General features: G+C 35.2%; 2 protein-coding genes across 3 annotated transcripts; both read right to left on the minus strand.

The window, feature by feature from the left end:
* Window positions 1-26,522: 26,522 nt before the first annotated feature.
* Window positions 26,523-29,297, minus strand: LOC139867278 (pentatricopeptide repeat-containing protein At3g53170). Its single transcript, XM_071855620.1, has 3 exons — window positions 28,752-29,297; window positions 27,548-28,643; window positions 26,523-26,976 (listed from the first exon to the last, which is right to left on the minus strand). Exons 1-3 carry the CDS (start codon window positions 29,103-29,105, stop codon window positions 26,954-26,956), a joined length of 1,473 nt encoding a protein of 490 aa, XP_071711721.1. The 5' UTR covers window positions 29,106-29,297; the 3' UTR covers window positions 26,523-26,953.
* Window positions 29,298-38,205: 8,908 nt separating this feature from the next.
* LOC139866528 (uncharacterized) lies at window positions 38,206-43,551 on the minus strand. Of its 2 annotated transcripts, none has more exons than XM_071854779.1 (9): window positions 43,355-43,551; window positions 41,986-42,159; window positions 40,990-41,395; window positions 40,338-40,603; window positions 40,168-40,236; window positions 40,019-40,075; window positions 39,626-39,678; window positions 39,465-39,540; window positions 38,206-39,254 (listed from the first exon to the last, which is right to left on the minus strand). In XM_071854779.1, exons 1-9 carry the CDS (start codon window positions 43,396-43,398, stop codon window positions 38,339-38,341), a joined length of 2,061 nt encoding a protein of 686 aa, XP_071710880.1. In that variant the 5' UTR covers window positions 43,399-43,551; the 3' UTR covers window positions 38,206-38,338. The 2 variants fall into 2 exon arrangements, with proteins under 2 accessions (XP_071710880.1, XP_071710881.1); XM_071854780.1 differs by lacking the exon at window positions 43,355-43,551 and adding an exon at window positions 43,228-43,279.
* Between the last annotated feature and the right edge of the window lie 28,538 nt (window positions 43,552-72,089).

Genomic DNA, 72,089 nt, shown 5'->3' on the forward strand with positions numbered 1-72,089 from the left:
TAAACTTTCCTCCGGAACCACCAATCATTCAAACAGAGATTGTTGAGGAACGAACCATTAAATCAGAATCATCTAGTGATACCGATTCAACAAATTCAATTATGGAGAATCTGGAACCTTTAAGTATGGAAGACCGAATGAGAGCTAAACGCACTGGCCAAGGTCACGCAATTACTCATCCAGACATTAATGCGCCAGATTATGAAAGCAAAGGACAAATTCTACACATGGTGACTAATCAATGCCAATTTAGTGGTACGCCGAAGGAAGATCCAAATGAACATCTACGTACCTTTAATAGGATCTGCACACTATTTAAAATCCGAGAAGTGGAGGATGAACAGATATATCTCATGTTATTTCCCTGGACTTTAAAGGGAGAAGCCAAAGATTGGTTGGAATTGTTACCTGAAGGGGCGATTGATACATGGGATGTTTTAGTTGACAAATTTCTTAAACAATTCTTTCCTGCATCTAAAGCCGTAAGACTTCAAGCAGAAATTGTTAGGTTTACACAGAAGCCAAATGAAACTCTATATGAGGCGTGGACAAGATATGGAAAGTTATTAAGAGGATGTCCGCAACATGGTTTAGACACCTGTCAAATAGTACAAATATTCTACCAAGGATGCGACATCACTACAAGGAAAGACATAGATATAGCAGCTGGTGGTTCTATTATGAAGAAAACCGAAACTGATGCTTACAAAATTATTGATAACACTGCTTCCCACTCACATGAGTGGCACCAAGAAAAAGACATCGTTAGATCATCTAAAGCAGCTAGAGCCGATTCTAGCCATGACTTAGATTCCATTTCCGCAAAGATAGATGCTGTGGAGAGACGAATGGAAAAGATGACTAAAGATATTCACTCAATACGAATTAGTTGTGAGCAGTGTGGAGGACCACATTTGACAAAAGATTGTCTCAGTATTGAATTAACAATGGAACAAAGAGAGAATATTTCATACATAAACCAAAGGCCTGGAAATAATTATCAGAATAATTATCAACCGCCAAGACCGATTTACAATCAAAACCAGAATTATAACCGAAATATTCCATACAACAACCAACAAGGTCCTAGCAATCAACAAGTATCCAATAATAATTACAATCAGCAAAGACCTAATTTTCAAAACAAACCACCACAACAAACCGATGATAAAAAGCCGAATTTAGAAGATATGATGACGAAGCTAGTTGAAACTCAAACGCAGTTTTTCACATCTCAAAAACAAACCAATGAACAAAATGCTCAAGCATTTAGAAATCAACAAGCTTCTATTCAAAATCTGGAACAAGAATTGAGTAACCTAGCAAGGTTAATAGGTGAAAGAAAATCGGGAAGTCTACCTAGTGATACAAATGCTAACCCCCGGAGTGAAACAGCTAAAGCCATTACCACAAGAAGTGGCACAACACTTAAACCACCGGAAATACCTGTAACTTCTGATGAAACCATTCCTACTCCACAAGAACCACAACCTGATCAAGATAAGGAAAAAGAACCAGTAGTTGAAAAGGTTAATGAAGATAACACAGTTAAGGATAAACCTTATGTTAAACCATACCAACCACCACTTCCTTACCCGAGTAAAATGAAGAAAGAAAAACTTGAAGCCGAGCAATCCAAATTCTTGGATATGTTTAAACAGATAAATGTAAATCTTCCTTTCATTGATGTGATTTCAGGAATGCCTAGATATGCTAAATTCTTGAAAGATCTAATCTCAAATAGAAAGAAAATGGAAGAACTCTCGGCTGTTACTATGAATGCTAATTGTTCAGCAGTGCTGTTAAATAAGATACCAGAAAAATTATCTGATCCAGGAAGTTTCACAATTCCATGTTTTCTGGGTAGTCTTAGTTCAATAGAAGCATTGGCAGACTTAGGTGCTAGTATAAATCTAATGCCGTATTCACTATACACTAAACTAGACCTTGGAGAATTGAAACCAACCAGAATAAGCATACAACTAGCCGATAGATCAATAAAATATCCTAGAGGGATAATGGAGAACATGCTAGTTAAAGTTGGTACTTTAGTATTTCCAGTAGATTTTGTTGTTTTGGACATGGAAGAAGATTCTCGAGTTCCTCTCATATTAGGAAGACCATTCTTAAACACGGCTAAAGCAATGATAGACGTGTTCGGTAAGAAACTGACCCTAAGTATAGAGGATGAGAGTGTTACCTTTTCAGTTGATAGAGCAATGCAACAACCACAATCTGCAGATGATACATGTTATTATATTCAAACTATAGATGCACATGCAGAATTATTAAAAGAATTTCCAGAATTACAAGGAACAGGAGAATGTTCTTTAGGAGAAGGTAATGAACCAATTGATGAAGCTGAAATGTTAGCTACACTTATAGCTAATGGATATGAACCAACAACAGAAGAAATTCAAATGCTAAAAGAAGAAGACAGATATCGATATAAATCATCGATAGAAGAACCTCCGAAATTAGAGTTAAAGCCACTTCCAAACCATTTGGAATACGCTTATTTACATGGTGAATCTGAATTACCTGTAATAATATCGTCTTCTCTTACTGAAAATGAGAAATCACAACTCATTTCTGTGTTGAAAGCTCATAAACCAGCCATTGCATGGAAGATTCATGATATTAAAGGAATAAGTCCTTCGTATTGCACACATAAAATCCTTATGGAAGAAGGTCATAAAACGTATGTGCAACGCCAACGAAGACTAAATCCTAATATGCAAGATGTAGTTAAGAAAGAGATTATTAAACTGCTAGATGCAGGTTTGATATATCCAATTTCTGATAGTCCATGGGTAAGCCCAGTTCAATGCGTGCCTAAGAAGGGTGGCATGACTGTCATTACAAATGAGAAAAATGAGCTTATTCCTACTAGGACTGTAACAGGATGGCGTGTATGTATTGATTATAGAAAATTAAATGACGCCACCAGAAAAGATCACTTTCCCTTACCTTTCATTGATCAAATGTTGGAAAGATTAGCCGGAAATAGCTACTATTGTTTTCTAGATGGATTTTCCGGATATTTTCAAATTCCAATAGCACCCGAAGATCAAGAGAAAACCACATTTACGTGCCCTTATGGTACTTTTGCTTACAAACGCATGCCATTTGGACTTTGCAACGCCCCTGCAACCTTTCAAAGGTGTATGATGGCGATTTTTCACGACATGATAGAAGAATGCATGGAAGTATTCATGGATGACTTTTCAGTCTTCGGTGATACATTTAAATCATGTCTAGTTAATCTGGAACGAATGCTAATTAGATGCGAAAAATCAAATCTAGTACTTAATTGGGAGAAATGCCATTTCATGGTTAAAGAAGGCATCGTTCTTGGACATAAAATTTCAAAAGAAGGAATTGAAGTGGATAGAGCTAAAGTAGATGTAATTGCTAAACTTCCACATCCCACAAATGTTAGAGGAGTTAGGAGTTTTCTAGGGCATGCCGGTTTTTACCGACGTTTCATAAAAGATTTTTCTAAAATTGCCACCCCTATGAATAAACTCCTAGAAAAGGATGCTCCATTCATCTTTTCAGATGAGTGTATCAAATCTTTTAATATTCTTAAAGAGAAACTCACTAATGCACCGATCATGATAACACCAAATTGGAATCTACCATTTGAACTAATGTGCGATGCAAGTGATTTTGCAATTGGAGCCGTTTTAGGACAAAGGATTGAAAAACGATTTCAACCTATTTATTACGCTAGTAAGACATTACAAGGAGCACAGACGAATTACACAACTACTGAAAAAGAACTCCTTGCTATTGTCTTTGCTTTTGACAAATTTCGTTCATATCTCGTTCTATCCAAAACGATAGTCTATACCGACCATTCTGCTCTTAGATACCTATTTTCAAAACAAGATGCTAAACCAAGATTAATCCGTTGGATCTTACTCTTACAAGAGTTTGATATTGAAATCCGAGATAAAAGAGGAGCAGAAAATCTCGCCGCTGATCATCTTTCTCGTCTTGAAAATCCCGAATTAGAAGTTCTAAATGAATCGGCCATACAAGACAACTTTCCTGATGAATATCTATTGAAGATAGATTATAATGAAATCCCATGGTTTGCAGACTATGCAAACTACTTAGTTTGTGGATTCCTTGAAAAAGGATTATCGTACCAAAGACGAAAGAAATTCTTCAGTGATATAAAACACTATTTCTGGGAAGATCCACACCTGTTTAAAAGTTGTCCCGATGGAATAATACGCCGATGTGTATTTGGAGATGAAGCTAGTAAAATTTTAAACCATTGTCACACAGGACCAACAGGAGGGCATTATGGGCCTCAACTAACAGCAAGAAAAGTTTATGATGCTGGATTCTATTGGCCTACAATTTACAAAGACGCACACCTTCTTTGCAAATCCTGTGATGCATGTCAAAGGGCCGGAAAAATAAGTCAACGTGATGAAATGCCACAAAATGTCATCCAAGTATGTGAAGTATTTGACATTTGGGGTATTGACTTTATGGGTCCATTTCCAAAATCTCATAATAATCTATATATACTCGTAGCCATTGATTATGTATCTAAATGGGCGGAAGCACAAGCTCTCCCAACTAACGATGCACGAGTTGTAGTCAACTTTTTAAAACGTCTTTTTGCAAGGTTTGGAACACCAAAAGCTTTAATAAGTGATCGGGGTACTCATTTCTGTAATAATCAACTTGAGAAAGTTCTTAAAAGATATGGAGTAACTCATAAAATCTCCACCGCATATCATCCACAAACAAGTGGACAAGTTGAAAATACCAACCGAGCTTTAAAACGTATTCTAGAGAAAACCGTAGGATCAAATCCGAAGGAATGGTCCATTAAATTGGAGGATGCACTCTGGGCTTTTAGAACAGCCTACAAAACTCCAATTGGAACCACACCTTTTAGACTTGTTTATGGAAAAGCATGTCATCTTCCAGTAGAAATTGAACACAAAGCATTTTGGGCTTTGAAGACATGTAATCTTGATTTACATGAAGCCGGACGTCTACGATTAAGTCAACTAAACGAATTAGAAGAATTAAGACATGAAGCATACGAAAATTCGTTAATCTATAAAGAAAGAACGAAGAAATGGCATGATAAAAGAATCAGAAGTTCAAAAGAATTTAAAGAAGGAGACAGAGTTCTTCTTTTCAATTCACGATTCAAGCTATTTCCTGGAAAATTGAAATCAAGATGGTCTGGACCATTCATAGTCAAAAGAGTTTTCCCATACGGAACGATATAATTAATAAATTCAAATGGGATTGAATTTAAAGTTAATGGTCACAGAGTTAAACATTAAATATAATATACACAAGATCCTATTTAAATTCGTATCCCTTTGACTTTAAAATGTATAAAATATGACATAATATAAACACGTCAAAGTTTCCGGGATAACCCTTTACCCATTTATATTAATTTTAGCTCATTCATACTTAATTAAACATCTATTGTTATTCAAATGGGTTTGGCAGTGTACCTAATCGTATCCCTAGTAAAATATAAACTATTTCGTATCCCTTAGCTTTGACATCAAGTAATTTTTGAGACCAGGGAGGGAAGTGCGATAAAATAAAATTTTAAAAAAAAATTTACGGGTTGTAAATGCATAATATAAAGTTTCGGGTTGAAAAAGATTCTGAAAAATGCTCAGAATACTTGTCCCGTTGGCATAAAATATGACACCGAAAGTTTATATTAAAAAAAAAATATATATATTTAAAAAAAAATTTTTTTTTTTATTACCTTTAGATTTTTAGACTCTAGTTACAATTTTTAGTATTAAGTTTAGTTTTGCCATAGTTATTTTTATTTCTAGAATTTTTAGGTTTGCCGTAAAATCCCTTAAGTGCCAAAAAACTTGATGTGGTAGCGTGGGGGTACGAAATATACTATTATTTTTAATACAAAATACGTTACAAATTACACAAGTTATTTATTTATTTATAGAGTGGGATATACCTAAACCTTGCTACAACACTATAGGCAGTGTACCTAATCGTAGAGTAGTGTAGTTTTTAGTAAGTCCGGTTCGTTCCACAGGGAGCTGGTGATACTTACTATATTTTTAACAACTATATTTATACAAAATATATATAATTATATAAGTAGTAATATATTATAAAAGGGGAGTTTTACCGTTTAATGACCGGTTTGTCGATTCTATATTTTAAGCGCAAAGATAAATGACGATAATTAAAGTGCGTAAAATAATGACAATAAATAAAATGACAGTAAATAAAATTGCGAGTAATAAAATGACAGTAAATAAAGATACGATGAGAAATACAATAAAAGAATTATGCTTATTTAAACTTCCGTAATCATGATGTTTGACGTGTTGATTTTAATTTATTACCATGGGTTAATTGTCCTTTGTCCTGGTTTATTTGATACGTCTATCTGGTTTTTGTCCATAATAGTCCATCGGTCATAAATATAAAGTGCGAGTATCCTCGTCAAATTACCCTTATACCCGAAGTCAAATATTCCAACTGATTAAGGATTTAAACTGTGACGCAGTTATCACTTCTGTCAACAATTACACCAGTTATCACTGTATGTAATCCACCCCTGTTTTAATTAGTTTATGAATATTAATTCATCCACTTGATCAGAATGAATAATCAATTACCCAACCCAATTGATTAATTAAATGATTATAACAGATTCCATATGAACGTCACTAAATAGGACAACCATAATCATTATTAATTATTAGATTAATTAATTTGAAGATAGGTTCGACAAACTCCAATGAGTTGTCACTCAATTAGACAATACCCCCCATCTATTAATAGTCAATAGTCCAATTTCCACAAGTGTCGGTCTTTTGCCCAAACCTTAATTATGGTCCAAAGTTCAATAACCCCATCTTAATATTTTAGCCTAACATCACGATTACTTCGGCTCAAATAAGCATAATAATAACTTAGTTACGAGACATTAAATTAAAAAGGAAGAACATAGCTTACAGTGATGATTAATCGCGTAGCGTTACATGGACAGAGTTCTGACTTAAATCCTTACAATATTCGCTAACATACCATTATTATTATTATCTAAAATTAAAATTAAAATTATAATATATATAAATATGTTTACAGAAAGATAGAAAGAGAGAATTGGCATAGATCTATAATCGATATTCGTTCTTTTATAGACGAATTTTGAATTCAAACTTTCACTTATGACCCCTTAACTATGCTCAATTAACAACTTTTTATTATTTAATATTATTCTTATTATGAATTATTTAAATATTATATTTTATTCTTGTGCATAGTTGACTCGTAATTTTTACACCGTTGCGTCGAGCGTTGAGAGTTGACTCATGTCCCGGTTCCGGATTTTCGAACGTCCTTGCGTACTATTTTATATCGTGTACTTTGCGTTTTGTAACTTGTACTCTTGTCATTTTTAGACGTTCCTCATCAATAATTTGAACCTTTTTAATTGTATGTTGTACTTTTGAGCTTTTTGGACCTTTGTGTCTTCAATTCGTCGTTTTCGCCTTTTGTCTTCGCACTTATTTAATATAAACGAATATTACTTGAAAATGGAACAATTGCAACTAAAATCTTGTCTTTCTTGGGGGATAATGCTATGAAATATATGTTCCTTTTTAGCCTTATCAATATCCCCACACTTGAGCGTTGCTTGTCCTCAAGCAATATAGTCTTGAAAAACACTTGAATCACACCTTATGGGTCCATTTCCAAAATCTCATAATAATCTATATATACTCGTAGCCATTGATTATGTATCTAAATGGGCGGAAGCACAAGCTCTCCCAACTAACGATGCACGAGTTGTAGTCAACTTTTTAAAACGTCTTTTTGCAAGGTTTGGAACACCGAAAGCTTTAATAAGTGATCGGGGTACTCATTTCTGTAATAATCAACTTGAGAAAGTTCTTAAAAGATATGGAGTAACTCATAAAATCTCCACCGCATATCATCCACAAACAAGTGGACAAGTTGAAAATACCAACCGAGCTTTAAAACGTATTCTAGAGAAAACCGTAGGATCAAATCCGAAGGAATGGTCCATTAAATTGGAGGATGCACTCTGGGCTTTTAGAACAGCCTACAAAACTCCAATTGGAACCACACCTTTTAGACTTGTTTATGGAAAAGCATGTCATCTTCCAGTAGAAATTGAACACAAAGCATTTTGGGCTTTGAAGACATGTAATCTTGATTTACATGAAGCCGGACGTCTACGATTAAGTCAACTAAACGAATTAGAAGAATTAAGACATGAAGCATACAAAAATTCGTTAATCTATAAAGAAAGAACGAAGAAATGGCATGATAAAAGAATCAGAAGTTCAAAAGAATTTAAAGAAGGAGACAGAGTTCTTCTTTTCAATTCACGATTCAAGCTATTTCCTGGAAAATTGAAATCAAGATGGTCTGGACCATTCATAGTCAAAAGAGTTTTCCCATACGGAACGATAGAATTAATAAATTCAAATGGGATTGAATTTAAAGTTAATGGTCACAGAGTTAAACATTACATACATGGTCCGATGGAAGTCGACAACGAAGTTAATCACAATTTCGACACCACAGCTAACTAAGTGTGGGGAGAATCAAGTCTTTAAAGGATAATATGTATTTCTGTTAGAGTTAGATTGTCTGTTTTCGTGTAGTTCTCGAAAATAGAACCCGAATGGTCTTTCCCTAGCAGACCCTAAAGAACTAGTCTTCTCCCCCCATTCTGAATTTTTATTTTTTTTAGGTTTTTACGAAATGAAGACTGCCTGTGAACTAAACCATGGTCTAATGCTACACGCTTTGATCACTAAAAGAAATAATGACATACTACCAAGTGAAATAGTATCAGTAATCAGAGAAAGAATGGACGGAGTTAGAAAAGAATCCAGATGCGAAGATAATAAGTTACAATTTGGTAAAGGAAAATCAAAATCCACAGCGAAAAGAAGAGCACGACACCTAGAAAGATGTCACAAATGCGGAAAATGGTCACATGGAGGTAAATGTTCAAATAATCAAACCTATTCAAATACCGAATTTGTTACTTTATGTAGAGACGGACCGTTCATATGTTTAGAAGAAAAGACACTGAATGCTCGAGGTTACGCCTATGTAGCCATGGAAAACCAATTAAACCGACTATCTTATGAATGGGATAGATCATATAACTAAGAAATCTATCTCACAGGTATGTCTGTACAGTTTTTATTTTTATTTTTATTTTTAACCTTTTGATAATAAACGCTAATTTGTTCGCTAAAAAGTATTAAATTGGTATTGAATAAAATTAGGTTTGGCGACCGAAATTATTGATATCATTCAAAAATTTATTACATCACTGTGAAATTTAACGTTTATTCTTAAGGTATAAATATCTTTAAACAATCAACCCAAAATATTTCAAAAATTCGTCATGAGTTAAATTAGGTCTTGGAACCGAAATTACTTTACCGAAAAGAGGGGCGCATATTTTTGATAATATTTGATTGATTAAAGTGGGATAAAAAGACAAAAAGATTTTTAATTTTATTTTTACCATGTTTTTAAAATTAATATTTAAATCTTAAATTAATATTGTAAACTTTGTAAAAACAATATTTTTAAAATTGTAAATATTTGAAAAATTAATATAAGTTTGGTATGAATTTATAATATGAATTTTTAAATTAAGTTTGGTGTGAATTTTTAATTTTTAAAAAATGAATTTTTAATTTTATGCATTTCAAATTTTTAAGTTTGGTGTGAATTTTTAATATTAATTTTGAATTTTATATTTAAGTTGTGTGAATTTAAAAACAAAAATTTACTTTATCTCATTAAGTTAAAATATGATTTTTAAAATTCGTCGTAAGTTGAAGACTAGGTCTTTGAACCGAAATTGCTTTACCCGAGGGAGGGACGAGAACTTTTATTATCATTATTTTTAATCTTATTGAATTAAAGTATGCCAAAAACATTAAAAAAAACCCAAAAATCTTAGCTTTTAAAACAATCGCTACAAAAAGACAAATTTTAAAATTTTGTCGAGGGACGGACTAGGACATCGATCCTAAACGACCTCGTCCTAAATAACAAGGGAAACAAAATTTTAAAATTAATTACTTAATTGTTTTAATAAGTTAAAGTTTATAAAAAAAAAAAAAAAAATACCAAACTCCGCGACTCGCGGAGTTTGGAGCTTAAATCTCCGCGACTCGCGGAGGGACTAAAAATCAGAAAAAAAATATACCCGCAGAACAGATCAGTCCCCAACCCAAAACAAAAACATACTGCGAATTCTGCACGAAAAAACCCGAGAAAAAAACCCCAAAATCACAATTTTTAACCGTTAATCACCAAATCTTTTGCTAAAATCATGTTGAGAAGGATGCTATCTAAGAATTACTCAAGAAAAACGGTAAATTTCTACACCTAAACACCATTTAATCCGAAATTTGGTGTTCTTGAGTCATTTTTTTTTCCAATTTGATTTTGATGCTTTTTAGTGTAATTAGGCTTAAATTGTTTATGTATTATGCTTGTATAACCTAGATTGATGCTGTTTAACATGATTAGAAGCCTTAAACTTCAAATTTTGAGTAATCTAGGGTTTGTGTTCTTGAGCAAATTTGGGACTTTTTGATATAAACAGGTTATGGCCGATTTTTGTCATGAATTGTTGCTAAATTGAGTAGTGTAACATGTCTAGGTAGTTAAATGATCCAAACTTTGAGCCTAAATATGATTTTGAGAATTAAAGTGGACTTTTTCAAGTCTAAAATTCATGAACTTGATTTTTGAAAAATAATGCCATTTGAGACTTGTTTAATTGCTAGTAATGATTATTTTGACATGTTATTTGAGTTGAATGCTTATGAACTTGGCGAACATTTTCGTATATGCTTATTTGAAAAAGTGTAGATTTGATAAAAATGTGAAAATGAGCTTAAGTTTGATATAAATTGATCATGTCATTGTAATTATTTTGATTGATGATTTTGCTGACACTAATGCATATTTGGATGCACAAAATTTGTGTTTGATGTGTTTTGCAGACTGAAAGGGGTGAATCTTCATCCCAAGCCCGCAATGCTCCTGCTGAGAATTTGGAACAACAGGAGGTGGATAACTACTACAAGCAGGATATACCTCATCCAGTCATGACCTTTTCTGATATACACTTGGAAGAGTTGCACCCGAACCTGAGATTTGACAGACTTTGGATAGATTATCCAAAATATCAAAGGGGTTTGCACACTCTTCATTCTAAGGTTGTTGAGGTACCAAGGGTCATAGAATGGGGACCCTTAGAAGCTGTAGAATTGGCCGGGCCAATTAGGGAATTACTTGTACAGAGGTATGGTAATTCTTCTTTTAATGACTGGGTACATTTATTCACCATGCGTAGACCTGTATATAAAGTATGGTGTGAAGAATTGTTATGTAGTATAGAGTTGAATGATCGGGTAGCTAGTTTAACCGATCGTTCTTTTATTAGATTTTTGTTAGGCGGTTCGATGCGCCACATGTCTTTACTGGACATGGCTCAGGCTTTACGTATATATACGCCTGAGGAGTTAGCATCTGCCGATTGTAGAGGATTGATACTAAACGGTAGAAAGATAGATGAAAATTTTGATACACACGGTGTGTGGAGTCAAATGACAAGCCATCACCGTTTCAAAGGGGGAAATTACTCTTATTTGGATATAGATAGAGCCGAATTAAGAGTGATACATAGGTTTTTAGCTAATTCGATTACACAAAGGGGTAAGAACAAGGAAAAAGTAAATGAACAGGATTTGTTTTACCATATGTGTATTCGAGACCCACAAAGCGCTGTAAGTATACCATATTGTGTGGGTTATTATTTATCAGCTATGGTTCGGGGGATGCGACCGCATAGCATAATAGGAGGTGGTATTTTTATTACTTTGATTGGTGAATATCTCGGTGTGGATATAAGTCGGGGGGGATTATTAGTAGAAGAACCAGAACCCCGCGATACTATAGGTTTAAATGTATACCATGGTGCGAAAGTTTTGAAGAGGCGAAATAACGCCGCAGTACGATACCATGGTAGACATCCACAGGTGGAGAGAAACCAGCAGCAAGGTAATGTAGGAGGGGGGAATGAAATGCAAGAAATGCAAAGGTTTATAGCTTCTCAGGAATACGAAAATGCTAGACAGAGAGCATTTGAAGATTGTCAAGTTCATCAGAACCAAATCATAGCTCATTGCCAACATATAGGTAGAAACTATATTCCTACACCGAAACCCATCTTCCCTCCCTGGTCTATAGAGATGCAGCCACCGTATCCTACGTATGACCCTGCCGAAGCATTCTATAGCACCTATGGTTATGCCTGGAACCCCTATTGGTACCAATATCATCCTTAGTATACTTATTTTTTTTTTATTTATTTTGTAATTTGTAATGATTGATACGTTTAATACTTTTGTTAATATTGTAATCATTTTTATAATTGTCTAACTTTTATTCTTAGATTTTAATAATTTTTGAATGTGGGGTAATATACCAAACTTCAAAAATATGTATATATATTTGCAGTTTATCTTATGTACACAACAGGGTAAAACAACGCATTTTCAAAGACTGGCATTAAGTTCAGCAAAAGCAACTAATTTTGACGACAAGATGCAAAATATATGTGAAATAACAACAAGACGGAATGAACAAATGATGTGCACCATTTATCATTCAGCAAACAAACGCCAATATATTTGGAAACTTTGGTAAAATTTAATCATTTTCACACAAATCACCCTCAATAATTTAAATTGTTACTGATTTCTTGCAAATGAGGGCATTGCAAGATCTTAAGTGTGGGAAGGGGTTAAATTCTTTCGGATTTTAAAAATTTTTACTTTATACACTTGGTTACCATTAAAAATACTAGTAAAGCAGTAGTTGTATTAGAATCTAGTGCTCTCTGATAATAAAGAACAACCCTGGTCTTATATACTGACTACCCAATTCTAGTAAAATTTTTCAAAATTTTCAATTAAATGAACTAAAAATCATGTTTATACATATTTATGAACGATAAAACTAGGTTTTAACACCGAAATTATTGTTACCTCAAAAAGGACATAAATTGAGAAACAAACCAAAATGTTAAAATTCATTTGAAATGGAATAGAGGACGATAAAAAGGAAAATAAAAGCCAAGTGTGGAAAAATTTACCAAGTTATCTTAAACATATGTCACATATATCTGTAACAAATAACTGAAAATACTTTTGCTTTGGACTAAACTAAACTGTTTTTACCCGATGAAAGAAAAGAAGAGATGGATCTACACGATGAATTAATTCCATCATTAAAAGGAAGTAAAGTCTTCCGAAAAAGAAACGCGCTTCTTGATTTAGGTCATGAAGTTGTCGTCCAGACCAGCTGTAGGTTGACGAAAAATCTAGAAAAGTCATCACTAAAATCAGCAGGAAATCCACGGACCTCAACATTAAACAGGGTCGCCAAGTGGTCAGATTTATCCTAACCATGAGAAGGATTTATCTCGTACAATGGGGGGGGCACCATGCAAATTAGCTGGATAAGACTAATGAATCAGATCCCCAGAAAGGATAATCTCCTTAAAGATTAAAAATCAGCTTTTAAAGACTGATATTACTCAATCCTAGAGATTGACCTTAAAGATTGAGAATTCAAACTCATGGAATTCAATGATATCTAAACTCGAGCTTGAACGAGAAAATATTTTGATCAAAATTATAAACCGATTTGTTTTCTGAAAACCCATTTTCAATGCGTTCATTACCATTGAACGTAAAATCCTAGGAATTCACCTGGAATTCATTAGGTCACCTGAACTAAATCGGGTGTCAACCGTAAGAACGGTGGTTGCATAGTGGTCAAAGACAGGACCTTGTGCCATACCAAAAAATTATAAGGGTGAGCTTTACTATTGCTCCTACCAAGGATAGTAATTGCGTCCGACACGTTATAGACCATAATTAAAAGCATGTCAGGGGACATTGCCTTAACAGTTGCTTGTTCAACGCTTTCCTTTCAACCGGACGGTAGTTTACCGAAAGGTAATATACGGGACAAGTAAACTGGACGTGTTACTTTCCAAATACAAGGTTAGCAAGTGGGTGACACAAAACCGCAAGTTTGAGCTAAAATTTTCAAATCTGAAACCCACCAAACCCACAAAAATATTTTGCAAACACCGGTAAAGGGTTATCCCGGAAAACTTATCTACGGTAAAAACTAGATTTAATTTTCAAAAGATCAAATGTTTTCATAAAGATCCAATTTCCTTAATGGATCTAAATTTTTATAGTCATGTGGGACTGTAAACCATATCGTTACTACCATTGTTTATACCGCCGTATAGAAATCACTGATGTACAAAGTGTGAAGAATAAAGAAGTGATTCTAGTATTTCAAGACGATATTGCTTGAGGACAAGCAACGCTCAAGTGTGGGAATATTTGATAATGCTAAAAACGAACATATATTTCATAGCATTATTTCTCAAGAAAGACAAGCTTTTAGTTGCAATTGTTCTATTTACAAGTGATATTCGTTTAAATAATAAAAGGTGAAGACAAAAGACAGATTCGACGAATTGAAGACGCAAATGACCAAAAAGCTCAAAAGTACAAAAGACAATCAAAAAGGTTCCAATTATTGATAAGAAACGTCTCGAAATTACAAGAGTACAAGATTCAAAACGCAAAGTACAAGATATTAAATTGTACGCAAGGACGTTCGAAAATCCGGAACCGGGACCAGAGTCAACTCTTAACGCTCGACGCAACGGACTAAAAATTACAAGTTAACTATGTATATAAATATAATATAATATATAATTAATTATATTAATTATATATATTATATTTATAAATAAAAACCGTCGGCAGAGAAAGACTCCAAAGGGACTGAGCTGTAAATTCATTCTCCGCGACTCGCGGAGTTTGAAGAGGATTTCACCGCGAGTCGCGGAGCCCCAAAATGAGAAACTGCCTATAAAGCCAACCGAATTCTGAGCATTTTTCACTTTTATTTATTGTTATTTAATCGCACTTTTAATTATCGTACTTTTTAATTATCGCAAATATAAACATCAATATAAATTAATCCCTAGTAAAATCTATTGTAATTGTGTAAAATCAGAATCATCTAGTGATACCGATTCAAAGTTTTAATCATTGTAACGCTACGCTATTTTTAATCATTGTAAGTTATGTTCAACCTTTTTACATTAATGTCTCGTAGCTAAGTTATTATTATGCTTATTTAAAACGAAGTATTCATTATGTTGGGCTAATTACTAAAATTGGGTAATTGGGCTTTGTACCATAATTGGGGTTTGGACAAAAGAACGACACTTGTGGAAATTAGACTATGGGCTATTAATGGGCTTTATATTTGTTTAACTAAATGATAGTTTGTTAATGTTAATATAAAGATTTACAATTGGGCGTCCCTATAAATTACCATATACACTCAATCGGACACGATGGGCGGGGTATTTATATGTACGAATAATCGTTCATTTAACCGGACACGGAAATGGATTAATAGTTAATAAACTTGTTGAAACAGGGGTGAATTACATTCAAGGGTAATTGGTGTAATTGTTAACAAAGTAGTAAAACCTTGGTTTACACGCAGTCGATAACCTAGTGTATTCATTAAACAAAGTATTAAAACCTTGTTACAATTCGAATCCCCAATTAGTTGAAATATTTAACTTCGGGTATAAGAATAATTTGACGAGGACACTCGCACTTTATATTTACGACTGATGGACTGTTATGGACAAAAACCAGACGGACATATTAAATAATCCAGGACAAAGGACAATTAACCCATGGGCATAAAACTAAAATCAACACGTCAAACATCATGATTACGGAAGTTTAAATAAGCATAATTCTTTTATTTCATATTTAATTTCCTTTATTTTATATTTAATTGCACTTCTAATTATCGCATTTTTATTGTTATTGTATTTAATTGCACTTTTAATTATCGTACTTTTTAATTATCGCAAGTTTATTTTATCGCACTTTTATTATTCGCAATTTCATTATCGTTATTTACTTTACGCTTTAATTTAAGTCTTGTATTTATTTTATATTTTACATTAGGTTTTAACTGCGACTAAAGTCTTAAAATCGACAAACCGGTCATTAAACGGTAAAAACCCCCCTTTATAATAATAATATTACTTATATATATGTTTGTATTTTTATAAAAGTAAATTAATATAGCGTTGAGCTTTGTTTAAAAAAAGATTCCCTGTGGAACGAACCGGACTTACTAAAAACTACACTACTGTACGATTAGGTACACTGCCTATAAGTGTTGTAGCAAGGTTTAAGTATATCCATTCTATAAATAAATAAATATCTTGTGTAAAATTTTATCGTATTTAATAGTTTTTCCTAGTAAAATATAAACTATTTCGTATCCCTTAGCTTTGACATCAGCGAGTGATTAATTCAAGTCTATATATACGAAATTTGGAATTTGTTCCTGTATAATTTGCATTTGCATCACAAACAGTACCGTCAGTAATTATTATCAGAAGCTCATGTTAGGATATTAGGACCCAAACAACGCTAGTAATTCTACAAGACTACTAGCCGAGTAGTGATTCTATCAAGATCACTCAAACCCACTTAATGAACGAAAGATAATAAATGCGTAAATGTAAGAACGACACAAGATATAACGTGGTTATATGCAATCGGTGTGATTGCTTTAGTCCACGGACCAACTAGAGAGTGTTTATTACTGAGAATCTGTATTTGGTGTGTTACAATTGCATACAATGAGTTCTATATATAGGAGAAAACAAGAACACCATGACAACTAGCTAGGAATCTTCATCATGACAAGTAATCATCTTGTTTACCAACTAGCCATGCTTTCCACCTTGTAATGGCATGATCACAGCCCTAATTTTAGGTGTAAAGTGATTAACTTTGCACCTAAAGTGAAAGGAGGCCAAAGCATGCTCGGATGTAAAGGTTGCAACTTGCCAACTTGCTGCCAGACACCAGATGCGCCGCATCTGATGTGTGATGCGCCGCATCACTTGCTTTTCACGTTCCAAATTCATGTACCAGCACTCGATGCGCCGCATCGAGATGGTGATGCGCCGCATCTGACCCCTGATGCGCCATATCAGCTCAATGCTCCGCATCAATAAATCTCGGACTATTTTGCTCGATGAATGCGCCGCACCCGTGTTGGAACAGTTTTTTTTTCTTCTTCTCGCTTTGTATAAATGTCTCCATAATCTAACAAATCTCCCACTTGGAGACTTTGAACAAAACTCCAATCATATCAATGAATTAACCAAGAACATTAAACCACCTTCGATTACCGCCAAATACCATTTGGGACAAGCACGCTCAACACATTCTTCGGATGAGTAGACTTTCGATAAAAGGTCTTCAATACTACTTGTTAAACTTGTAACACCATTCACATCTCTAGCTGGGGTCTTCTCTCATCAATTCATGAGAAGACCAATTGAGGTAATGCAAAACCTCAATTTCTCCGTCGTAACCACCTTAGTAAACATATCGGCAGGATTCTTCTTACCAAGGATTTTCTCCAAGAATAAAGTGCGATCATTTATATGTTGTCGAATAAAATGATACCTTATCTTGATGTGTTTCGTTCGACTATGAAACACTGGATTCTTCCCAAGATGAACTGCACTTTGATTATCACAATACAAGACGCAATAGTCTTGTCTTTTACCCAACTCACCTAAGAAGTTCTTCAACCACACTAGCTCTTTAGAAGCTTCCGCAATAGCCATGTATTCGGATTCGGTGGTTGACAAAGCAACACTCTTTTGCAATCGAGATAACCAACTAATCGCCGTCTTCCCCATTGTGAAAATATAACCCGTAGTGCTTTTCCCCGAATCATCACATCCACCCAAATTAGCATCCGCATAACCTCTAAGTATGAGATTGTTTTTGGAGAAACACAATCCCATATTAGAAGTACCCTTCAAATAACGAAGCAACCATTTGACCGCTTCCCAATGCTCTTTTCCCGGATTAGACATATAACGACTTACAACTCCCACTGCTTGAGCAATATCGGGTCTTGTACAAACCATGGCATACATAATACTACCCACGGCCGATGCATATGGAACCTTTTCCATATCCTTCTTGTCTCTTTCCGTCTTTGGTGATTGACTTTTCGATAACTTTAAGGTGCTTCCCAAAGGCATAGAACGGGCCTTTGAATCTTCCATGTTGAACCTCTATACTACTTTCTCAATATATTTGGATTGAGACAAGTATAGAGTACCCTTCAAACGATCACGCACAATACTCATGCCAAGTATTTGCCTAGCACCGCCAAGATCTTTCATCTCGAATTCTCGAGAAAGTAATCCCTTCAACTTGTTAATTTCGGACATGTTTGAACCTGCAAGTAACATGTCATCAACATACAACAATAAGATTATCAACATACAACAATAAGATTATGTAAGAAGACTTGAATTTCTTCAAGTAGCAACAGTGATCCGCTTCACATCTTAAGAAACCAATCTTCTTCATAAACTCGTCAAACTTCAAGTACCATTGCCGAGGTGCTTGCTTCAACCCATACAAACTTTTCTTTAGCTTACAAACCCACTTCTCTTTACCCTTTACCTCAAAGCCCTCGGGTTGCCTCATGTAGATCTCTTCAACAAGATCACCATGTAAGAATGCAGTTTTTACATCTAGTTGCTCAAGATGTAAGTCTTCGGATGCAACCATAGAAAGTACCAAATGGATAGTAGTCATTTTAACTACCGGTGAAAATATCTCTTTGTAGTCAACCCCTTCCTTTTGTTGAAAGCCTTTGACTACCAAATGAGCCTTGTACCTTTTCTTGCTATCCATCTCATTCTTGATTCTATATACCCATTTGCTTTGCAATGCCCTTTTATCATGAGGTAACTTCACTAGTGACCAAGTCTTGTTCTTCTCAAGTGATCCCATCTCTTCTTTCATGGCAAGTTCCCATTGTATGGATTCTTTTGTTTTTCTTGCCTCAAAGTAACTTTCGGGTTCACCATTCTCGGTATAGAGCAAGTAGTTTGCTGATGGAGAATACCTAGGATTAGGTTTGGGCACTCTAGTCGAGCGTCTTGGTGTAGGAGTAACCGGAATGGTTGGACCGGTTTCATTTGTGTCCTCCTCATCACTAGAACTCGCACTATGTTCGGAATCATCACCGCTTTCCGAATCATCCCCATCATTAGCATTTTCCGATGCCTCACCGTTGTTTGGCAATTCATTGTTCCCCGTACTCCCACTAGAACCTGCAAGATCATCAATAGAAACATCATCAAAAGTAACTTGACTCGGTTTAGGACTCCCAGTTTCCGGTTTGCCATAGACCGAATCTTCATCAAAAGTAACATCTCGCGAACGAATTACTTTTCTAGCTTCGTTGTCCCAAGAACGATAGCCCATATCATCCGACCCGTAGCCTGTGAAGGTACACTTCTTTGACTTAGCTTCAAGCTTGTCTTTATCCGCATCTTTGGTCTTCACATATGCATTACACCCAAAGATCCTAAGGTGACCATAACTCACCTTCTTACCTTGCCATTCTTCCTCGGGAATTCGGAAACCCAACGGTGTTGAGGGTCCCCTATTTATCAAATAAGCCGCCGTGTTAACTGCATCCGCCCAAAACATTTTAGGCAAACCGGCATGTAGTCTCATACTCTTAGCCCTTTCATTTAACGTACGATTCATACGTTCGGCGACCCCATTGTGTTGCGGTGTCTCCGGTACCGTTTTCAACATTCTAATACCGAGCTTTGCACAATGGTCTTTAAACTCAAGACTACCATATTCCCCTCCATTATCCGACTTCAAGCTCTTGACTTTCAAGTTAGTTTCATTTTCTACCATAGCTTTCCACTTCACAAAAGTATTAAATACATCGGATTTAGCTTTAAGAAAATAAACCCATGCCTTTCGAGTGGAGTCTTCAATGAAGGTGACATAATAGCGAGAACCTCCATGTGATTCTACATTGGTTGGACCAAACACATCCGTATGAACGAGCTCCAATTTCTCCAACTTAGGTGCATTCCCTGATTTCCCAAAGGTCACCTTCTTTTGCTTCCCATATACACATGGTTCGCAAAACCCAAGTTCTACCTTTTTCAAATCCGGAATTCTCCCACTCGAAACAAGCATCTTCATACCCTTCTCACTCATATGCCCGAGTCTTCGGTGCCATAGAGTTGATTCGGACACAACATTAATCGTAGCAACCACCGTGTCTTCATCAAACACTTCAACCATATAAAGAGTTCCCCTTTTATGTCCACGAGCCACAATACTACTACCCTTAACCACCTTCCATTGGCGGTTTTCAAAAGTAACTGCGTTACCTTCATCATCTAATTGACCAACCGAAATAAGTTTCCTTTTCAATTTAGGAATGTACCTTACGTTCTTCAAAGTTCAATTAGAACCAAGAGTAGTCTTCAAAACAACATCTCCAATGCCCTCTATGTTGAGTTGCTTGTTGTCTGCCAATCTCACCTTGCCTTGATATGAACGAAAATTCTTCATCATGCTTTTGATACGAGTAGCATGAAACGAAGCTCCCGAATCCAAAATCCAAGACTCCATAGAATTTTCAACACTACACAAAAGTGCATCATCACTTTCCCCTTCGGCTAACTTTACACCTTTCGCGAAACCATTTTTGCAATTCCTTTGAAAGTGCCCCTTTTGATTGCAACCCCAACAAGTAACTTCACTTCTATCCTTCGATGAATTCCTCTTCTTAGACTTCTTCCTACCCTTCTTCTCACCGCGTTCAAATTTTCTACCACGGTTGTTGGTACTTAACAAAGAACCGGGTGTCGATTCTCCCGAGTTTCTTCTATGAGTATCTTCACCAAGAATCAAATCCCTTATAGCTTCAAACGCTAGCTTAGTAGTTCCCGTAGAGCTACTAACCGCGGTAACCGTACCCGACCAACTTTCCGGTAATGATGAAAGCAAGATAAGTGCTTTTAGTTCATCATCAAACTTAATCTCTACCGATTCAAGTCTTGAAACGATATTATTAAATTCATTGATATGATCCGTTGCACTCGTACCTTCCTTCATCTTAGTATTAAACAATTGACGCATGAGAAATACCTTATTTGCAGCTGTAGGTTTCTCATACATGTTAGAGAGTGCTTTCAAGCAAGCAAACGTCGTCTTCTCATTCACAACGTTGTATGCAACGTTCTTAGCAAGTGAAAGACGAATAGCACCCAAAGCTTGACGATCCAAAAGCGACCAATCGGCATCGTCCATGCTTTCGGGCTTGGTCTCTAACAAGGGTTGGTGTAGCTTCTTTTGATACAAGTAATCTTCAATTTGCATCTTCCAAAAGCCAAAGTCTCTCCCATCGAATCGGTCGATTCTAAACTTCCCATCTTCCGCCATCGTTCCCTTAACGAAACCTTGTGCTCTAGATACCAGTTGTTAGGATATTAGGACCCAAACAACGCTAGTAATTCTACAAGACTACTAGCCGAGTAGTGATTCTATCAAGATCACTCAAAACCAAATACAGATTCTCAGTAATAAACACTCTCTAGTTGATCCGTGGACTAAAGCAATCACACCGATTGCATATAACCACGTTATATCTTGTGTCGTTCTTACATTTACGCATTTATTATCTTTCGTTCATTAAGTGGGTTTGAGTGATCTTGATAGAATCACTACTCGGCAAGTAGTCTTGTAGAATTACAAGCGTTGTTTGGGTCCTAATATCCTAACAGCTCGGCATGGAAAAATCGACCTACCTATAAGCAATGAGGTTCTTCTAGAGGTAACATTTATAAAATAAGCCACGGAAATCTAAATAAGTTAAAGCTTAACTTTCAAGAGAAACTTGACTACTTGCTTGCTATTAAGAATTGAACGAGAAAAGAAAGGTCGGTGTAACTAATATGTGGCCATGGGACCAATTAACAAGTTGTCCGGATTCAGGTCTCTATAAATGATATTCAATGAATGTAGATATTCCAATGCAAGAACATGATCTTTGCATGCGATATATATATATATATATATATATATATATATATATATATATATATATATATATATATATATATATATATATATATATATATATATAAAGTAGTTGTAACTGTGATCTTGATCTTTGCATGCGATATATTGAGTATATGCTTTCATATAAAGTAGTTGTAACGAGTGATTAATTCAAGTCTATATATACGAAATTTGGAATTTGTTCCTGTATAATTTGCATTTGCATCACAAACAGTACCGTCAGTAATTATTATCAGAAGTTCGGCATGGAAAAATCGACCTACCTATAAGCGATGAGGTTCTTCTAGAGGTAACATTTATGAAATAAGCCACGGAAATCTAAATAAGTTAAAGCTTAACTTTCAAGAGAAACTTGACTACTTGCTTGCTATTAACAATTGAACGAGAAAAGAAAGGTCGGTGTAACTAATATGTTAAGGGAGCAAAGAAGTTATGACCTTCATGTGGCCATGGGACCAATTAACAAGTTGTCCGGATTCAGGTCTCTATAAATGATATTCAATGAATATAGATACTCCAATGCAAGAACATGATCTTGATCTTTGCATGCGATATATATATATATATATATATATATATATATATATATATATATATATATATATATATATATATATATATATATATATATATATATACACATAAAGTAGTTGTAACTGTGATCTTGATCTTTGCATGCGATATATTGAGTATATGCTTTCATATAAGGCATAATGTTGTGATTGATTTTTATATTTTCATTTATTTCAAAATTGAACCAATTTCAAACATTGAGAGACCATACAGAGTTGAAAGAAGCTAATAAACACATTGAACGTTTGATTAAATGAAAAAAATGGTAATAGAGAGTTGAAATTAGCAAAAAGTGAAATCTGCATTTAAAGGGAATCATTTACAAACTAAGCGTTAAGTGTATTTAGTCTTCACTGATAGATAGAACCGGACGAACCAGTTGATTTAAGAACAAGAACAAGAACAAGTCGAAAAGATAACCAAAGGATGCAAGGATAATAAAAGACAAAAAATTTCAGTGAAATTAATAAAATTGCCCAACGAAAAAGATGATAAATTAATAAATTGAAGAAAAGCAAATGTAAAGCTCGAAGAAAAGCCTGAAGATGCAAAAATGATGGCAGATCACCACAGCTATGAGCTACTCAGAGTAAAAGAGAGTTCGTCGAAATCAACCATGAAAAAATAGTTGATTAGATGAAGAGAATCATAAATTCAATATTTCAATATATTACTATTAAAACTAAAATATTGGGTTGTTAGGGGAATCTCGTATATAGATAGTTTTTTTGTTTAGATGTTTGCTTTCTAGGTGCGAACTTCCTAGTCTATTGTATAATTTGTTGAAGGCGTTTTTCGTTTAGTATGAATATTAGTTATAAACAGTATATCTATATCTATTTTCGGTACATCTCAGTTATACTATTTTTCAGTTCTGAGGAACGTATAAAAATCACACACCTGAAAAGTTGAGCGACAAAGAAATGTAGAGAATGCGCATTTTACTTCCATTTAATCATTAACAAGAATGTAAACATTCATTGAGTACATGCTTCCGTATAAGGCATAATGTTGTGATTAACTTTTATATTTTCATTCATTTAAGAATTAACCCAATTTCAAATATGGGGATCTACTTGATAATTGATTTTGCCTGCATAGTTGTACGCAATAGTTTTTATATTTCTCCGTTATATCTACATGTTATTCGATGGTCTGTATATGTATCTGTGTATAGGTTCCTGTACATATGTATATAGGTATACGTGTATATGCCGCTTTAGCTATGTACATGTATTTAGGTTATATGCATATGTATATATTTGTATCTATTTATGTATGTGTGTATGTATCTAAGTGCATGTATTTAGGTGTATGTATGCATGTCTGTATCTATACCTATGTATATGTTTGTACCTATATATGTATATATATGTATGGATGTATCTAAGTGAATGTATTTAGGTTATATCTATGAATGTATCTATACGTATATGTATTTAGGTATGGGTATTTATATATGCTTATGTGTGTGTGTGTCTCTATGTGCATGTATCTAGGTGTATGTATGTATGTATCTTTACTTAGATATATATATCTATGAAAATACCTATATGTTTATATGTTTATGTATTGGTATTTATACCTGCCTATGTGTGTGTGGGGGTATATATATGTGTGTATGTGTATGTGTATATGTGTGTCTGGGTGTGTGGGTGTGCGCGTGGAAGGGTGGGTGTTTATTTTGCTTGTTTGTAGGCCTACTTGAAATTACATATCTCTGCGCACTATATTATCCATGCTATTTGTCATATTGTTATGCTTTACTTGCTATATGTGTCCTCTTTTTATGGCTACTTTGTATGATTGCATCTTCCTAGGCGCACTTAACTCTTACAGGTACGTATCATTTGGCCTCACTTTTTGTTTTTATGAGCATTTCTGACCGGAGGTCCTTTAGGAAACAATCACTTTTGATTCTAGAGTAGAGGGAGGGAAGACCTGATCTAGTCGCGGGTTCTATACCCGAGGGTGGAGCAGTGACTTCCTTCTAATCTAGGGTACGAGAAATGATTGTCTACAACTTACAATTTTTATGGTGCTAATGACTTTAAACTTAGATAGTCATTTTTATGGTGCTACAACTTACGAAAAATATATCCAGTTCCAAAAAAGAAAATATTTAATATTCAATTTAATTTTATCTTCAACTTACGATTTTTTACAAAAAATAAATAAATAATAAAGTGATTAAACAAACCTTATTTAAAACAATAAAAGCATGTGCAACCAGTACAGAGTAAAAGAGGATTTCGGAAATGAAGTACTTGTTGATGATGAGAAGATAAGAGATAATAAAACGTTCAGCAACTAAACTGAAGCCATTCTTATCTGCTAATCTTTAATTTACGATTCTTAATAAAATAAAATGATTATAGAATACAAATACAAACCTTATAAAAGTACAAAGTAAAAGGGGTTTTGAGATCTGAAGTACTTGTTGAAAATGAGAGAGAACAAAATGTTCAGCAACTAAAGGCATTGACTGAGACGACTTCTTATATGATTATAAACCCTAATACGCATATGGGCTTATGTGATGGGCCTTGGTGAGTTACTTCCTTCTTTTTATCTAATGGGCCAATTAACATGTTCAGATTTATCTATGCGTAGCGATCCATCTACTGATGGGCAACTGGACCCAATTAAACCTTTTGATGGGCCAGATGTTTCATTTGGATTTTGTGATACGGCTGGTTAAAGAAAAAGCATTCAGTATTGATGACCCTAATGTGATTAACGGTGAACAAAAAGTTTGATGGTTCGCTTTCGCCGTAAGAAAAAGAATAAGAGAGAATTAGATCAGCATCATTTTCTCAATGAGAAATAAACAATTGAAAAGTACGAGATTTAACTTGTGTCTTCGGGCGATTGATTCGATGAAGAATAAGGAGGAGGAAGAAGACGACGTTGATGAAAATGATTTTTCATCCTCTAATCTGAATCTATAAAGTCTTTGCTACGTCCATTGATCCAAGTTGTATATTCAACGCGTTTTATTTTCATGGTAATCTAGTTGTATCTCGGGCTTGAGCTGAGGTCGAGCTTTATGAAAATCAAACGAGCCTAGCTCAAACACTACCAAGTTCGGGTTCGACTCGGCATGTTTACAACCCGTATGTGTGTGATTTAAGTGGGGTGATTTTAGGGAAGACTGATTCAAGGATAATAGGAGGCGCCTAACGTGATATCATATGTAATACGAGTATTATATTTATATTTATATTTAATAAAAGTATTTATATATAATTCTGTGTAGCAGTTTTTTTTTTTTTTTTTTTTGCAAAAAATATGACTCATATAGGAACGAAGAGGTTTTTAAAAAGAAAACGTCAACAACTAGGAAAATACAAAAGGGAGAATTTGAGGAGGCTCGAACCTAGAAAACTACAAAGAAAATAACAATGAATTATCTATAACCGAGCCTTATCCGCAAAACCAATAAACCACAAACAACAAATCGAACATAACAAAGATGAAACCACAAACGCCAAACACGAGACCGTATCCCAAGCTAAAACAATGTACAAAGGAATCGAAAAAGACAAGTGAACCAAGATGAAACCACCTATGAAGCTACCTTTTTTAGATTGCTATTCTATTTTCCCTCGAATTCTTTTACCCTACCGATTGTCAAACTTGAAAGAAATGACGTTAGAGGATCTGTCACCTATTAAGGTTGCCGAAGGAGGAGTTACCACGCCATGAACACCCAATCGACCTTCATTAGCCACACCAAAAATTTAAGAACTACCACCGAAACTCCCACGAGCATCATCGAACAAATTTTCTAGATAGATTACTACACATCAAAACCCTAACACGAAACTCTTATATTTATAGGAAAACTCTCAACTTGTTATAAAAGATTAGTTACTCCACAAGACAGAATTACTTTAGAATGTGTATTCTGAGTCCAATTAGATACTTACACATATTACTACACATTAACGTATGAGGTAATCAGCTTGTTCAACTTCTCTGATTCCAGCGTAGCACAGTATTAACCTCTTTATAATGCATTACACGTTGATCTTTACCTCAATAAGCATCTCTTCAAAAGGTCTGATTCTGAAAGTTTTAAATGAGTACTCCGTATTAGTTACTGTGTTCCATGGCCCACACATGAAGTGGTGGCTGTATGTTGATTTGCATTGTGATGTTAGGGTGTGGGCCACCATCACCCAAACAGAAGCCCAAAGACTTGTATCTCACAGATGATGCACTAGTAGTGAATTACCATATTAGCCTTCACTCAGCCTTGCTCCTGACCATATTAATTTATACAACAACATATCAGTCCTGCTTTTGAATTTAACATCAGTGAAAAAAACTAGAGGTGTCAAATTCAAACAATTTACTCATGAATGAGTCAAGCCAGGTAATACTAAATCTTGAACGGGTAAAAAATAGGTTCAGAAAAAGATTCACTGAAAAAATATTACAAGTCAAATGGGTAGCAAACGTATAACTTGTGTATCATATTTTGGATATTTCGGATCAACGTCAACCTAACTAGACCCGTTTCAGCCCCTGCCCAAAAGTTACCCGTTCAGTCCCAAACCTATTCTGATCAGTAACACAACCCACTTACTTCGCTACCTTCAAGATAAACCTCAACGATATGCATCTAAAGTGATTAGTCAGTTTTGGGTGCTGACAAAAACCTATTCTAATCCTGATTACCTGATTATTCATGGTCAATATAATCAGATTTGGAGGAAAAAATTAGCATATTACAGTAAGAAACTGATTATAAACACATGTAAAAATACGTAACTATTCTACTCCTTTAGTCAATAATCACTCGAGAAAGTCAAAAGTAATCAACAAAGAACCTGGATTAAGTTCTGTCTTATTAATCTTATTTTCCAAAGTTCGAGCAGCTTCCCCCATTCCTTTGGCTTTATGCGCATGAATCATGGTTGCAAAAGTAATACTATCCGGCTCACAATTTCTATCCTTCATTAATAACAACATTTCACCCATTCTTTTCATATCGCCAGCCTGTCCATAAACGCTAATAACACTATTAAAAAAAGTCGTATCAAGAGTCACATCAGAATTTTCTATCTGTCTCATAATCAATTCAATCTTCTTCATAAGTCCCGCTTTTCCATAACCACTCACAAGAATACAATAAGTAACCGCATTAGGCTTCATTCCTATATGCTTCATTTTATAAAAAAACTCCTCCATTTTCTCAATTTCCCCGGCCCTTTTAAACGTTTCAATAATTACATTAAACGTAATGACAGTTGGAGGAATAAACCTTTTGTTCATATATTCCATAACGGACCCCATTTTATCGTACATGCCAGCTGTCCCGTACGACTTAATCAAGATATTAAAAGTCATTACATTAGGTTTTATACCCATCAGTTGAAATTCATCGAACCAATTCTCCATTTTTACAATCATTTTTAAATTCCCGTACGCACCAATAACCGAATTAAACGTGAAAACATCGGGAAGACAAGTCCCTTCTTCAAGCATATCTGTTAACACATTTTCCATTAAATCAAACAATCCCGCCTTACCATACCCATCGATTATGGTATTATACGTAACAATGCTGCATTTGATACCCGAACGTGCCATGTCAGCAAGAATTTGTTCAATCATATCAAACCGTTTAAGCTTCATGCAACAGTTGATTAAGATTGAATAGGTGTATACATCAGGTTTGCAATCTGGCATCAACTTCATATCATCAATGATTTCTAATGCTTTTTCAAGGAGACCAGAGTAACCGTACGCACTAACAAGCGCCGTATAAACATCAATAGTTGGTTTGAGCCCATCTTGCAACAAGACCTCGAAAAGCAAACTAGCTTTTGTGGGCTGTTTGCATTTTCCGAGCATAACCAGTAGCATTGTGTACGTTTGGCATCTTGGCTCGTACCAATGTTGATTGCGAAGAAGATCAAATATCTGAACATAATTCAACGCATCATCATCATATCATTCAAATAACCAATTCATATAGATGATTAGTAGTAATTAAGGATTGAAGTAATATATGAAAATGCGCGAACCTACCTTGAGAGCAGACTCCCATCGTTTATGTCGAATGGCATTATCCAAAGCTTCAAGAAGTAATTTAGGCGAAAAGCGGTTATGCTTAACAGTGGTGTGATTGGCTTTTCTTTCAATAGCTTCAATGGCAGCTTCTGAGCGTAGAATATGAGACAATTGTTTATCAGTTGATTTTTGGATACCTTCTGAAGATGGGACCCGAGACTTGTTTCTGGCTGCTGTAATAAGTAAAGATGGTTGTTTTGCATATGGGTGTGGGCGTTCGTTCAGGCATTTGATCAAACAGTTGGTGGGTGAGTAAAGTAATGAGGATGATAGGTTGCATAGGTGACCATGGTGGTGTATATCGAGCTCCATCTTGAAAGAAAAACATATGCAGGGTGATTAGACCTTGAGATTGAAATTGGGAGGAAGTGACTTTTGAATTTTTGTTGATTATTGTAGACGATAAGATTCGGCCTCTCGAGCTATCATCCAGCAGCTCAAACCGTAAAGTGTAATTTGAAGATAAGTAAATTTGGTAAATGTAGTCGCAATTCACATGCTAAATTTACTCTTATGAGTAATTTGAAGGTGACAGTAATCGTGTTTTGGTTGTGTTTTGTTACTCCATTGTGTTTTGGCTTTGGAAATTTCCGACCAAATTTAAACTTTAAATCTTTACATCATTCCGACACGATAAGCAAAGTTTGTTATGAATTTTAAACTATGTTCATACATTCAATTAACCTCGACCAAGTTTCGTCGATTCACGAACCAGTACATAAATGGATATGATTATATATATATATATATATATATATATATATATATATATATATATATATATATATATATATATATATATATATATATATATATATATATTATAACTTGAAAATATTAACAAAGTATTAAACGAATAATACTTTACATGAACGTATTTGTTTCAATATGATTAGCGATGGAATTAGAAGATAATATCAAATGATTGATTTATCGGATTACGAGTCTCTGTTGAGAGGTCCACTTTAATTTAGGAAACTTTTCCTTTTTAACGGTATTCGGAATAATTGGTAAAGTGATTTATTAGAAAGAACAAAAGTGTCAATTAACGGGAACTAGACAAGGGTTAGTGGAGATTCCCGTTTGATTTTCAATTTATGCTTTACAATAATTGTCTCGTGACTTTTGATAAGATAAACTATTAAACTTGTATATTAATTAACGTGGAAGTAAGATTGTAGAATATAGATAACTTAGAAAATGGATATCGACAAGTTAAGTAAATTAACGTTTTACATTAAAATGATTTTATACGTTTACCTAACCTTTAGACTTTATATCACGTTGCACCAACAAACGTTAAAAACTTGAAACCTATGAAAAGTATATTTAATCTTACTTCTCTAAAATGTTTTACGATATAACAACTTCTACTAATATAACCTTTTTAGTAAAATGATTCTTAAATATACTTAGTTTTGGAAAACAAAGTTTTCATATTTATTTAATATTGTTTCAAACGTACAAAAACAATTTTTAAAGAACTTTATTAGTGAAACGTCTTATAAGATAAATTGTTCATAAGTTTTAAGGAACTAATTAAAGCTTGTATTATATATATATATATATATATATATATATATATATATATATATATATATATATATATATATATATATAGTTTCAAAAAATTAAAAACGTGATACGACATGATATTTCTGTTACTTAAACGTTTTGAACTTTGAAATATAATTAGATAGATATTTCAATTATATATGAGATATACAAAATTATATTTTAAGTAATAATATATATATATATATATATATATATATATATATATATATATATATATATATATATATATATATTTTACAAACGCGTTAATGTATAATTTAAAACGTTTCGATATTATTAAACGTATTTTAATAATCAAACGAGACTTTGATTTATAGAAGCAAATAACCACAACACTCAAATGCATAAGTTACACTTTGTGTAAGATTGTTTGTTAATGATTTAAGACTATAGTTTGATAAGAGTACGAGTCACTAAACGTGAAAGGCTAGTTTCTCAGCGTACGAAACGTCATTCGAGAAACCGAAACCGAGACACTAGTCGAGTGACAACGTACGAGACTTTGGAACCAAAATTTTAAGTTAACTATACATATAAATATAATATAATATAATATATAAGTAATTATATAAATTAAATAAATATATATATTAAATAAATATATATATTAAATAAATATATATTAAATAAATATATAAAAGTGTCGGCAGCCCTTTTGATCGTGTATATGAGCTGGCCAAGGAGCCCATGCGATCGCATGGCCCCAAGGCACATAAACCATGCGATCGCATGGCTTGTGATGAGGGGTCAAGTCTTTAAATCCAACGAATTCGTTTCAGTTTATACACACACATATACATCGATATGTATTACTCCCTCTGTTATTATAATTATTTATATTATTATTATTATTATTATTATTATTATTATTATTATTATTATTATTATTATTATTATTATTATTATTATTATTATCATCATCATCATCATCATCATCATCATTATTATTATTATTATTATTATTATTATTATTATTATTATTATTATTATTATTATTATTATTATTATTATTATTATTATTATTATTAGGAGTATTAAGATTAGTAATATTTATACATAAAATACTACGACGGAGTGCTGTTCGGGTAGATTCAAGGTGGGTTTTTCGAGTAGGATAGGGCTAAGGAAATTATGGGTTATAGCTATGGAGGTGATGGGTATGGTTCATGGGTATGCTCGTGAGGTCAATTGAAAGGACCCGTTCATATACATTATAAATGATTCACAATAGTTGATTACATCGCAAGGTATTTGACCTCTATATGATACATTTTACAAACATTGCATTAGTTTTTAAAAGACAAACTTTCTTTACAACGAAAGTTGACGGCATGCACACCATTTCATAATACATCCATCTATAATTGGCTTAATAATAATCTTGATGAACTCAATGACTCGAATGCAACGTCTTTCAAAATATGCCATGAATGACTCCAAGTAATATCCTTAAAATGAGCTAATGCACAGCGGAAGATTTCTTTAATACCTGAGAATAAACATGCTTTAAAGTGTCAACCAAAAGGTTGGTGAGTTCATAGGTTTATCATAACAATCATTTCAATATATTAATAGACCACAAGATTTCCGTTTATAAATATATGTACACTCGCAAGTGTATTAAACCGTTCTGCTTATGTTGAGGCCTCAGTAACCAACCTTAACAATAATATAATAAGTCATCTTCGTAAAGATGGATATGTACACTCGCAAGTGTATAAATAATCCTCGAAGTACTAAACATCCGCCCACTAGTTCTTATGTCTAGTGCAGCCTACAGGATGGGGGTGTTAAGCCCGATAGATCTATCTTTAGGATTCGCGCTTACATGCTCTTATAACATGTAACTAAATTACCTAGCACATCAATCCGCAGAATATCATTTTTAATCACTTGTCTCTATTTCGTAAAGCATTTATAAAAGCAGCGCATGTATTCTCAGCCCAAAAATATATATTGCAAAAGCAATTAAAAAGGGAGCAAATGAAACTCACCATACTGTATTTCGTAGTAAAAATACATATAACGTCATTTAACAAGTGCAAGGTTGGCATCGGATTCACGAACCTATATTAATTATATATATTTATATGTTGGTCAATATTTGTCTAACAATTTTTGGTCAAGTCATAGTGTACCACAATCCTAATGCTCGAGACTAGTATGCAAAAGTCAACAAAAGTCAACTCGACCCAAAATGACTTCTAAAATTTATACGTGTTTATTATATAACTTAACTATAGTCGTTTTATATATTTAAATATATTTATAATAATAAAAGTCATTTATTAATAAAAATTTATATTAACGTTTATATATGATAAAATATACTTTTATATATCTTAAGTAGTAAAATTTATAAAGTTCACTTAATATCGTAAAACTATAATGGTAAGTATTATTAATGTAATTATATTACGCGTGGTGAAAAATATCTTTGTATCCCTATTTATTTGATAAAATAATATTGATCATAATAATAATAAGTAAAAGTTGTATTATTTTGTAATAATAATAATTATTATTCTATAAAAAAAATAACAATATTTATATTTACTAAAAATGTTATTATGATAAAATGATAATACTAACATAATAGTAATAATGATATTTTATAATAACAATGATATTTCCATTAAAATAATAACGACGATAGTAATAATGATCATTTTAACAATAATACTAAAATTCAGTTGACTATAACTTCTAATCCGTTCATCAAAACCATTCGATATCTAAATGAAAAGTTCTTAATTTTTCGCTAGCTTTCCAACGACATGCATATCATATACCCTATCTCAGTAGCATATGTATCTAATTCAGAATTCAACAAACCTATCTAAGGACAATATCGAATGTACAAGTATGCATAATCCTATATACTCGAGCACTAGTCAGGGATACACTATTGATATATAAAAGTTAAGTTATGAGTGCTCACGTATCAATATTGAGATTCAATATTGCAGGAAAGTACGTAGACGCAACGGAGACGATAAACACTAGATTGACCTCACGAGCATACCCATGAACCATACCCATCACCTCCATAGCTATAACCCATAATTTCCTTAGCTTCGACTCATTCAAAAAAAACTATTTTGAAATCACTTGGACAGCACTCCGTCGTAATATTTTATGTATACTAATAATATCTTGAAATAATACAAAGAAAATATATATATGTAATTCGATTGAGAGAGTTTAGAGAAATATATTTTCAAGTTTCTATGAAATAATGAAATCTATTGAATTCTATTTATAACAGATTTTTGAATTATTAAAGTGAATTATTAAAGTATGAATTATTAAAATGAATTATTAAAGTATGAATTATTAAAGTAAATTATTAAAGTGAATTATTAAAGTATGAATTATTAAAGTGAATTATTAAAGTGAATTATTAAAGTATGAATTATTAAAGTGAATTATTAAAGTATGAATTATTAAATTGAATTATTAAAGTATGAATTATTAAAGTTAAAGTAAGATAAAAGTAAAGTAAAGTAAAGGTAAAGTATAGTAAAAGTATAAAACTATATACGTATAATACGCGTATAAGTATATATAATATTAATTTAAATCGTTATATATATTTAATAAAATAAAATATAAATATCGTTATCTTTATCATACTGGTTAAGTAATGAGTTATCAAAAGTGATTCTAGATATTTATAAAAGATATATACGTTTTAATAATAAAGTTCTTTTTAAACTGAAAACGTTTTTTGTACTTTTGAAACTAAATTAATAGAATATTATGGAAACCAATTCTCCACTAACTTTTGTCTAACTTTCGTAAATGACACTTTTTATTTTTATTTATAAATAGCTTTACAAATTATTCTGAATATCGTTAAGAGGAATAGATTTTCTCAAATCATAGTGGACCTCTCAACAGAGACTTGTAATCATAATTCAATGTTTTTGATAATTCAATCATTTAATATATTTTTTTAATTTCATCGAAAATCATATTGAAACAAATACGTTCGTGTTAGGTATTATACGTTTAATACTTTATTAATATTCTCAAGTTATAATATATATATACATATACATATCTATTTATATATAACGGTTCGTGAATCGTCGGAATTTGGTCGAGGTTATAATGAATGTATGAACACAGTTTAAAATTCTTGAGATTTAACTTAACAAACTTTGCTTATCGTGTCGGAATAATATAAAGATTAAAGTTTAAATTTGGTCAAAAATTTCCGGGTCGTCACATCAATCTAGTGTTTATCATCTCCGTTGCGTCTACGTACCTTTCCTGCAATATTGAATCTCAATATTGATACGTAAGCGCTTAAAATTTAATTTTTACATATTAATAGTGCATCCTTGACTAGTGCTCGAGAATATAGGATTATGCATGCTTGTACTTTTGATATTGCCATTAGATAGGATATGTTGAATCCTGAATTAGTTACGTATGCGGTTGAGATAAGGTATATGATATGCATGTCGTTGGAAAGCTAGCGAAAAATTAAGAACTTTTCATTTAGAACTCGAATGATTTCGATGAACAGATTAGAAATTATAGTCAACTGAATTTTAGTATTATTGTTAAAATGATTATTATTACTATCGTCGTTACTATTTTTATCTAGTAATTATTATTATTATTATTATGATTAATAATATTATCATTTTTAATATAAGTATAATTAGTAGAAGAATTTTTATTGTTATTAATATTATTATTATTATCATTATTAATATTATCATTATGATTAATATTTTTATTATTATTATCATTAAAATAGTTATTAGTATTATCATTATAATAATTATTATTATTAGTATTATTATCACTAAAATTGATATTAGTATCATCTAACTATTATGACTAATATTATTATCATTATTATGAATGCGATATAAAATACGACTAAAAGATATTCTACAAATTGATTAGGAAATGATGAGTATGAGTATCATGATGAAATTAAAATATTATAAGATATTGAATTAGATAAAATTATCGTTCTTATTATTTTTATCATTTTATTTAAAAGAATTATTAATATTAAAACTATCATTTTTTACTAAAATTATCATTTTTAATAGAAATATCATTGTTATTATAAAATATCATTATTATTATCAGCTTAGTACTATTATTAATAAAAATTATCATTTTAATATCATTTTTAGTAAATATAAATATAGATATTTTATTAGCAGAATAATAATAACTATTATTACAAAATAATACAACTTATAATTATTATTGTTATTATCGATATTATTTTATCAAATAAATATGTAATACAAAGATATTTTATTACACGTAATATAATTACATAAATGATACCTATCATTATATTTCTATGATATTAAATGAACTTTATAAATTTATTTACTTAAGATATATAAAAGTATATTTTTATCATATACAAATTTTAAATATAAATTTTATTAACAAATGACTTTTAAAAATATTAAATATATAAACGACGATATTCAAGTTATATAATAACCATGAATAAATTTTGGAAATCATTTTGAGTCAAAATGACTTTTGTTGACCTTTGCATATTAGTCTCGAGCATTAGGATTGTGATACACTATGACCTGACTTAAATTGTTAGACAAATATTGACCAACATATATATATATATATATATATATATATATATATATATATATATATATATATATATATATATATATATATATATATATATATATATATATATATATATATATATATATATATATATATATATATAATTTAGGTTCGTGAATCCGAGGCCAACCTTGCACTTGTTCAATGACGTTATATGTATTTTTACTACGAAATACAGTATGGTGAGTTTCATTTGCCTTTTTACCCTTTATATTTTTGGGCTGAGAATACATGCGAAATTTTTATAAATGTTTTACGAAATAGACACAAATAATCGAAACTACATTATATGGTTGAATGATCGAAGCCGAATATGCCCCTTTTGCTTGGTAGCCTAAGAATTAGTAAACCGATCTACTAATTGACGCGAATCCTAAAGATAGATCTATTGGGCCTAACGAACCCCATCCAAAGTACCAGATGCTTTAGTACTTCGAATTCGTTTTTATCATGTCCGAAGGATTTCCCGAAATGATAGGGGATATTCTTATATGCATCTTGTTAATGTCGGTTACCAGGTGTTCAATCCATATGAATGATTTTTGTCTCTATGCATGGGACGTATATTTATGAGAACTGGAAATGAAATTCATGTGGTCTATTAAAATGATGAAAATTAATGATTATGATAAACTAATGAACTCACCAACCTTTTGGTTGACACTTTAAAGCATGTTTATTCTCAGGTATTAAAGAAGTCTTCCGCTGTGCATTAGCTCATTTTAACGATATTATTTGGAGTCATTCATGGCATATTTCGCAAGATGTTGCATTCGAGTCGTTGAGTTCATCAAGATTATTATTAAGTCAATTATAGTTGAATGTATTATGAAATGGTATGCATACTGTCAACTTTCGATGTAAAGAAAGTTTGTCTTTTAAAAACGAATGCAATGTCTGTAAAATGTATCATATAGAGGTCAAATAACTCGCGATGTAATCAACTATTGTGAATCGTTTATAATGTATATGAATGGGTCCTTTCAAATATTACAGAAAATGTAGGCTCTTAATGGTTAAGAGAGTGTTTCTGCTCTGAATGGTTCAGAGCTTAATTCTGAACCATTCAGCACCATATGTCATTCAGAGGTCAGAAACAAACGCATTGAATGCTGAATGGTTCAGCATTCAGTGCTGAACCATTCCATTAAGAGGTAAACAATCGCACCCTAAATGAATATGGTTTTTACGCTTAAACTATCGAAAAAGAAGAGGATTATATTTACTCGGTTGTATCTAATGGGATAACTCAATGACTGTTTCCAACCTATTTCTGTAGCACTTGTGAAGTTGTGTGTCTTGAATCTAAGAATACTTTGCGAAGTAAATTGTCGATAACATAAATTATGCGAGACTTTACCATTGTGACCATAAGTTTTTATGCAACCTCCATTTAGTTGATTTTTCTTTTTTTAACGGCGATATCGATATCGAATGCTCCATTTATTCACTCACACAACGAGAAAACCCAATTCGCGATGATTTTGGCAGTACCGCCGAAGGTTGGGAAAACACCCCCAGAGACCTTCCAAATCGCATTGATGTTGACAGTACCATCAAAGGTTGGAAACTCTCTGCTTGGAATGGGAATCGAACCTGGGTTGACAGTACCCCAAGTCACTCAAGCCATGTTTCGGTTTCATTTAGTTGATTTGAAAATACAAAATGCTCGTAACTGAAGATGTTACGAATTAAACTATTTTTTCCAGATTGGGGGTGAGTTCCTTGCCCTCCAAAAACTCCTCCATTGGTAAAATCTCATTTTACAACATATGTAGGTAGATAAAGAATGTTAAAAACGATTATAGCTTCGTACATTTAAGTAAAGATACTCGTTCTTGCAAATTCACCAATCACTAGACTGGATATATTTACGTATGTGGATTAGGCCTAATTGTATACACAAATTCACCATCACCAATTATTAGACGAGATGTATTTACGTATTTAGATTAGGCCTAATTATATACATGGACACGGTCCATTGAGATTTTAGCATTATGGTTTTTCTGTGCTAATGAGTAAGGGCATCTTTACAATTTCTTTAGGCATAATATCATAAAAGTTTTTAAATAACTTATCTCCTACTTTCTCTGCTTTAGGGTATGTATGCTTATATGTATTGGTTTTAGGTAATATAAACTAGCCAAACTTTCGAGGCAACATCTTTTAATATATAGATCTTCAAGACCAATCATCAGAAAACCCAATCTTACTACACTAATCAAACATCTCCATCCACTTAAATTACGTTAAAGGATAATTTGACCGGATATTTACAAAACCATCTCTTAACTTCTACGTATACCAAAATTACAACTTACACATCATTGATCTTTCTTCTTCAATCTTAACGCCTTATGCTTTGTAACAGGCGCCACAAGCAACAAACGCGACATTACGTATCCCATCAGTTCTTCACGGTGAGAAAACGTAAAATCCAAATGCGCGTACTCAAATTCGTTATAACTAACCTCAACACCTGCGTCCCTCATTAACCTATAATGTTTCCTAACCATCGATGGACGGATCACCTTATCTTTCCTCCCGGCAACAACGTCCACCGGGACATCAATCAATCCATAACATTCCCCCAAATCCAACGGTTCAGATGAACCGTACATTTGCATGTTCGCTAAACGACTACCACAATCAAACATCCTAAATTTACGCGCATGTTTCATTTGAGCTAAATGAAGCGCTACACCGAACGAAACACCGGGCATATCATTCATATTATAATGAGGTAACCCTAACACTCCAACCCAATTTGAATTATCGCCACCTAGTAAATAACCAATTAGTGTTTGCACGACACCGCCAACAGCAGGGTAATTATGGAAATCACGTGCTAATTTGTTAACCAACATGCGAAAAAACCTTGTTGGTATGTACAAACCGGGTACGAGGGGTTGTAAAACGGGTGCAAACCAAAGGAGAAAGTGTTCGAGTGCGGTTAATAGAAATGTCGAGTCGTGATGGAAGCCAGCTGGCGATAAAAGGATTAATCTTGAGATATGGTGCGGTTTTTCTTCTATACGTCGGGTTATGAGGTACATGAGGATTGCAGCTCCTCCTAAGCTGTGGCAAATTGCACAAAGTTTGTAAGGCTGCTCGGTGTTCGTTTCTTCTGTATCGAGTTCTGATGAAGATTTTAATTCGGATGTTTTCACTTCGTGGATTTTGTTGATCATGGCTGGTATGTCTTCGATCCCATGTTCATTGATTGAGTAACGCCAGTACCTATGCATCAAAAATATCAAAATACTTGTATAAATATAAATAAGTATTTTTAGAAGATGCATCCAGATTCAATACGATTTAAATATTTAATAAATGTACGATTTTAAGAAACTTTGAGGAATGGGTCTCGACTCAACCCATGACCCGTTTTGACCCAGACCCGTTTGTCAGGTATACAATTTATCCATGTATCCAGGTCAAGGAGCTTACTCTCGGGAAGAGATATTCTTGTTAATATGTTCTCGTGAAACTAGACCACGAAAATTACCCAGGAAGACGTCATAACCTGAAAGAGAAAAATAAAATCATAGTGTCATATGCATTGTCCATCATAAAGATTTGTATGCTAGTGAACAAGTATATTTGCAAACCTTGATCAAAAGCTGCAAAAGCTGGTGAGCCAACAACTCCATTAGAAACCCAACTGGAGGAAAAATAAGAAAAAAAAATTCAAGTTTATACATATTAACAAGCTTACATGTATGTCATCCGTTATTGTTAAACGTTGCATTGTGTCCTAACTGATCTTTCTATGTTATTGTTTTTCTGAAGACATAATCTGTCTGCGCAAACTTACAAATATGCTTCTTAGTGCTGCAAACATGATCAAGTTATTTTGCAGACATAAAACCAAACAGTTTTCACTATTCATCACACAGACCTTTGGGCCATATCTTCTCTACAGACATGGTCCGAGACAAAAACATTTTAAAAAACAAACAACACCTAACTTAACCAAGCAGTAGCAAGATGATAAAACTCACCCCATAGATGAATCAAAGACTCCGTGTTGTAGATATACCACCTTTCTAGCATCACGCCTATATAAGAAGAGAAACCCATAAGTCAAAGATACACATGTCAATATAATGATAAGTAAATTTATAAAGTAAAAAACAAGAATAACTTCTACCTTGGAATCCGTTCCAAAAGAAGAACATATCCATCAGTGGTAACCACTTTGATAGCTTCATACGGATACCTGAAAGGAAACATTATTTAAGACTTATGATGCGCACAATTGCAAGTCCAAATTAGTAAAGATGTAACGACATCTTTAAAGAAAAAAAACGGAACTTCTACCCAAGCTCTGTAATGACATCTTGACAAGTGCGTCCATCTGTATTCAACGAATTATTCACACTAGTCCTCCTTTCTGTCGGAGTAGGGTCGTCTTCAGCGAGAGTGGCGGTGGCAACATACGCAGTTGAATCATCGGAGCAAGCAACGGGAGACGACCACCTCATTAATGATCTTAGAGAGTCCCATGGAGAAAGAAAACAAGACGCTACCTTGTGAATACCATCAAATATGGTTTCTATACAAATCTCCATTCCAAGATGTAGATCCTGATATTACAGAAACGAGAGTGTAAATATGTATCTGTTATGCAACAAGAAATATTTCTAGTATCTTATGATACTTAGGGTGACAATATGGGTGGGTTGGGTAACGGGTCAAATTGGGTTCAGTTCAAAATAGGTACTAGTTTGTGCCGGTTCAATAGAGTTTGAATTAGGTTGACCTAAAGTACTCATGTCCAAAAACTTAATTTCTATATAAATACTTACATAACCGATTGATTGTAAATTTACTTATAATTTCAGTTTCAATTGATAATCTGAATTTTTGAATAAAATGATTTTAGAGAACTCATATTATAAGTAAAATTAGGACACCATTCCTTTAAAGCTACTAACTTTATCTTAACCAACTAGACATTAGATTAACAAACCTCTATAACCCCACGTCTTCTGTCTGTAGCACGTTGAACAACATGATCCAAAGCTTTACCAGCAGTATGCACTTGTAAATTCTGTACACTCTTCAGGGTATCGGTGGGTCCCTTTAAGCCTTTGGTCAAAAACATGCTATACAAATGAAATGGAATCCCAAGTACTAGCCTTGCAGGAAGTAAAAGCCACACGAATATGGAAAAAATCCAATGTTTTTCACGCTTTGTGAAGCTGCTTGCCCTGGAGAATCTAGAACTTGTTGACGATGGAGATGCAGGAAATATGTAATCATCATCATCCTCGTCATCATACTCATCTGCTTCGTCAGATGAATAATCTACACTTGATGCTGAGTCAGACTCCACGGATAATTCGTGAACGAATTGGTTGAAGGAAGACACCCCACTAACAAGAAAATGAAAGCAGTGTCAACAAGGGAAAGGATGTATTGAAAGATCTGTATTAAATATAGGAGTTCATATTGAGAAAATTAAAACTAATTTGAATACATCATTTTAAGATATTACTACCATATTAAACTCAACAAAATTAATACAACAAGATAGCTTAAAATAATGAACACTTGCGGAAAATTTTAGTAGCGCAAATCCATATATACCATAACTATGCCCTCTATCATTTTTTCAATCGAAAACTTACAAGCAGGTCGTATAGATGTAAATATAAATATAAATATAAATATGGGTCGTATAAAAGGCAAGCATGATTTGGAAGATCAAATGTAATCAATATAAAATGTTATATAAGTACCAATACATGAATTATACTCCATTCGATAAAGTATAGAGACAGTGAAAATGGCACTACATTATAAATATGTACGCATACACTATAACAAACAACTAAACTACCTAATGAATTGACGATTGACGATTATTATTCATTGGAAACAAGCTGCCTACTTTCACCAAATTCTGGCCCCCATAAAATTTATCCAACTTAAATAACACAAAAAATGTCACATAAAAGCTTACTTCTCCATCCAACGAGGAAGCCGAGGTCCACGAAATGATGGTCTGAGCTCCCAACCATGAATCCCTTCAAGCATGTTAGTTTTACCAGGCATAATAGCCAACAATAATGCTGATATTCCATTTATCAGCCTCAGAATAATATTCAACGACTCATACGTAATCGTTTTTACAGACCTACAGAAAAAAAGATGAGATTCTGTAAGACACACAAGCAGTCAACACATAATCATAGAAGACAGAGTAGTCCTTTTTCCCTAATTTTGAACCAAATTCTGGTTTCTGATTGTAAAATTATCAACATTAGCTTCAATTGATTACATATTATACACCTATATCTAAAACGTAAACGGGAAATGAATAGTACTACTCTTTTTCCAATTTTCACAAACTTAACCCCCTAACTTTCAATACAATACAAATCGAACCCCCACTTTATACGTTTATTTTTTCCCAAATTTTACAAGCTTCCCCCCTAACTTTTATTAAAATACAAAACGAACCCCCACTTTACTAAATTTTTTTTTCCTAATATTCACTTTTCACAAACTTAACCCCTAACTTTTATTAAAATACAAATCGAACCCCCACTTTATACGTAAATTTTTTTCAAATTTCACAAACTTAACCCACTAACTTTTAACGAACCACCACTTTACTAACTTTTTTTTTTCTTTCTAATATTCACTTTTCACAAACTTAACCCCCTAACTTTTATTAAAATACAAATCGAACCCCCACTTTATACGTAAATTTTTTTCAAATTTCACAAACTTAACCCACTAACTTTTATTAAAATACAAATCGAACCCCACTTTACTAACTTTTTTTTTTTAAAAATAAAATCCGAACGCTAAAAGAAGCAACTTTCACAAAAGGAACAACCCTTCAATGTTATGTCGAAAAAAATTCTTTTTTACAAAATAGATAAAGACTTTTTTTTAACTCTCATTCAAAACGGAGCACCCGGCGCGAAGCAAGGGCTCACAACTAGTTTAGACTAATTAATCACACGTATGATTTCAAAATTTTGCATGAACAGGAAAATCAGTACATAACAAATAATAATTCAATGTAACGTTCCAAATTATGACCTAATATAAGAAAACTGGAAACACGAATACTAAACCCTAACATGATAACGTGTAATTTATCATAATATCATCAATTTCAATTTTCCTGTTTAAGCAAGTGATTAAATCCTCAATTCACCATTAATTAATCAAACTTTTCAAATTAACTTACAAATTGAACCGATCAATCGATCATACATCAAAAGTTGTAACATGAATCAGTATCATCATATCAACACTCATGTAACAAGTATTGAATTTAATCGAATAAGAGAGATAAGATAGAGACAGAAACTAACTCTTTAGTGACAGCAAGGAAGTTGTCAACGAACCGTTGTATCATTTGTATGTGTGCGTATGTGTATATATGTATATGTAAGTATGTAATAAGTGTGTGTAATAATAGAATAAATAAAATAAATAAAATTAGAATAATTTGTTGGCTTTGGATTAGTAGTGGTGGCAAAACAGGATCAAAAACCAGATCTAGAATCGAATTGAAACCCGAAAAATTCGGATTTTTTGTAACTTTGATTTTAGAAAGAGAAAGTTTAACTTGTAGAGAGAGAGAGATAAACGTGGAGGAATGGAGTAGGGATGAGCAGATTTCCCGATTTTCCGAAACCGAACCGGTACCGTACCGGTACCGGTACCGAAAATCGGTACCGATCGGGATTCGGTATCGGTTCCGGTCCTTGATTTTAAGCTAGTTCGGTATCGGTATTTTTCGGTACGGTACCATTCGGTATTGGTCTAATTCGGTATCGGTATTTTTCGGTACGGTACCGAAAAATATCGAAAAAACGTATTTAAACCGTATTAAATACATGTAAAAATCGAAAAAAATGTAAATTCGGGACAAACAGTATAATACCGAAAATTACCGGTACCGAACCGGTACCGGTATTGAAAAAACGGTACGGTACCGGTATTCGAAATTGGGTAAATTCGGTACCGGTACTTTTCGGTTCCGGTACGGTTCGGTACCGGTTCCGTACCGTGCTCATCCCTAGAATGGAGTGTGTAAAAGCGACACTGGTTCTTGTCGTCCCGGGAAAGAGAAGATATGGGACCCACACGGGGTCTCATCCGTATGACGTGGCTTTGAAAACAAAAGTGGACGGAGGAGCGTTGGTGCCACGTGTAAAATTATGGTCATGTGAAAAGTGAAATACATGTGAGAAAATAAAGTGAGGGTAAATATCGGATTAATAAGAGTGCTCCAACCATGATAGAACTTCTTTCAGGACTAACCAACCATTCAGCGCTACATCAGCACTTACATCTTACTTCCTTTTCAGGACTAAATCCAGGACTAAACACTCCTAACAGTGACACTCTTTCCTCACAATATTGGGACCCACATTTAATTATTTTAACTAAATTAAAAATACTTTTATTATTATTAATATTAAAAGAATTATTATTTTTTATATTACATTTAAATTGATTAAATATTAAATATTTACTCTTAAATAGATAAAATAAAATATAGTGTACGTACTGTAACTCATTTTAACTCACCACAAAGATTGTGGGGCCCACAATAAAAAATTAAAAATAACACTTTATCTTCATCTTCTCTTCTCCTTCCTTCCACCGTTCATTTCTTCTCCTTCCTTTCACCATCCATTTTTTGCAGATTCATTTCTACTCAGTGTAAAATGAAATAAAAAACAAATAAATTACAAAAAAAAAGAAGAAAACAAACCTCTCCGTCCACAAATATGATTCAAATAGGCGAAGGGATGGACGGAGGTGGCTGGGCGGGCTGTGGGCGGCCTTCGTGCCATTGGCGCCCAGGCTGGGCGGATGTGGGCGGAGCTCCTGGGCTAACCGTTGGGAGCGCTCTAAGACCAGAGTGTTCTTTTTTTGAAAGGCAAAATATAGAACTTTTACAAATATATGAAAGTGTACAAAGAGTCTGCACATTTAGCATACAATCAAAGTTCGCGACAAAACACACGAAGGTTAAACAAGAAGGCTGCTAAGCTAGAGTAACTTAACAAGAAAGCTTATTAGATATTGAAAAATACATGAGGATTATGTAACCAATTATGTCAATCTATATTCTTCGACTTGCATCTTTTGACCCAATAAGACCAGAGTGTTCGGTCAGTTTTGACGTTCTTCATTTCACTACTTCGGAACATTTCATTCGGCGGAAGAATGTTTTTGAAAGAAATCAAATATGTTAGAATATGAAAAAATTGAAATCGATAAATTTCATAAAATGTGAAAAATGTGTTTTTATTGACATAAAATGTAATTGAATTCCATTCTAAAAAATACTAAAAAAAAAGTTATACAATAGATTTGACGTTATAGTTTTTGTTTTAATTTTCTGACTCGCGTTTCGATTTTCAGATTCGCGGTTGTTCACTATGAAATATTTATCTTTAAAATACTTATGTTTGAAATGCTCACTTTTGAAATATATATATATATATATATATATATATATATATATATATATATATATATATATATATATATATATATATATATATATATATATATATATATATATATATATATATATATATATATATATAAAGCAACGTTGATCAATATCTGTCTCGACCCCGTCTCGACTTCGTTTATTCCGTTACGATATTTTAAAGTTCCTATCGTCTCGAATTCGTCTCGCGTCTTTTTCAACCTTTACTATGACAAAAACATCACAAGTTGTGGTTCAAAAGATAGTACTAGTATGAAATATGTATAATATATGATAATATAATATATAATATATTATATTATATTATCGAACGTTAATCAATATCCGTCTCAAAACCATATGGAAACGGTCAAACATAGTCCAACTCAATGCAAAAAAGTAATCGACTTATGGAATCAAGTTTTCAAGTGGTGGAACCTCCCGTCCATTAACTGTCTTTCAATTGAGCAAGCAGTCGACAACACTTCATTCTTCCCGAATCCATCATCATCGGACAATTTGATATGGCAGTGGGTTAAATGGGTGGTTTGTTATCCGATTTGGAAAGCTAGAAATAAATTCATATTCAAAAACCATTCATGGAACACGCCAAGAATCTTATCAAACATCCAAACAAGCGTCGGTTGAATCTCCAAACGCCTCAAAAAATCGTCTTTAGAATGGCACCAATGGTCAATAAATTCGGGTTCTTATGTTTCGGCCACTAATGCAAGAGTTGGAATCGGTTAAAACTACATCACTCTTCTAAGATTTAGTATTCTCCATTTTATTGTACATATTCGTTTAATTTGTGTTCATAGCTATTAGTCTATTTAGATTCGTTTGGTTTGATTGTAATCGTTGGATTTGTCTCGTTATAATTATTCTTGAGGTTGAATATGCTTGCTTTTCATAATAATAATAATAATAATAATAATAATAATAATAATAATAATAATAATAATAATAATATAGAAGTTAAGTAATCATCGTTCATTTTCATTTTCATGGATGAGAGCTGTGCAGAGCAGAGATAATAATAATATTTTTGGGATGCCCACAAGGTGTTTGTTAAAAGTTCCCAATGAGTTTTATCTTGGCTTCATGGTTTTAATTATATTACGGTGTATGAGGTTTTTGCATCTGTCTTTTTAGCTATGCACTACAACTAAAGGTTGTGTGTAGCTATGTCACATGCCGCTGTGAAGTTTCATTGTCCCTTTGTGGGTCTTAGTGGCTGTCAAAATGGGAGTGGAAATGGGCTTGTTAGAAGTTCTCTTATCAAGCATCTTAGTGATCGTCATTGTGGTATCGATGCGCGGGATATCACTCGACATTCTCTTACTTCTAATTTGGGTGTTTATACCGAGGCTAATGTTACCTTTAGGCGTATGTGGATTTGGTTATGTGGTGTTTGCTACAAAACATACACGGTACGTGCTAAGTGCCGTCATGGTAGGGGCCCAGATGTGCCTCCCCCCGATGAGGGAAATGGTGTTGTTCGTTTTGTACTTCATAATTTTACCAAGCCACTAGCCCCCTCTTCTCCTGCTAGACTTTGTATTGAGGATGGTTCGGTGCGTGATCATAACGATGGTTTTGACGTGGCTCTCCTTGATCGTTTGTTCTCTAAGGGGTTTCGCACGGTTAAGTCTATCCCTCCCAAGTGTCGTTTGGGGTTTTCTCGGGTTTTGAAAGGTGCCCTTGATAAGGTGATCTCTAAGCCTGATGACATTTCTAGTTGGGTCTCTTTGTTGGTGTTACCCCTTTGTACCCTTAAAACCTTTCGGCCACGGAGTTGTCGTGAGTCTAGGTCTTCGATAAAGCGTCGGCATCAGGAAGAGAATATTTCCCGTGCTATTTGCTCTTGGGGGACAGCGGGTGGAAGTTTACAGCTTGTGAGGGAGTATTTGGTAGAGGATTCTCCTATGTTGTCAGTGGCTGATGATGAGGTCCTTGATTTGGAAGAGCGTAATATTAAGCAGTGTCGTAAGAAGATTTGTGATGGCCATTACACCGTTGCAGCTCGTGTTCTTTCTTCATCAGGCGTTGCTCCTTATAATGATGCCACGCTGGCGGACTTGCTGTCTAAGCATCCTTCTTCTATAGCTCCATCCTTGCCTGATATGCCGGTTGATCACCTACACCTCGTTACGACTTCTGCTGTTGTTTTGGGCCAGATTAAAAGTTTTCCTCGGGGCACATCATGTGGTAGGGATGGTTTACGTGCACAACACCTTATGGATTGCTTGAGTGGTGCTGCTGTGGCAGTCTCGGATGAGTTGGTTGGCTCTATTACCGGGGTCGTTAATCTCTTTCTAGCTGGAAGGTGCCCTATGGAATTAGGAGAGTATATAGCTAGTGCTCCCCTCACACCGCTTGTCAAGCCCGGCGGTGGTATTCGTCCTATAGCTGTGGGTACTATTTGGCGACGTCTTGTTTCGAAGGTTGGCGCTGCTATGGTTGGCCAGTCTTTGGGAAGTTACTTCGATGGTCTTCAATTTGGTGTTGGTGTTTCTTCAGGTGGTGAGGCTATTCTTCATGCTGTGAATCGGTTGATTGAGGATCGTGGCTCTGATGTTGGCCTCTCTATGTTATTAGTTGATTTTCGAAATGCATTCAATCTTGTTGATCGTACGTTCATGTTACATGAAGTTCGCCGCCTTTGTCCGAGCATTTCTCAGTGGGTTGAATTTTGCTACTCTAATCCAGCAAGATTGTATTATGGGAACCACACCTTATGGTCTTCTCAGGGGGTGCAACAGGGTGATTGTAACATCCCGCCTTTTTCCATTTACTTTTCCGTTATACTAATATAAAGTCCGTTATATGTTTATAACATCTCCCGTTGATACGCGTTTTAAATTATCTCATTTAGGTAATTCACGCACCCGAACGAAACTTGAGGGACTAAACTTGACAAGGGATCAAACCCTTGACTAGGTCAAAGGGTCAAACCCCTTTCACCCATTCATTATCATCTCCATCTCTCTCTCTTTCTCTCTAGCAAGAACACACACACCATTACCAAATTCATTCAATCATCATCTAAATCCGATCTAGGAGGCTTACAACAAAATAAATTACATATTCGTAATCCTCTCTTCATCCTCTTCATTTTGGTACCAACTTCATCTCGTTTGGGTAACATTTCTAAAACTCTAGATTTCTCTAAATTCGTGTTTTTTGACTTGAAATGGTGTTAGTTAGTGTCTATGGCTCATTGTGATGTCGTGTGTGTAATTTATATGCTCGATCTCGTTGTTTTAGTGTAACTAGCATGAACTTGAATTTTGGTGTGTTGTTCTTGAATTTCGGATGATCATATGTTGTTAGATGTTAAAAGTTCATGTTCTAATTGTGTTCCTAGTATCACTAGTTTCAATTTGATGTGTAGGTTGCTTTAGAAAACTTCATGAACTTGATTATTGATTTTGGTGAATTTGGGTTAGGGTTTGATGAACTTGAAATGGACTTTTGATGCATTGAATGCCATGGATTATTATTGGTAAGTGTTTAGTTGGATTGTATGCTTGATTACCTTCGAAACGGCATATCATTCATGTAAATTGGTTACCCGAATCATTGAATTGCATTTATGAACTTGTATGCGGTTAATGTTAAGCATTAGATGCGGTTTTGGTTGTTGTAATAGGTAGATTGATTGATGAAATGTGTTTAGTTGTTTTCCTCGTCAAATTACCTTCCTAACGGTATAAGATACTTGTCTTGATTGTTTGCGGATCATAAATGGTGATTGTTTGAAGTTAGGTTCGTGCATAAAACTTAAAAACTGCAAGAATTCTCTGCACAGGTAATGGCGCGGCGCGCCATATACCCGCGCGGCGCGCCAAAGTGGTCTGTCCAACTTTGTCAATTTTCGAATAATGTTTGCTATGCTACGCACCTCCGATTCACATGTAACTTGTTCTAACATGCTCATACATGATTAAAAACCTCAGAAAAATAGTTCGGGACCCGACCCGAACGTGTTGACTTTTTCGTTGACTTTGACCGACCAAAGTTTGACTTTTTGTCAAACTTAACCAAATGATTATGCAACCTTCCTAACTTGTTTATATACTTGTATCTTGCATGGAACTTGACAATTTGATTTCACATGCTACATAATCGAGTCGTAACGAGTCATAGGACTAATTGAACATCTTTGACCTATCGTGTTTACCGTTATTGATACGACCTATTTGTTTAGGTCAAGACTAGCACTATCCTTCGCACACGATATTTTGTGAAGTACTTTTCGTACGTGCACTCAAGGTGAGATTATAGTCCCACTTTTACTCTTTTGCACTTACATTTGGGATGAGAAAAACATAAACGTTTCTTTTTACTAAGTGAACACAAGTACAGGAAAACAAACATTCTACATACGAGTTTGAACAAAAATCCTCAATTCGATTATCATTAGTTACACTTGCCGGGTGTAAGCGAGAACTTATGTTATATGGCCATATGGGTTTGACAAACCCTCATTCAAACGGTTCGCTACCGTTTACGAATGAAATGTATTTTCGAGAAACAGTGTATGTTCTAACACTATTGTGATGGGGTTCTATGGAAGGAATGTTAAGCATTGATAATTGGGTGCTCGTGAAACAAACTTTTGGAATGTATTACTATTATCTCATGGTTGCAAATCTTGTGGTTCACTTGTACTTACTTACTTAAACCTATGATTTCACCAACGTTTTCGTTGACAGATTTCTATGTTTTTCTCAGGTCCTTGAACGATACATGATACATGCTTCCGCTCATTATTTTGATACTTGCATTGGATGTTGAGTATATATGCATACATGGAGCGTCTTTTGGCTACTTTTAAATTGTGTCGCATAAGTTTCATTTGTACTTAAAACTTTGTATCGTAACTTGTGGTGGAACTATTCTTGTAAACTTTGAACAATCTTTACATTTGAAATGAATGCGACATATCTTTTGGTCAAACGTTGTTTTAAAGACTTATGACCACGTAACGGGACCTAAGTAGACGGCGCCGTGAATGACGATTTTGTCGGGTCACTACAGATGGTATCAGAGCGTTGGTTGTAGGGATTTAGAGTTCATTGGTGTCAACCTCGAGTCATAGGGTACATTGGTGAGTCTAGACTACAACCGGCATATAGACTTGAAGTAGGAATTACTTGACTACTTGTGCATTTATACTCGAACGCTTCTACTCATATCTACTCTTAGTTCATCTTAATCTCACGTTGTTTAATTTGATTGACACGCCACCTTGACTTTATAGAATAATGTCGAATGCACATATGAATCAGGGTAATATAATTGCCGGGATTATATTACGGTGACTCATATGAACGTTCCGACATTATGACATAAAGAATTTAAGGCGAGTCGAGGAAAAATTTCTCTTTATCTTTATTCTATATCACGGTTAGTATTATTGAGAATACTAATCAATGATATTCTTGTGTCTTGAAGGAACAACGGCTCCTCGTCGTGTACGCTGCAATGAAACTCCCGAACAAGCTCTCGAACGGATGATAGCTACCGCCGTAGATGCGGCCATGGCCGGTCACTCATCCAACAACAACAACAACAATAACAACAACCACAACAACAACAACAACAACAATGGAGCCGGTAACTCAAACGAGGGATGCTCCTATAAAGCTTTCATGGGGTGCAAACCTCACACTTTCGATGGAACCGGGGGACCGGTCGTGCTCACCCGATGGTTTGAGCAAACGGAATCCGTCTTTAGCATAAGCGGTTGTCGGGACCAAGACAAGGTCAAATACTCCACTCACACCTTCGCCGGTGTCGCTCTTACATGGTGGAATACTTATGTACAATCGGTGGGTACCGATGAAGCTCACGCCCTCTCTTGGGCCGACTTGAGGGAAAAGATGATTGTCGAATATTTCCCTCATGAAGAAACCCGAAGGCTCGAACAAGAGCTAAGAACTTTAAAGGCGATCGGAAATGATCTCAAGGCTTATAATCAACGATTTTCCGAACTAGCCTTGATGTGCCCAAATCTTGTGAACCCCGAAGCTTTAAGGGTTGAACTTTACATGGATGGTCTTCCAAAGAGTATCAAACACGGAGTAATGTCATCCAAACCCACTAATCATCAAGAAGCTTTGAACATGGCCCGCAAATTGATAGAAACGGTTGACGAAATCGTAGTTCCGGCACCTAAGGCCGAGGATAAATCGGGCAGCAACAAAAGAAAGTGGGAACCCTCCCAATCAAACAACAACAACTTTGCTAAGAAGCCTTACACCTCCGACGGCAAGAAGGGTTATGCCGGGAACCTACCTCTTTGCAACAAATGCAACAAACATCACTTTGGTGAATGTAGTAAGTTATTTTGCCACCGGTGCCAAGGAGTTGGTCATAAGGCCAACGATTGTAAAAGTGCCACTCCCGTCGCTCGAAAGTGGCCCAATGCACCAAAGACGGGCACTTGTTATGAATGTGGCCAAACGGGCCATTATAGAAATGCATGCCCGAAGAGGAAAGATAACACCAATACGCGCGGCCGAGCTTTCAACATCAACACCGAGGAAGCCCGAGATGATAATGAATTAGTCACGGGTACGTTTCTTCTCAACAATTCTTATGTCTCTTGCTTATTCGATTCGGGTGCCGATAAATGCTTTGTATCCAAGACTTTGACTCATTCTTTTAGCACTCCACCTCTTCCATTAGATACCACTTATACCATTGAAGTGGCTAACGGGAAACTATTAAGTGCCGACACATATTACCGGGGGTGTACGTTAAACATTTTGGGTGAGGAATTTGAAATTGACTTGATACCCATGGAACTAGGAAGCTTTGATGTAATAATCGGTATGAATTGGTTAGTCAAAACGAAATCTCACATCCTTTGTGATCTTAACGCAATCCGAATTCCTATCGAGAATGGTGAACCTTTGATTGTTTATGGCGATAAGAGTTGCACCAGACTCAACCTCGTTTCGTGCCTTAAAGTTAGAAAACTACTCCGTAAGGGTTGTTTTGTGATCCTTGCCCACGTTAAGAAAGTCGAGTCCGAAGAGAAGCATATCGATGATGTGCCAATTGTTAGTGACTTTTCCGATGTATTTCCCGACGAATTGCCGGGTCTTCCACCTCATCGACCGGTTGAATTCCAAATCGATCTTATTCCGGGAGCCGCACCCGTAGCACGTGCACCATATAGACTCGCTCCATCCGAAATGCAAGAATTGCAAAGTCAAATCCAAGAACTACTTGATCGTGGTTTTATCCAACCTAGCCATTCACCTTGGGGCGCTCCGATTTTGTTTGTTAAAAAGAAAGACGGATCCCTACGAATGTGCATTGATTATCGTGAACTAAATAAATTGATAGTTAAGAACCGATATCCTCTTCCTCGCATCGATGACCTCTTTGATCAACTACAAGGGTCTTGTGTATATTCGAAAATCGATCTCCGCTCGGGTTATCATCAATTAAGGGTTAAGGGGGAAGATGTCTCCAAAACCGCTTTTCGAACTCGTTATGGTAGTTATGAATTTCTTGTAATGCCATTTGGTCTCACTAACGCACCGGCGGTGTTCATGGATCTTATGAACCTCGTGTGCAAACCGTATCTTGACAAATTCGTTATCGTGTTCATCGATGATATTTTGGTCTATTCAAAAAGCGAAGAAGAACACGAGGAACACCTCCGACTTGTGCTTGAACTTTTAAGACAAGAACAACTCTATGCCAAATTCTCCAAGTGTGAATTTTGGTTAAAGGAAGTTCAATTTCTTGGTCATGTTGTAAGTGACCAAGGTATTAAAGTCGATCCAACGAAAATCGAAGCCATTAGCGAATGGGAGACTCCTACTACTCCTACTCACATTCGTCAATTCTTGGGTCTCGCCGGATACTACCGTAGATTCATCAAGGATTTTTCTTTGGTTGCTCGTCCTCTAACCGCTTTAACTCACAAGGGAAAGAAATTCATTTGGGCGACCGAGCAAGAATCCGCGTTTCAAATCTTGAAGACAAAGCTAACCACCGCTCCTATCTTGTCACTTCCCGAAGGCAATGATGATTTTGTTGTATATTGCGATGCCTCAAAACATGGTTTTGGATGTGTATTGATGCAACGGAAGAAAGTCATTGCTTATGCCTCTCGACAACTAAAAATTCATGAACAGAATTACACGACTCATGATCTCGAACTTGGAGCCGTTGTCTTTGCACTTAATATGTGGAGACACTATCTTTATGGAACCAAGAGTACTATCTTTACCGACCACAAAAGTCTCCAACACATTTTCGATCAAAAGCAACTAAACATGAGACAACGAAGGTGGATTGAAACCTTAAACGATTACGATTGCGAGCTTCGTTACCATCCCGGAAAAGCAAATGTAGTAGCCGATGCCTTAAGTCGAAAAGAAAGAGCGGTGCCTCTTCGTGTCCGAGCCTTAAACATCACCATTCACACAAACCTTAATAGTCAAATTCGTGTAGCCCAAGACGAAGCTCTCAAGGATGAAAACATCTCTCTCGAACACTTGAAAGTCCTCACCTCTCGATTCGAAGTTAAAGAAACCGGACTCCGATATTTCGCCGGAAGAATTTGGGTACCTAGTTATGGGGACTTGCGAAGCCTTATTTTAGATGAAGCCCATAAGTCACGATACTCGATTCACCTCGGTGCCAATAAGATGTACCACGACCTTAAACAACAATATTGGTGGCCGAACATCAAAAGGGACGTAGCTACTTATGTTTCCAAGTGTTTGACATGTTCCAAAGTCAAAGCCGAACACCAAAGACCGTCCGGACTACTTCAACAACCCGAGATCCCGCAATGGAAGTGGGAGAGGATAACGATGGATTTTATCACCAAGCTACCAAAAACGACGGGCGGTTATGATACCATTTGGGTTATTGTTGACCGTCTCACCAAATCCGCACACTTCCTTGCCATGAAAGAAACGGACAAAATGGAGAAACTTGTACAACTTTACATTAAGGAGATCGTAGCCCGACACGGTGTACCTTTATCGATTATCTCCGACCGAGATGGCCGTTTCGTTTCTAGATTTTGGCGTACTTTACAAGAAGCGTTGGGAACGCGTTTAGACATGAGCACTGCATATCATCCTCAAACCGATGGATAAAGCGAACGTACAATTCAAACCTTAGAGGACATGTTACGAGCTTGCGTGGTTGATTTCGGAAAATCTTGGGACAAGCACTTACCTCTCGCCGAGTTCTCTTACAACAATAGTTATTACGCGAGTATAGAGGCCGCACCTTTTGAAGCGCTATATGGCTGAAAATGTCGTTCACCTCTTTGTTGGGCCGAGGTAGGCGACGTGCAAATCACCAGACCCGAACTCATTCACGAAACCACCGAGAAAATCGTTCAAATCCGAGATAGGCTTAGGACGGCCCGAAGTCGTCAAAAGTGCTATACCGACAAAAGACGCAACGACCTTGAATTTCAAGTCGGTGACCGAGTAATGTTAAAAGTCGCACCTTGGAAAGGTGTAATTCGTTTTGGGAAACGCGGGAAGCTAAATCCGCGGTATATCGGTCCTTTCGAAATCTTGGAGCGTATTGGAACCGTTGCGTATCGTTTAGATCTTCCGCCTCAATTGAACTCCGTTCATCCTACTTTCCATGTATCTAACTTGAAAAAGTGTCTTGCCGAACCCGATATCGTCATTCCTCTCGAGGAACTTACTATTGATGACAAACTTCATTTTGTGGAGGAACCGGTTGAAATTGTGGACACCTCCGTCAAGACATTGAAACAAAGCCGAATCCCGATTGTTAAAGTCCGTTGGAACGCCAAAAGGGGACCCGAGTTTACTTGGGAAAGACAAGATCAAATGCAAAGGAAGTATCCTCATCTATTCGTGATTTCGAAAACGCAAGATCTCGAGGAAGAAACAACGACTACTACGCCTACTTAAATTTCGGGACGAAATTTCTTTTAAGGAGTAGGTAATGTAACATCCCGCCTTTTTCCATTTACTTTTCCGTTATACTAATATAAAGTCCGTTATATGTTTATAACATCTCCCGTTGATACGCGTTTTAAATTATCTCGTTTAGGTAATTCACGCACCCGAACGAAACTTGAGGGACTAAACTTGACAAGGGATCAAACCCTTGACTAGGTCAAAGGGTCAAACCCCTTTCACCCATTCATTATCATCTCCATCTCTCTCTCTTTCTCTCTAGCAAGAACACACACACCATTACCAAATTCATTCAATCATCATCTAAATCCGATCTAGGAGGCTTACAACAAAATAAATTACATATTCGTAATCCTCTCTTCATCCTCTTCATTTTGGTACCAACTTCATCTCGTTTGGGTAACATTTCTAAAACTCTAGATTTCTCTAAATTCGTGTTTTTTGACTTGAAATGGTGTTAGTTAGTGTCTATAGCTCATTGTGATGTCGTATGTGTAATTTATATGCTCGATCTCGTTGTTTTAGAGTAACTAGCATGAACTTGAATTTTGGTGTGTTGTTCTTGAATTTCGGATGATCATATGTTGTTAGATGTTAAAAGTTCATGTTCTAATTGTGTTCCTAGTATCACTAGTTTCAATTTGATGTGTAGGTTGCTTTAGAAAACTTCATGAACTTGATTATTGATTTTGGTGAATTTGGGTTAGGGTTTGATGAACTTGAAATAGACTTTTGATGCATTGAATGCCATGGATTATTATTGGTAAGTGTTTAGTTGGATTGTATGCTTGATTACCTTCGAAACGGCATATCATTCATGTAAATTGGTTACCCGAATCATTGAATTGCATTTATGAACTTGTATGCGGTTAATGTTAAGCATTAGATGCGGTTTTAGTTGTTGTAATAGGTAGATTGATTGATGAAATGTGTTTAGTTGTTTTCCTCGTCAAATTACCTTCCTAACGGTATAAGATACTTGTCTTGATTGTTTGCGGATCATAAATGGTGATTGTTTGAAGTTAGGTTCGTGCATAAAACTTAAAAACTGCCAGAATTCTCTGCACAGGTAATGGCGCGGCGCGCCATATACCCGCGCGGCGCGCCAAAGTGGTCTGTCCAACTTTGTCAATTTTCGAATAATGTTTGCTATGCTACGCACCTCCGATTCACATGTAACTTGTTCTAACATGCTCATACATGATTAAAAACCTCAGAAAAATAGTTCGGGACCCGACCCGAACGTGTTGACTTTTTCGTTGACTTTGACCGACCAAAGTTTGACTTTTTGTCAAACTTAACCAAATGATTATGCAACCTTCCTAACTTGTTTATATACTTGTATCTTGCATGGAACTTGACAATTTGATTTCACATGCTACATAATCGAGTCGTAACGAGCCATAGGACTAATTGAACATCTTTGACCTATCGTGTTTACCGTTATTGATACGACCTATTTGTTTAGGTCAAGACTAGCACTATCCTTCGCACACGTTATTTTGTGAAGTACTTTTCGTACGTGCACTCAAGGTGAGATCATAGTCCCACTTTTACTCTTTTGCACTTACATTTGGGATGAGAAAAACATAAACGTTTCTTTTTACTAAGTGAACACAAGTACAGGAAAACAAACATTCTACATACGAGTTTGAACAAAAATCCTTAATTTGATTATCATTAGTTACACTTGCCGGGTGTAAGCGAGAACTTATGTTATATGGCCATATGGGTTTGACAAACCCTCATTCAAACGGTTCGCTACCGTTTACGAATGAAATGTATTTTCGAGAAACAGTGTATGTTCTAACACTATTGTGATGGGGTTCTATGGAAGGAATGTTAAGCATTGATAATTGGGTGCTCGTGAAACAAACTTTTGGAATGTATTACTATTATCTCATGGTTGCAAATCTTGTGGTTCACTTGTACTTACTTACTTAAACCTATGATTTCACCAACGTTTTCGTTGACAGATTTCTATGTTTTTCTCAGGTCCTTGAACGATACATGATACATGCTTCCGCTCATTATTTTGATACTTGCATTGGATGTCGAGTATATATGCATACATGGAGCGTCTTTTGGCTACTTTTAAATTGTGTCGCATAAGTTTCATTTGTACTTAAAACTTTGTATCGTAACTTGTGGTGGAACTATTCTTGTAAACTTTGAACAATCTTTACATTTGAAATGAATGCGACATATCTTTTGATCAAACGTTGTTTTAAAGACTTATGACCACGTAACGGGACCTAAGTAGACGGCGTCGTCAATGACGATTTTGTCGGGTCACTACAGTGATCCCCTTGGTCCGCTACTTTTTGCTTTGGTCTTACAACCCTTGGTTTCTAAAATCAGAGATAATTTTGAGGTTTGTCTTCAGGCGTGGTATTTGGATGATGGCACTATTATTGGGGACACTTTGGTGGTGGGGAAGGTTTTGCATTTGATTATGGGGGATGGGCCTCGTTTTGGGCTTCATCTCAACGTTGAAAAAACAGAAATTTTCTGGCCTACGGAGGACCCTCGCAGCAGGCAAGTAGGTGTCTTTCCTCCTAATATTGCTCGACCTTTAAATGGTGTTAAGTTGCTTGGGGCCCCCGCAAGTTCCGATCTTGGTTTTAGTAGTGAACTGGTGATGCAAAGGGTGACCAAGTCCATTGCGCTTATGAATAAGGTTGCTAAGCTTGATGATCCTCAGTGTGAGTTGTTGTTGCTTAGGGCATGTACGGGTGTTTCTAAACTCTACTTTACCTTGCGTACTTGTCCTCCTAGTATATTTGAGGCGGCTCAACGCGCTTTCGATGGAGCCCTTCGATCTTCCTTGGAGCGTATTGTTACTGCTTCAGGGCCTGGGTTTGGTGATTGGCAGTGGCGGCTTGCCACCTTGCCATTTGCATTTGGAGGGCTTGGTGTTTATTCTGCGGGAGATGTTCGTTATTATGCTTTTCTGGCTTCTCGATTACAGTCTGCTGGGTTGCAGACCAAGCTCCTACGTCATGCGGGTATTGTTGGTCTTGGTCGTGCTTTTGAAGATGCATTGGGTCTGTTTAATAAAACGGTTGGGTTTGATATTTTAGGTAATCAGAGTGAGGTCGCTGCCCCCATACTCATGAAGAAATTGGCAGATGTTTATTTCACAAAGGTTACCGCTTCTGCAGAATCCACTTTTTCATTATCTCCCCGACAATCGGCCTTATGGAAATCGCAGCAGGGTGATCACACCTCTGCTTGGCTAAGGGCAGTCCCTATTTTGGGGTTGGGTCAGACGATGAACGCAAAGACTTACCGATGTGTGTTGTGCTACCGGTTGGGTGTTCCATTGTTCTCTATCTCGACGGCATGCTCTGCCTGTTCAAGGGTTTTTACTGGGGATATTTTCGGGGATCACGCGGTGTCTTGTGCTGGTATGGTGGGTATTAAGCATCGACATAATATTGTTCGAGATTCCCTTGTTGATGTTTGTTATCGATCTGGGATTTCAGCGAGAAAGGAGGTTGACATTGGGTTGTCTGGAGGGAACGACAGGGCCCTCAGACCTGCAGATGTGTTACTTTATTCCTGGGATTGTGGTCGCGATGTTTATGTTGACTTGACAGGGTCTTCTCCTTTGACACAGTCTGGGTTTTTTGACTTTGTCCCTGGACGTGCTGTGGTTGATGCGGCTCGTCGGAAGCGGGTCAAGTACGAATCTAGCTGTCTGGCGATTGGTTATAGTTTCATTCCTTTCTCATTTTCTTCCTTTGGGGAATTAGAAAAGGATGCTGTTTCTTTGCTAAAGCGGGTTCAGAAGAGTTCGATGGCGCAAGATATTGGTGCCGGTGCTGCTGCTCATATTTTTACTAGGATAGGTTTTGCTATTGCTAGAGGTGTGGGGGCCCAGATTGTCTCTAGGCTTCCCACTAATTTTTTGTAAGTTTTAATACTTTTAAGTTTATTATAATAATAATAATAATAATAATAATAATAATAATAATAATAATAATAATAATATAAATATATTAATAGATATTTAGTTTAGTTTAGATAGACATTAAAACGTGACCATTAAATATGACTTATCAGTGGAGCCAAATTGGACGGAATATAATCAACCTAATTAATCTAAACAAGTACTACTAATTTGGGTCATAAAAGGTACCTACATTTTCGCATAGCGCTTAATAAAATATGGAGTATACTTTAACTTGTTCAAATGTGCAAGACTAATATCAAAATCGTAGACTCGTATTATATCATATGTGTAAGGTCATATTTCTTTCTTAATGACAAAATATTACTATATATAAATTTAAAATACTTCGCAAGAAGCTAGTTTTTTTTTTTTTTTTTTTTTTTTAAAGCAAAATTAATTATTATTAATGTAATATGGAGTTACAAGGCCCTAGAAACATCTATACAATTATGGAAAGGGGATACAATTTGTTGGAGTCTATATTATCGAGGGTAGCCGACGAAGACCATTAAAATTAAAGAGGAAATAAGAACTTGAAAATTCAAGCCGGGAGAGAAAGGAAAACAGTGACGATCAAGCGTCATCAAAGTTAACTCAAACTAACCCGATTAATCAAACTCTCGATAGAAGAAATAGAATTCGTGTGCTACACAAGTGTGTGGAAGAGTGTATTAGCCGATCCCAACTCGGTGTGGAGGTTCCGCAACGAAGAAGGAAGGATTAATGAGCCATTGATGCCACTCGATTGTTTTCTTTTTACGCAATCTTTTGGATATCCAACTATAACTTTGTGTTTGTATTTCGGATAGAATCGAATTAGGGGACCAAAATTTTTTGGAGAATACTTTTAAGTTTCTATGTTTCCAGATTATGTAGCATGTAATCCATTTGGTTGCTTGCCATAGTGAAGACCCGAAGTTGTTGCGAGCGAAGGATTAATTATTGATGATGGCATCGTTAAGATTGGAGATTAGTGACGATTTAGAGCAGAATCCGAGAATGTGCTCGGTGGTTTCTATGTCTAATTCGCATAAGGGGCATAGATTGGAGTCAAGATCAATGCCCCATTTGTCTAATTCGAATCTAACCGGTATCTTTTTCTGAATGGCTCTCCATATGAAAATGTAGACTTTTTGAGGCAGGAATTTGTTACGGGGAATCGATATGCTAAGAGCGTTACCACCAAGCTTTAAGGTGTTTATCAACTGTGCCAATGATTTAGTGGAGTATATTCCTGTGGAGTCGAGAGTGTATTGTGACGCCCCGTACAAAATCCATGTGTACAGATCATCAACAACAGGTCCATTACACGGTTACAACACTATATGCTGTTTTAAAACAAGTTTTGCATTCATGAAAAGATAACGTTTTTACCAACGTCAAATGTCTTACAAAAGATAACGTGCTTCTACGAATAGAGAGCATTAACATAAGTACGTGACGCAAAGGTCATTACAAAACCATTGTTCAAATGTAACATAAGTTGTGAATGCAAAGTAAAAGTTCCATGATTGAGACATCTCTAAACAATGCAGCAGAAGTCTAACACAGCGAGTCTATAACAGCGGAAGCAAATCGTCTAAGCACCTGAGAAATAACATGCTTAAAAAGTCAACACGAATGTTGGTGAGCTATAGTTTGATTGTAAACAACAATGTAATGTAGACCACGAGATTTCGTATTCAAAACAGTATCTCAAATCCGTATGATAAAGTATATGCTTATCCGTGGGCACCCGGTAACTAACTTAACAAAGTAATATAAATATCACCCCCTAAAAGTACACTTGGCGAGTGCGTATGTTCTCGAAGTATTAAACACCCGTTAAATGCTAGCGCGACTAGCCCGAGTGGGGATGTCAAACCCTATGGATCCATATCTAAGATTCGCATCTACCGGTTCAAAAACCAATAGTTAAACGTTACCGAGCTAAGGGGAAAATTTGTGCCGTTATATCACCCACACATATATAAAGTTTAAGTACTCGTGTATAGTATGTAAAACATAAAAAACGCATGTATTCTCAGTTCCAAAAATAGTAAAGTAGAAAGGGAGCTATAACTCACAGTGAATGTGAGGTAAAAGTCGATATGAAAAGTAAGCAAGTAGTAAGTCGGTTCAAACAAGTAAGTTGGTCGATCCAAAAAGTCCTCAACCTAAGTCAATGGTTGCTAAGTCAGTAAATCATCCCAAAATGTTTAAAAGTTCGTAAGTTAAGTCTTAAGCATCATCATTATCATCATCGTTATCATCATACGTAAAAGATAAAGTAAGGTTTTCAACGAGAATAGAGATCGAAACAAAGGGCTGACTTCGGACAGCTGCTACGACCTATATACAAACTGAAATGATGCGCGGCTAGTGGCCAATGCTCCGTTTGTGAGTCCTCTTACCGCTGTCCAATTTTCAGATCCTAACTCGATGTCGTTTGACCGTGGCGACGGTTCAAGCTTGAGTAGGTCAGAAATTTTAGCACGTCGTTACGAAGGCGTAGTGATTTTCGGAAGGCTATAAATCCTAAACCGTATATTGGATTTAGGCGAGTCTTGAACGAAAAGTCATCTACTCAAACCGATCTATCTGAAAATTAACTTTACAAAAGTCCCAGGAGTCTGATCAGACCCTGAAAAATAGAAACAAGTGCTCCGGTGGGTTTCTTGGTGTTTGATGCTCATCACGGTTCTCATCCTTGATGCGTATAAGCCTCAAGTGTACAACTCTTTGATATTTTAGCATCATTATGACCAAGTTTTAACCATCAACACACAACTAAAAGTAAAATCTAACCTTCTATAAGTTTTGAACATCAAAGTTGTCTCTTTATTGTATAAACACAATAAAGCTTCAACCTTTGTCCTTTTGACACAAGTTTATGCATCTTCATCATATGAGATGATGAAGACTTGATTTTTATCACCATAAAAATCATAAAACGGTTCCAAGTAAGAGAGATCTACAATAATAACTGATATGCTACTAACGAACTGTTATATTTGTGCGGTGTCGTTAGGTCGCATGATTCCGATTCGGTAGCACACAGTGTCTTCGTTTATTTATATTTTTGCGGGGCCTAAATTTACTTTTATTTTCTAAGGTGTAGAAGGTGTAAGTTAACCTAGTGTCGTATTTTTTTGCTGATTAACGAATTGAAGATCAAGTGAATAATGTCTTTTAGTTAAATTACCTGGATAAAAGATAGTAGTTGATTTTAGCTAAAAGTTCTAAGTGCGGAAAAGTAAATAAAGTGGAAGGATATCCGGAGTATGCAGATCAGGGAAATGTTGACCAAGATATTAGTATTGGGTTAGGGGAAGGTAATTATGCTTATGTTAAGACTATGCTTGGAATGATGTAGATCTGGTTGGATGAGCCAATTACACAGACCTGCTTGTCTCTGAACTCTCGGAGTTCTCTTTGAGCAGTGAGAAGTATGTCACTTGGTCGTATCATTGAAAGGTAACAATACCTCGGAGGTTATCCTCAATAAAGTACTAGGTGTATTAGTGAGTTAAGCTCTAATCCTAACCCTCATTATCAGTTTAGGTAACTGAATAACAACGTGCCGTGTTGATTGAACACTGATCACAAATGGAAAGAATCCGCCAGTTTAAGTTGGCAAAACCTTAAATGAAAACTAACAACCATTCCATCATACTAATGAGATCATATCAATTCAAACATTATACAGCATTACAGTCAATATACTGATAGTAAAGCAGATAGAAACCTAATGAATACGTAAACAGTTGATATGACTAAGACCTAAGGCAACAATCAAACAAGAACATGCAATAGGCTTGGGTCACACAGTGAAGACACTAAAAAGATCTTAACAGCTCCTAAGAGGTCTCTTCGGAACAGTCAATAGGCATACTAGGTCATTCATGTCTCAATTCCTAAGTTATGTGTCCTAAAAGCGCATTAAATGCCTCTCGGGAACTCCGGCCATACCGAGTTCATAGAATCTTCAGATACAGTATAACCAGGGGTGTTAATCCTATGAAGTAGCTAATTTTATATAGGTGGACAAGTCTTGATCACAACCTAGGTTGGTCAATCCTTAAGATGCTAGCATACAAATCTATCGGACTTCCTAGTTCAGTATTATAACAGTAATCGTATTAAATTAACATAATTACGCTAACCCAAACTTCTATCATGGCAACATACAGATTAATTAAGCTATCATGGTAATATCGGAACATATTATTAAACATAAAAAGTAAGAACATATGTTTAATACAAAAGACAAGCGTTTCGGATAGAAACCTGAAAAGGCCGAAGAAATCTGCCCGAAATCAGGGACTCGCCGGGTGATCCTCCAGAAAATAAAAGCTAAGCTAACTACTACTAAAGACTAACTAAAAGCTTGAAAATATGAAATGAATTACAAATTGAGTGAGTGTTGGAATGGATGGAGAGAGCCCTTTAAATAGACTTGATTTTTTCCTGCAAACAGCTGGCAGGCCGTTTGGCAGGCCGTTTTTGGAGGCCGTTTGCTAAGGCAAGCCGTTTATCGAGCCCGTTTGCTCTGACCGTTTGGCAGGCCGTTTGCCATACTGGCAGGCCGTTTGGCAAGCCGTATGGCAGGCCGTTTGCTGGCCTGGTCAGCCTGATTTCACTGGATCGTAACTTGATTTCTTGTCTTTCACCGTTTTCCCTCTAGAATCTTCGTTTTAGCTCCGTTTTACTTGATTCTTTTTGCATCACCTTCGTAATTACTTAATCTACAAAATCAACCAAAAAAATGATAATTTTTCTGACAAAGTTTAAATCTTTATTGTTCTAGGGCTTAATATTGGGGATAAAAATGTGACTTTTTGCCCGATATCAAATACCCCACACTTGGCTTTGCTTGTCCTCAAGCAAAAAGCGGGAATATAAGGATCTTTTTAATAGATTCTCCCTTGCCCCACCCGTAGATCTTTTTATTATGCCTTAATCAGAAGTCGGCACATCTTTCTAACGTATTAGAAAAAGTTTCGAGCTTCGATGGTTTGGTCGCTAGATTTCAATTGCGTCCATAGTGAAAAAGGTGTACTTTCCAACTCTCAGATGTAGAGTATACATGATCAGGCTTCTCACTAGCGGATCACTCATATCACTCAAGTGTTTAGGGTGTCCTATTCTAATTGTATTGTCGCTTAGAAACCAGTCGTGTAACAGTTCTCATCATAGGCTTGGTAAAGCATCGATATCTCCACCGGTTGAGTGAGGACGACACTGATCTTCTTCCTAAGCATTCTTTCAAGAGGAAGACGGGTTACAGGGTTTAGTTGGGAAATTATGGATCGGTGAAAGTTATCCAGATCTTTTGATTTTTAAGAGAATTGATAGACTTTGATTCTTCAGAGTATCCATTTTTGGATAGAGAACGGCCTGGAACTCCGTAAAAGTTTTCTTCGAAAGAGACGGATTTTTCTAAGACTTTATCTAGAATTTTCTTTTGCTCTTCCGGCATCCTTCTTTAGGGAAACTTCTCGGGTGTTCTTTTGCCTTTTATAGAGACTTTCTCTAGAGACTTTGCTCTTTCAATTTTTTTTTCCGGCATACCCTTTCTTCATAACTTTTGTCTTTCGTTCCTGGTGCCCAGAGAGGAAGTGATAATCCACTGAAAATAGGTCTTTGACCTATCAAAAACAATCAGGGGTTCAGAATCTTTCAACAAGTGTTTTTGAAGCGAATTTTGACCGATCTATCTCTTTATAAATCTCTGGATCTTTTGATGAATGGAAAGGGGGTGAATGTGAATGGTGTATTTTGGGAGTGAATTTGGGGTGAACATTTCTGATTCATCAACTCTTTATGTGAGTTGGCCGGTATAAATTGCGTGGAGTGGAAACGGAAACGGATGACTTTTTGTCTTCTCTATTCAGAATGATTTCGGAAGGAGTCCACGTATGGCGCTCACTAACCATTGGTCTTGAAACGTATGTCTGAACCAAGTTCTAACTTGAACCGTACATCGGCACGCTCATCAAATGAAATAACAAAGTACTGTAGATTTGATGGGTCATACATATACTTTGGGTCCAAGATTCCTTACCTTTTGGGGTGTAGGGGTCGTGCTTGATCATGCGTAGCCATTTACATATTTTCTTAAAAGAAATCTTTTGACACAAAACATAAGTTTCAGCTTAATCGTTCCGTTCTAATAAATGTTCGAAAACCGATTTATAGCAATTTTATTAGATCTTTTGGGCAAAAACATGGTAAGAATTTTTCAAATTTACCCAATATCCATTGCTTAATTACTTTTTGGACAAAATAATTTTTCAAAACTTGGCATTTTATGGTTACTCGACTTTTAAAACCTTTGACCTTTAAAACCTTTACCCATTACCCCACACTTAGAAGAACATTGTCCCTAATGTTCTCTAGAAAGAATATTTTAATACTTTATAAATTAAGGACATTGACTTCTAAAATTCTAAGTTAGTTGCGGGGGTTACCCCACACTTAGAGATTTTAGTACGTTATAATCGAAATAGGTTTGAGGAAGGATTACTTCCCTATGGTCGTGTTACTTTCCTAGTGCTGGGTCTTCCTACGGTCAATCTCCTAGGGACCAGTCTCTTTTGATAATAATACTGCATGAAGAACAAAAAGAGAAAGGCAGCATTTCCACTATATATAACTTTTTTAGTATAATGCTTCAAAAAGATAAAACTAAAAGTAAAGTAAAGTAAAGTAGTCTATGGGATACTATCCGGGTCAATGTGCCGAGTCGGCGCTGCAAAGTATCTGAAGATCTCATCATCATCCTCTAGTCTCGGCAAGTACTCGAGAGGCTTCCCTATATCCAACTCAGGGCCTAGTAGTGAATCCAGACATAGGTCTGACGGCAACTCCAGGTGGGATAGGCTCGGGAAAGGCTCCTCGTCAGGTATGCTCCTGGTGATCTCAAATGCCTGGGCCGTTGGTGGCTCAACTGAAATGGGAATAGTGACTAAGTGACAACCCTCAGGTAGCTCAGTGACTGGAACTGGCTCGGTGACTGGAGCAGGCGGCGTGATGGGAATAGGAGCAGCATGTGTGACGACCCGAAAATTTCCGACCAAATTTAAACTTAATCTTTAACTGATCTCGACACGATAAGCAAAGTCTGTAAGGTTGAGTCTCAAAAATTTTGAACTGTTTCATATATTCAATTGACCTTCGACTGCTCTCGACGATTCACGAACAATTAATTGTAAATAGATATGTGTGTATATATATAAAAATAATAATTCGAAATATAAATTGAAGTATTATATATTGTTGTTATTAAAAATTAATAAAATAAAAATATGATATTATAATAATAATTATTTAAAATATATCTCTATATATAAGTAAAGTATATTAAAAATAAATATTAAATGATTGTAATACTCGTTTGATGTTTCGATGGATATTAAGCAAGTTAAATTCAAACTTATGTAATTTTAAAATAAACGGTGATACGAAAATGAATTCTATAAATTTTAGGCTTATTAATAATGTATTTAGGAACTATTTGTTAAGTTTTAACACTTTTTATATTTCATCCATAAATGAGAGGGACAGTTGATGTAATTTTTATTTAATAAATTAACGATCGAATTTTATACCATAATGACCAAAATAAATAAATATAGTTAATTTTAAAATATGAGATTTTTCTGAACACTTTATCTGTCATTAAATTTCAATGGAGCACGATATAAAAATTCCATGTAAGAGTGTCGGTCTGAAACACTCAAAGAATAAGGCTGCTGACTATTTATTCAATGTTTCCTTTTTCATTGTATCCCACTAACAGAAATTATATATATATATATATATATATATATATATATATATATATATATATATATATATCTCTAGTGAACGAATGATCTTTATATACATAATACCATTACTTTTTGATTACAACTTCCATCACCTTCACCAACACTTAAACCACACAGCTATCGAATTCCATGAACCATCGCCACCCTACCACCGTAAACCACCGCTGCCATGGTTGCTCAAACAAGCGACTATTATATTTTTCTTTTGTTTCGATCACAACTACAACTAACCGAGACCACTACTCGCTGCACACTATCTGTTCTATTCTTCTGTCGTGCAAACCATCGATAACCACCTTTCACCTTATGTAACCACCATCACTTGAATCACCAAAACCCATGCCAACACCCTCATTAAGCCTTATATACTTCTCTTTTGTGTAAATAGCACAACCTTCACTTGTGCAATATTTAAGGCTGCTATCTTCTTAGGTATGCAACAACATCAAACAACTATATTCGACCACCACTAAACACCCTTCTGCAGCTCGCCTTCTTTTCTACTTTTATTTCGATGAAACCCACTTTCACTTCTTTTGTTTCTTTATTTTCTGTTTCTTCTTTTTATTACCGAAAACATGTCCATCATGACCACCACCTTCGGTCTTCACCACCACCATCCATAACCGAATACCATACAACCACCGTGGTTTGATCATGCACCATCACAAACCACCATAGTGAAACACCAATAATTATCATCATCCAACATCGACTGCTATTCTTTCTTCCTGTTTCTTTTAGGTCATAAATCAAACCACCACAAACTCTTGTTCCTGCCTTTTTGGTTCGAATGCTACAACAACCCACTTGTCAAGTAGCTGCTACCACTTTTCGAAATAATTAAATAAAAAAAGAGGGTATCGATTGCTTTTACATTAGTGGATTATGTTTTTAGGTTTGATTTTTTTTACGGGCCATTTATAAATCAAAACAATTTTGGGCCAAGAATTTCATTTATTGTAAGGCCGTGATTATTTTGGGCCATAATCTTATTACTGGGCCGTGATCCAGATTGGGCTTTGATCCAGTCTTGTTGTTTTTCTTTCCGGTTAACAAGAACGATGATGGTAATGTTAAGGATCGAGTGTTTATGATGATCGTGATGATGCTGTGAGAATATTTTAAGAATTGTTGATCATGATTTTATGGGTTTAATCTATAATAATATTGATGATGATGGAAAGAATGGTGATGTTCACGATGATGATGATGATGATGAGGTGATATCGATCATGATGATATTATGCTGTTGATGGTGCACGAAGAAGACGATATGATGATTGTGTAAGGATTATAATAGGAGATGCTATGATTATATGCTATGGTGATGATAAAAGTGATGATATAAATGGCGATGATAATAATAAATGAAGATGATGCTCGTTAATGATGGGTATTATGGTGATGAATATAAGATAATGGTGATTATAATATTAAAACAGAAAACGAATTATATTAATTAGATGGGGTATTAATTCAGCAAAGAATCAAATGGAGGAGTGGTTAGGGTTAGCGGGAGGTCGCGGGTTCAAATTCGGACCTGGGCATTTTTTTTAAGGGCTACTTCTTTGAGGTAGCTATTCTTATTAATTTTTTATTATTATTTTCATTGTTATTATTAATATTATTATTATTACTATTATTATTATTAATACAAGTATTATTATTATTATTAATATTTAAAGCATGATGAATATAATGATATAAAGATTATAATTACAATATTGATTATTATTATTATTATTATTATTATTATTATTATTATTATTATTATTATTATTATTATTATTATTATTATTATTATTATTATTATTATTATTATTATTATTATTATTATTATTATTTTTATTATTACTATTATTATTATTTAACAAATTATTGAATTACAATATAATGCTATCTATATATATACATATGTATTAATTTGACTATATGTATAAATATTAATATACCAAATAAATATATATATAACCTTTAAAATAACAAATATATTACTAAATTAAATAAATAATATATATAAACTGGTTTGATTATTATAACATGTTCATTATATGTTTTAATATATATATATATATATATATATATATATATATATATAAATATATGAATAATATAGGTTCGTGAATCCGAGGCCAACCCTGCATTGTTCAGTGACGTCATATGTATTTTTACTACGAAATACTGTATAGTGAGTTTCATTTGCTCCCTTTTTACATATATTTTTGGGACTGAGAATACATGCGCTGATTTTACTAATGTTTTACGAAATAGACACAAGTGATCAAAACCTACATTCTATGGCTGGATTATGAATATTGAATATCACCCCTTTTTAGCTTGGTAACCTAATGATTAGGAAACGGGTATGGCCCCTAATCGACGCGAATCCTAAAGATAGATCTATGGACCTCGACAAGTCCCATCTGGGGTACGGATGCTTTAGTACTTCGAGATTATCATTATTATACAGACGAGAGGTTCTGTTTGGGGATATTCTATGCATTAAAGTTAAGTCGGTTATCAAGCGTTCACCATATGAATGATTTTTAATTCGCGGGTTACGCGTGTTATTATGTACTCGGGTTACGTGTACAATTGAATATCTGAAATCTTGTGGTCTATTAAAATGATGAAAATGAATGATTATGATAAACTAATGAACTCACCAACCTTTTGGTTGACACTTGAAAGCATGTTTATTCTCAGGTATGAAAGAAATCTTCCGCTGTGCATTTGCTCATATTAGAGATATTACTTGGAGTCATTCATGACATATTTCAAAAGACGTTGCATTTGAGTCGTCGAGTTCATCAAGATTATTATTAAGTTAATTATAGTTGGATATATTATGAAATGGTATGTACGCCGTCAAATTTCGATGTAATGAAAGTTTTCCTTTTAAAAACGAATGCAATGTTTGTAAAATGTATCATATAGAGGTCACGTACCTCGCGATGTAACCAAATGTAATGTATTCGTCTAGATGGATTAGGATGGGTCATTTCAGCATGTGCAGGCATGGCAGCTAAGGCAACTGAGTGAACTAAGGCCGGTGTGGAACGCCTGGGCGTAGCTTGTCGTGTCGGCTGAATACGGCATGCTAGCCTAAATGAAGACGGGCCCAGAGTACTGCGTGGCATCCCCTCGCGCTGAAGGTATGCTCTAAGATCTCGGTAGAGCCTCTGCTGGTCTCTGAGTAGTTCTCATGCAACATCAGGGTCACTTAAAGTGGCTCCATAGTGTATCACTGTCTGTGGCTCATGTGTCTCTGGCAGCTGTGTGTGCTCAGCTGGTCTCCTGGCTAAACGTCTAGATCATTGAACGGGAGGAGCTGGCGGTGCTATGTCAATATCCTCCTCAACGATTTCCAATATCAATCGCCTTGGGCCTAATTGCCCTGTTGATGGCCTGTTCTGATCAGCACTGCTTCCGGATGAGTAAACTCTAGGAGTCCTCCTCCTGCAAACTGAAGCTCCTGAACTTGGCATTTTTTCCTGAACACATTTAACAAACTTGTAAGTACTAAGCGCAAGTACGGCGCTTAGTTAGTACACAGAGATAATATCTTAAGACTGAAAATAATTGAAATAATAATAAATAAAAAGGATAAGCAAGGGGTGCCTCCCAAGAGCGCTTTGTTTATCACGTCGTTACAGCTCGACTTTTCCTTGTCAGATCTTCAGAATGGATCAAAGGAGAAGAGATGCTCCTCCTTATCATGGTCTTCTAGATAAGCTTTTAACCAGTGTCCGTTGACTTTGAAGTTTCCAGTAGGTCCTTTAAATTCTACAGCTCCGTGTGGAAAAGCATGTACAACTTTGTATGGGCTACTCCATCTTGATCTGAATTTTCCAGCGAACTTCTTGAACCGAGAATTGAAGAACAGAACTTTATCTCTAGGGGCGAACTTTGTAGGAATCAATTTTGCGTCATGCGTATGCTTCGTTCGTTCCTTGTAGATGTATGACATCTCATAGGCTTGGTCTCTTAATTCGGCGAGTTCGTTCATTTGCATCTTCCGATGTTTTGTAGTAACTGAGGGATTGAGGTTGCAGGTCTTCAGCGCCCAGAGAGCTTTATATTCAAGTTCCAGCGAAAGGTGACAGGCTTTTCCATAGATCATGCGGTAGGTTGTAGTTCCTAGAGGATTCTTGTAAGCAGTGCGGAATGCCCACAGAGTATCATCTAGTTTTTCGGCCCATTTATTTCCATAATGGCCGACAGTTCGTTCTAAGATTCTTTTGAGTGCTCTGTTCGTGACCTCTGCTTGTCCGTTGGTATGCGGAGGATAGGCAGTGGACATTTTGTGGGTAACTCCGTATTGTTGCATCACTTTTATAAATTGAGTATTACAGAAGTGTGTGCCTCTATCACTTATTATAGCACGGGGAGCTCCAAATTTGCAGAAGAGTCTCTTCAGGAAGTTGGTGACGACTTTGGCATCCTTAGTCTGAAATGCTTGGGCTTCGACCAATTTGGAGACGTAATCTACTGCTACGAGGACATATTCTTTCCCATTAGACTTTGGGAATGAGCCCATGAAGTCTAATCTCCATATATCGAAGATCTCGCAAGCTTGGATATTAGTCTGAGGCATCTCATTCTTCATAGAGATAATACCTTGCCTTTGGCATGCGTCGCAACGCTTTACAACCTCTTGCGCATCTCGGAATATAGACGACCAATAGAATTCTGATTCGTAGACTTTTCTTGCGGTTAAATTTGCTCCATGATGACCTCTAGTTGGTCCATGGTGACATTGGTGAAGAATCCCTGCTGCTTTTTTTTCGTCTACGCACCTCCTGATTATCTGATCAGGGCAAATTCTAAACAGGTAAGGATCTTCCCAGTAGTAGTACTTGGCACCCC

The sequence above is a fragment of the Rutidosis leptorrhynchoides genome, chromosome 9 (genome assembly GCF_046630445.1).
Source record: "Rutidosis leptorrhynchoides isolate AG116_Rl617_1_P2 chromosome 9, CSIRO_AGI_Rlap_v1, whole genome shotgun sequence".
NCBI lineage: Eukaryota > Viridiplantae > Streptophyta > Magnoliopsida > Asterales > Asteraceae > Rutidosis > Rutidosis leptorrhynchoides.

Coding starts and splice junctions, on each gene's coding strand:
- LOC139867278 (XM_071855620.1), bottom strand. CDS start 29,105: ATGGAGCTCGATATACACCACCATGGTCACCTATGCAACCTATCATCC. Junction 28,644..28,751: donor GATGGGAGTCTGCTCTCAAG/GTAGGTTCGCGC, acceptor AATTATGTTCAG/ATATTTGATCTTCTTCGCAA. Junction 26,977..27,547: donor TAAGACAGAACTTAATCCAG/GTTCTTTGTTGA, acceptor TAATATGGTCAG/GAGCAAGGCTGAGTGAAGGC.
- LOC139866528 (XM_071854779.1), bottom strand. CDS start 43,398: ATGATACAACGGTTCGTTGACAACTTCCTTGCTGTCACTAAAGA. Junction 40,076..40,167: donor CTTTTGGAACGGATTCCAAG/GTAGAAGTTATT, acceptor CTTCTTATATAG/GCGTGATGCTAGAAAGGTGG. Junction 39,679..40,018: donor GTCTTTGATTCATCTATGGG/GTGAGTTTTATC, acceptor TTTTTCCTCCAG/TTGGGTTTCTAATGGAGTTG.